The sequence below is a fragment of the Salarias fasciatus genome, assembly GCF_902148845.1.
Source record: "Salarias fasciatus chromosome 23 unlocalized genomic scaffold, fSalaFa1.1 super_scaffold_20, whole genome shotgun sequence".
Lineage (NCBI taxonomy): Eukaryota > Metazoa > Chordata > Actinopteri > Blenniiformes > Blenniidae > Salarias > Salarias fasciatus.
This window is the reverse complement of record NW_021941230.1, coordinates 13,714,610-13,776,196: the sequence shown is the minus strand read 5'-3', so window position 1 is coordinate 13,776,196 and position 61,587 is coordinate 13,714,610. Positions and strand designations below refer to the sequence as shown.

Sequence of the window (61,587 nt, the reverse complement as noted above, 5' to 3'; positions counted from 1 at the left end):
TCGGAGGCCGGCGGAGGGGGGGGGAAGTAGGCGCAGTCGGGGGGCGGGGAGGGGAAGTCCCCGCCGGACTGCTTGGCCTGGCTCACTTTGGCCTGGAGCGCCGGCGGCAGGTGGGACAGGTTCAGCTTTCCTGGTTTAGGGGGGGCGCGGGGGCCGCCGGAGGGGTCCTTGGAAGGAGATCCGGACGAGGAGGAGGCGGGACACGGCGAGGACGAGGGGCCGTGGCTCTGGGGGGCGAACTTACTGAGCAGGTTCCTCCGGGACTCCTCGTAGAAGGCGGACGAGTCGCCCTTCACGCTGGAGTTCCTCTGCGGCGCCGGAGGCGCTCGCTTCAGCCCGGCGGCGCCGCCGGCGAAGGGCGGCGACCTCCTCATGGGGGAGCCCAGGTTTCCAGGAGGCAGGGGGGGAGGGGGGGGCGTGGGGCCTGTGACGGGTGCCGGGGGAGGCGGCGGAGGAGGGGGGGGGTGCTGGGAAGCCGCTGCTGCTGCTGTCCGGCGGAGGAGGAGGGAACTCCGGGGACTGCAGCTGCTGGCCCCCGCCGGGCTGCCATTTTGGTTTGGTTTTAACCGCCGGAGGCGAGAGGGGGGCTTTGGGGCTCTCCCGCGGTGATTGGGTATTTGGCACGGCGCCGCCCCCGGAAACTGGCTGGCGAGCTGCTTCACCAGAGACATGGTGGGCGGTGGCTCCGGCGGGTTTGGACAGGCTGTGCTGCTTGGGCAGCGTGGGAGGGGGGTGACCGGATGGCGTGGCCCGCCTGGAGGCTGAACTGCTTCTTCAGCGGCGCGGGCGGAGGGGGAGGCGGCGGGGGAGGCGGCGTGGGCCCACACATGGCGGCAGGCGGCGGGGCGGGGGGAACGGCGGAGACCGGCGACATGGGCTTGGCGCGGCGTGAGGGAGGAAGCCCGGGGTGAAGGTCTTCGGCGGGGCCGGCGGGGGCGCGGGAGGCGGCGGGAACTGGGAGGGGATGGGGAACTGCTGGGGGGGGGGGAGGCGGCGGCGGCGGGGGCGGAGGGAGGAGGCGGAGGGGCGTCGGAGCCGGGGCGGGCGGCGGGGGAATCCTCGAGCCCCCCGTTGGGAGACAGGAGGTCCCGCGGCGGGCTGGGGAAGCGCTCCTTCAACGCCCGCTTCAGCCCGTTCTGGAAGACCGGCTGAGTGACGGCGGCCGGGGCGCAGGGGGGTGGAGGGGGCGGCGGCGGAGGAGGAGGAGGGGGATACGTAACTCCGTTGGTCAGCGGGGCGGGCGGAGGAGCCGGCGGCGGGGGGATGAAGGCGGGCGGGGCGGCGGGGCTCGGCGGGCCCAGCCGGAGCACCGCCATGGCGGACCCGGGGGCGGGCATGCAGGGCGGCGGGGGCGGCGGGAGGCGGGGGCGGGACGTTAGTCCTTGCCGCAATGTGATTGACGTTGGGCTTGGCGACCTGCGCGGGGGGCGGGGCCGGGGTCACGGGGAGCACCGGCTGGCCGAAGGCCTTGACGTGGCCGGGCAGCTTGTGGTGGTTGGCGCCCTGCAGCCGCGTGATGGTGCTGTACTTGTACATGGTGGGGGCCGGGGAGTGGTACGACACCGTCTGGACCGAGGGCGGGGGCGGCGGCGGCGGAGGAGGAGGCGGGGGCGGCGGCGGCGGAGGGGGGGACGGCGGCGCCGGCGGCTGCTGCTGGGGCTGCGGCGGGGCGTGGTTGTAACTGCTGATGGGCGGCGGCGGCGGCTGCTTCTGTGGGGACGGCGGGGGCGGCGGCGGTCCCGGGGGCGCCTGGGGGGGCGACGGAGGCTGCTGGGGAGACTGGGGCGGTGGGGGTTGCTGCTGGTGCTGCGGCTGCGCCGGCGGCGCCAGCGGGGGCGGGGTCAGGGCCGGGTGGTCCAGTGAGTGCTGGCTGTGGTGGCGGTGGCTGTGGGAGGGGTGTGGCAGCGTGGCGCCTCGAGAAGCCTCCATCCTCATCTGCCGGGCAAACAGACCGGGTTCAGCTCGAGAGGATGATCAAGTGAGATAACAGATTGACCTTTGACCCGTACCTTGGTGTTCTCCTCGATCTGCGTGCCTCTCTTCCAGGCCTCGGAGAAAATGGAGCTGACCACGCTCTGGGAGCGGCCGTGAGAGGAGCCGCTGTCTACGCCGCTGTCCGACTGGCCCGAGTGGTTCGACTGAGACTCTGAGGGGAAACAGAAGGAAACTCCGGCCTCAAACACAACGAGTCACGCTCCCTCGAGAAGCTCTCGGCGCCGGTGAGGCGACTCACCGGGGATGCTGGCGGAGCTGGAGCCGGAGCGGATGCTGGAGGTGGAGAGCGACGACCAGTCGTAGGCCGCCTCCGTCCTCTTCATGGCCTCCTGGTAGTTCATGTACAGCTGCTTCCCGTACTGCGCACGAAAAGCACAACTTTCAACACAACTTCATCACAACAACAACAACTGGAACCTGTCTGGGCTGAAGCCCACCTTGGCGATCCGGATGCCGTTCACCCACTGGTGCAGCGTCCTCACGTCGTCGCAGCACAGGTACTTAATGTACTGAGACTTCTTCTGGATTTGTGGGTGCTGCAAGGAATTGTGCAGAGACAGGCGTCCCGTTCAGAAAAAACACCGTGGACCCGTGCGAGTTGACTCCCGGCGACGGGACTTCACCTTGAGCGCCAGCAGTAGTCGGTGGGAGCCTTGTACTTGCTGCGGTAGTCCTGGCCGTAGTACACGTTGACGTGGTCCAGCTGCAGGAAGCACACCAGATCTCTGGACGCCTGCGGAGACGCAGAGGAAAACGCTGACCTTGACCACCGACTCCAACAAGGCTGCAAAATTTGAATCAGGTGACAAAAAGTGTTGCGGAGACTGCAAACAATCAGATTCTCTCCTGACGGAACTAAAAATAGAGCATGAGCACAGGAAATCGAGCTTGAGAAATAAATAAGTAGATAAATATGACAGCATGTGTTTCTGTTGTTCAAAGCCGTCGGGCCTCATAACAGGAAATACCACGGCTCAGACCGTTTGGATGCGTTTCTCATGATCTCGGCCTCTTTTTTCTCCCTCCTCGCTGTGGATCTGCTCGACTCCCACCTCGAGCCGGACTGACCTTGGCTTTGCCTTTGGGGACGTAGTAGATCCCCGAGGCCCTGAGGAGAAAGTAGCGCTTCTTCCAGGACTTCTTCCCGTCCTCTTTGAGCCACAGGACGCCCTCGATCTCAGGAACGGACACCGAGCCGCCGCAGAAGCACTCCTGCGAAAACACAGAAATCCATTCATAAATAACTTCTGCCAACGAGTAAAAACGACAGGAAAGACCGACTCCTACCTCCAATAAAGCCTCTTTATTCCTGTCGGCCATCTCAGACGTCTCCTTCCGCCCCAACAAATAGTTCTGGAAGTGATCGAGGAGAGCAGAAAAAAAAGGGGGGGGGGGGGGGGGGTAAACTCCACAGCTCACCTCGTCTTATGTTAAATAAATTATTCACTTTTTACTCGCTGTGGAGGTCTGACCTACTTCTAGGTCTCCTACACAAACACACTCCGGCTCTCAGCGCGCATAAACAATGACGTCTGTGCATCCAGCGTTCACACACCGAGCGCCGGAGTGTGCGTTTCAGCGGGACGGGCGGTCACCTGAGGGTTTTTGAAGAGAGCGTATTTCTCGATGCGCTCGATGAACATGAGCTTGTTGTGGCTGTCCCGCGTCCAGTTCAGAAGGTTCTCCACCAGGTTCTCGTGATCCTCAAAGATTCGCTCTGAGAAGAGAGAAGATGAAGATGCAAGAGAGGCACTTTTCCTTTTTTTCTTTTTTTTTTTGGCTGTGTTTCAGTGTTTGCTTCACATCTGCCCTCTGGGGATTTCCGTTATTTGGGTGGAGCAGGATCTTTTTAACCGTGCACCTACAGATAGCGCGGACTCTCACCCATCTGCAGCTCGGTGATGGTTTCCACCAGGGACCAGTCGGGGCTGTAGCCGCAGTGCGATTTGTCCAGCAGGCTGTCCAGCACCTGCCTGACCGTCTGCCGCTCGTCCACCATCATCGTCTTGGAGCTCTCGTCCGACATGTGGACCCTGATGACCAGCTGGGGAAGAGTTGTCCCTTCATTACAACTGCTTTTTTTACTGTGTTTTATTTACTGAGATTCACCGCGTTCATTCATGAAACACGTGTTCATCATAAACGAACCCGCCGCGGGAAGACCTGCCCTCATTTTCTTGACCCCTGTTTGTTTCCTCCTCACATCCAACCGGTGTGAAAGCTGCAGATGACTGAACCCAAATGTAAACCAATGACAACCCGGGGGGAGCAGTGGGGTGGGGGGGGGGGGGGGGGGATCTGACCTACATTCTAACAGGAAAGACCCCCCGAAAATATACGGATATGAAGAAATCCCAGCTTTGTGACATGTGAGTGGCTGGTTGTGAAATGCAGACGAGCCTCATCCCAGCAGTCTCCTGTGCCGACCCCCCCCTGGCGTTCCCCGAGCCCCCGCCGTACCAAGCGCCCATTATCCCGTCATTTTTCCGTCTCCCCGGCAGAGTCGACTCCTGCCGCCGTTTGCCGAGACACTGCCGGGCTTCCACTATTCATTACAAGTTAAAAAAAAAGGACACCATTCTGCACCCATCCGGACACACTTCATTCACTGGTGGAGTTAAAAAACGGCCTCACACACACACACGCACACACACACACACACTCTCCCCGAAGGGTGAACACGCGTCACGGCTTAAAAATCAGCATTTCTTCAGCGGCTCGGGGTTAAATAACACGTCTGCATTGTCTCTGGGCTCGCGCGGCCCGCCTGATTCCCCGCTCCCTCCCCGGCAGATACACATAATCAAACACCGCAATGACCTATTTTCCGTGCGCTTCGCCGCCTCGCTGTGAATGAAGTTCACAAAGAAATGCAGCACGCAGCGAATGTGACAAGACAGCAATTACCATTCAGGTCAGAAGGATTTTTTCTTTTTTTTTTTTAAACAGAGAAACTGAGTCAGTGAGTAAAACGTTTCTGCTAAAAGAAGGAGACAAAAGGTGACGCTACCTTTTTCACCTGCGCCTCTTTGATTTTCTCCAGGGCGACTCGGATCTTCTCGGCCTTCAGCTTGGCCGCCTGCTCCTCCTGGACGGACACAGAAAGCACAGTTCACACTCTCGCCTTCCCATTGCACAGCCTTGCCTCGTCGCCTTCCCCTCTCCGCCCCGGCAGGAAGGAGACATCTCACACACACACACACACACACACACACACAACTTCATTAAATCACGAGCCGCCGTCCAAACCGGTCACGGCACCGAGGCGTCCGGGCGGCTCACCTGGCCCCTCCAACAGGACGCCATCACCTCCATGCTACAGGTTGCAGGAAGCGATCGGATCGATCGCCCGTGTGCAAATACGGAATCAATCGAAAGCCGGAACGAATCGCAGATGATCGGACTGCGGTGCCTGGAACATGGCGCCGGGTTTACGGCTTCACGCCGGAGCTGCAGCAGGTCTCTTTGATGTTGCTACAGAGCGGCGGGGAGACAATAGTAGAAGATCCCCAAAGGGCGAGGAGCTGCGGCTCCAAACGCTTCCACCTCCAGACGGAAGGATCCGATTCAGAGCGGAAACCGTCCCGATGACGCGAAACCACGTCAGGAACCGTCACGGTCCGGAGCAGCTCCTCCTCGGTCCCTCAGCCTGGACTCCTGCCGCCGCTGGGCCCCGCCGGTCCGGCTCGCAGGGACGCTGCACACATGTGCACCCGAGACGAGCGCCGCTCGACTACAACTCCGAGCGAGACGGAGGGGGAGGACGACGCCCCTCCCCCCTCTCCTCCTCCATCACCTCCTCTCTTCAGAAACACATGCAGAGGTTTGGGAGCGTGCCCAATCGATGGAGCATAATCCCCCTCAAACATAGTAGAATGGGGGGGTGTCGGCCAACCAGCGAGGCCCCCCCCCCCCCCCGACTTTTTGGCCAATCAGGACCAGGAGGGAGACCATGACTGACTCGAGCGCTGGAAGCTAAACTGCACTGACAAGGACAGAGAGAGGAATCTGGGTGAGAGAGGCTGAAGTGGTGAATATCTGAGGAAGGAAAAAAGGGTGAATGGGGTATTTACAAACGCACCCCGAGCCTCTTATCTCAAGAGCTTCACGCCCCCCCCCCCCCGACCCGCCCCCCCTCCTTGACCCAGACTACTTCTTCCACATGACCGACTCAAGTGGGCATTCGCATTAACGCAGCAAACCCCACGTCTCCGCCGGCCAGCAGGCTTTTAGTCAGCCCAGAGCGAGGACCGGGGGGGGGGCTTTAAGGCTTTTGGGGAACTTTAAATTGCTTGTAGGTGTTGAGTGTGTGACTGATTCCATCCTGATAGAAGCATTTCATGAACAACTCCTTCTTTTCTTAATGGAGACAGGAAACAGCAGAGAAAATGAAAAAGAGGAAAAAACAGACTCATAAAAAAAGAAAAAAAAAGCTCGTGGAGTCAATATGTGTGCAAGTTAATCGATAATGAAAAATCCATGCCGCTTTTTTTTTTTTTTTTTTTTTTTTTTAATTCAGCTAAAGTGTGCACGAGTGGCAGTCAGGCCTTGCATGTTCAACATGGATTTTTCAAAAACAAAACAAAAAACAAACAAACATGCAGAGCAGAAGAGAAGAAAGGAAGAACAGAAAAGCAAGTGTTTGGAGAAATCACCTTGGTCAGGAGGTGAGAAGGCTTTCCAGCTATGCTTTTCAGAATGAGCGAGGTGTTCTCGGTCCAGATAGGAGTGCTTTGGGGTGAGGAGGAGAGGAGAAACAACAGGGGAGCACAGAAAGACAAAAACCGAGAGAGGTCAGTGACTCTGGGAGGGTTTTTACTGATTTCGATCGCTTTGCTGGCGTGGAAGCGAGAGAGGCTGTTAGCTCCAGCTGTGGGCGAAGCAGTGAGAAGTATGAACAGAGGAAACATGACTCTCGTCTCACACACCTCGCTCACGCTCACACACACACACGAACAGCACCACTTTCTGCAGCTTCAAACAGTGTTTTCAGTGACTCTGGGTCGGACTCTGTGCAAGTCGGACATGCAGGCTCGCGCTCGTGCACTTACGGTGGCTCGGTCCACTTCGCCGTCCGGCGAGGCGAAGTCAAGCTGCCGCCGGGCCGCCTTACCGTGGGGCCGCCGCAGCGTGACATGCTGGGAAACACGTGGAAGCGGGCAGGCCGTGTTTGTGTGCGGATAGCAGGCACAGATAAATCAGGAGGGGGGTGGGGGGGGGGTGGGGGGGGACAAAACGCAAAACACAACATGAAAACATGCAGTGAAGACATGCAAGACGTTTTCCAGCAAAATATCCCGGCGGATATTTGACTCCGAGGCGCTTACGTTGTAATCCAAGTCACACTCCAGATTACAGCGTACTCAAGGACACCACTCAACACACTGATCAAGCTGCGGCGTGCGTGTGCGCGTGCACGTGCTCTGCATCCAGGAGAATAACATGCTGTGTGCATTAAGCGTGCAGAGGCTGGATTGGGGTCAGCTTCAGACTTTCTGGATTCTTCACATTCAGCAGGTGACCTTGACCTCAAGGCTGATTTACACACACACACTCACTCAGGACTGCTGGAGGTTAGCGGCGGGTGTGTGTCAGAGTTCCTCGTACCTCTGTGCTGGTCTGGTTCTGGCCCTGCGAGCCGGGACTGCTCCGCCCCTCCACGTCTCCTGCCGTCACTTTGTCGGTGTCCAGGGAGTCCATGCTGGAGGCGGAGGCGCACGCCGAGTTCACGCTGGAGCGCTGCGACGCCGCCTCCTGCTCGCCGACGGCGCCCACGGAGCCCGTCCTGCGGTGCTGCCCGCCGCCGCCGCCCGACGACCCGGACGAGGGCCGGCGGAGCGTGGCGGAGGAGACAGAGGATGAAGAGGAGGAGGAGGAGGAGGAGGAGGTCTGGCGCGCCGCCTCGTCCATGCTGAGGACGCCTCTCCAGCTGCGACGTGATGTCTCCAGGAGATGTTGGACGCCGCGGGGCGGGCGTTGAGGCTGCCGCCCCGGACCGTGTTGGCCGGCGAGGCCGGGTGCTGCTGCTGTGCTCCCTGTGGGGGGGGGGGGGGGCAAACGGGTCACATTAAAACACCAAACTAAAGCACGAAACGGACGCTGCTGCTGTGGAGGAGGGCTACCTCCGCTGCTCCCGCCGCCGCCCGAGTGCTTGGCGCTGGCGCTGCGCCCCCCCGGGGCCCCCCCCTCTGCGGCCCTTGCTCTGGCCGCGGGCGGCGGAGTTGGGTCTGGAGATGGTGCTGAGCTCCTGCTCGATGGAGCACAGGTCGGCCATCAGGGCGTCCAGGTCCACCGTGTCGCCCTGGTTCAGCGCCTCTGCGGGGGGAGCAACCAACACGGGGTGTGATGAGACCAGAGGGGGAGGGGCGAGGAGGTGGGGGGGGGGGGGGAGATGAGCCAGCTCTCACCGTTGATGTTATTACATGGAGAAGCGGTAGGAGAAGTTGGCCATGTTGGTCTCCTGCCTGAGAGGCGGCTTCTGCAGCACCTTCTGCGGCCCGGCCGTCGTCCAGACTCTGAAACACACACAGAGCCGGAGCGTCTCCCACCGGCCGGACGCACACGCCAGCACGCGCATAACCCAACGCCCTGACCTGAGTGAGCTTATCCAGCTCTCCCAGCCAGGCTACGAACATCTTGTCCAGGGTCCTGGTCCTCCTTGTCGCTGTCCTCCTCGGCGCCGTGGTCCAGCTCGTCGTCGGACACCTGCTCCATCTGCCTGGAGAGGAACCCCCCCCCCGCACACAGCGATGTACGTAAATACACACAGTATATCAGGTCACACCCACAAAGCAGTAAAAAGAAAAAAAAAAAAAAAAAAAAACCTCGAGCTCAGCTCACGCCAACCTCACTGCCTGTTACCATGACAACCGCTCCCCGGACCCTAGCGGGCGCCCTGCGCCGTGCGATCGATGAAATGCCTGTAGTGTCTGGAGTGTGCCGCTGTTTGGCACGACACGCCCAGCAGCTTCACTCCCAGCCCGAGACCCCCGAAAAGGGGGGGGGCGCTGACGGAGGAGGAGGAGGAGGAGGAGGAGGAGGAGGAAGGAGCGGAGCGTCTTCCTCAAGTACACAAACATATCAGCGCGAAACCCTCCGTCCTCTGGCGTCAGGACGTGGGGGAGGTCATTAAACAGCGGCGTGGGGACCTCATGGTCCATATTCCCACCATGCCTGATGCTCAGCTGGTATCGGTAGGTAAAACAGCTCCTCTAGTGAGACACAGAGAGATTACTTCAGCCTGGGTGCCTGACGTGTTCAGATACGGCTTCTTCACCCTCGATGCTGCTAAAATCTAAAACTTTGGCATGATCAAGTTGCAGAAAATATCTTAATGTAGAATCGTGATTTTTTTTTTTTAAATATTCGTATTCCTCCTGAGCAGGAAGCAGAGACTTTCCTACACAAGGACACTTTCCAGTCGCTACAATGCAGAAAAACCAGAGACAAAAAACAGCAGATAAACCTTCAAGCAGGATACACAAAAAAAAGCCTCTTTGGATGTTTTTGCAGCCTTGACGCGTGCTGACGTCCGTCCCTTATCATTCCTGACACACTGGTGCAGTTCAGACCATCTGATCTTCACAAACTGAGAGGAGGAGGAGGAGGAGGAGGGTGGATCCTCACACATGTCAGTGTGCGGCCGGCAACAATGTTATCTAATCTGCTGATGCATTGTCAAGTGGTAAGGACGAGAGAGCGGCTGCAGGAGGCTACGGCCTGTGAGGGACTGGATTTTACCACGTACCCAACAACATTCAGAGAACAACATCAACCTCACTGCCTGTGTTCTTACTCAGTTACACTCATTTTGGACGTTGGTACAGTCCCAGCGCCCACCCCCCCCCCCCCCCCCCCCCCCCCCCCCCCCCCCCCCCCCCCACAACAGGGTCCAGCCACATGGAATGCTCCTGAGTAATCCCATTGATGTTGTCAGAGGTGTCACTCCTTCTGTTATCCCACGCTCTGTGGTTGTCAGTCGCCGGCTCGCTTGCGGGGACTTTCTTGGTACCGGGCACCGGGCTTAACCCCTCCAGTGACCCCCCCCCCCACCCCCGTTCTTTTCATCTGCACAAAAACATGTCCATGTGGGAGCTCGACGCGCCACGAGCTGAGCGGAGGACCGGAGGGGCGACGGCGAACGCCACCGAGCGTTCACACGTCCGGCTGGAGGAATGTGACAGAAGCGGGCACGAAACAGAAACGGCGAAATCAAGACGGGGGGACACGTCGCTGCTCTGAAAACCTCGTCGTAGCAGACCGACTCGATGGAGTCAAAGCACAAAAACAAATCCACAAATAACTACAAATACGCGTGAGTGTTGAAGCTGCAATCGGAGAACACGTGTGGGAGTCGGAAACAGGAAATAGCCGGGATGCGCAGGATTCCTGATTTCCCCATGGGCCTGTTTTCTTGGCAGGAAACTCCAGCTGTCTTAAAAGAGGGGTGGGGAGGGGGTCGCAGGAGGAGTCCGAACGGATCCCCACGCTTTTACCGTCTTCGGGTCGCCGGTGCGGTCAAAATGAAAAATGACAGGAGGACGACAGATTGCTTCAGGAGAAATTACCAAGGTTTGCTCCCACTGCTGGAAAAAAAGCTTTTATCTGCCCTCCGATGTGGCTCGCTTGGGGTCACACACACACACACACCACACACACACACAAACACACACGCACACACACGCATCTTGGGGTCAAACGTACAGAAATAGCCGACTTAGCCAGAAAAACATCAGTTCACAGCAGAGAGAAGAAGAAAAACTACTGTTTGCCGTCCCTCGCTGAGCTGTTTCCATATGTAAATACGCAAACGGAAGGAAATGAGTCAGCCTGGGTGCTTCGACACACACACACACACACACACACACACACACACTAACACTAACACACACTCGCAGGTAGATTCACGAAGCAGAAAACAGAGAAATGGAGCAAAATGCCCCCAAAACACCACGAGCAGGATGAGAGTCGTCGTCCTAATGGAATCAGCGTGAGCGCCGCTGCAGGTTTAAGTGAATTACCACCTGAGGCCCGGCTTTTAAGCTCATGGAGCATGACCCGGGGTGTGTGTGTGTGTGTGTGTGTGTGTGTGTGTGTGTGTGTGTGTGTGTGTGGAGCCGTGCCGCCTTTCCCTCTTCCCCATGCGGCGCGGCCAGCGCTCTTGTCTGAGCATGACCGGCATTCATCTGTCTCCAGTGACGGCTCGGAGGGCCCGGGGTGAAAGATGAAAGGTCAAAGGCGGCTCGGTGGTGTCTCGAGTCGTCGTTTTATGATGCCGCAGTCATGCAAAAAAAGCAACGCGGTGTGGGAGAGTGTTCTGGGAAAGCAGATCTGTGATTCTTCGAGGAAGCATATTCCGGTACTGAGGAGGATGACGCGGTAGGAGGAGGAAGATGAGGAGGAGGAGGAGGAGGAGGGAGGGTGTGACTATCTTTAGACAAATTCATCCAGATCAGAGAGCGTCAAGAGGATGGGAAAACAGGAGCAGGATTGAAGATAAGCTGCCGGGTCGTGGTCGTCTACACATCAGGGCGAACGGCGGTCCTCGGTCGGACACGCGGGCGGAGGAGGAGGAGAGGCGCGCGATGGCCGAACGCCATCCCCGCCGCAAAGCCACAGAAAGTAGGTTAACGAGCAGGGACCCCGACACTGCGGGCCAGGAACGTGAACTTGCCGACTTCTCGTCGCATTTTTTAGCTCTGGTGACTTTGAGTGCACGGATGCGGCCGGGGGGCTATTTTCACACCAGACCGTGACACGAAAACACGGCGCTCCGAGGAGTCGCGTTTTCGACGCTCCGATTCCTCGCTCTGCACGTGTGGAGTGTGTCTGATAGGGCCGAATCAACAAATTTAACTACGCAAAATAAAGAAACAAGGAACAAAAAACAATTTCCGAGAGTATGTGGGAGTGACGGGATATGGCATCAGGGGTGTAGATCCGGTCTTCGTGGGTCAGATTACGAGATCGGCTGCGGCTCATTTGGTTTGAATTAAACCCATCAGGGAGAAGGAAAAACAGCTTTTTACAAGCCCTGAGCAAGATAACGTGGAAGGTGACTCGCTGAAGCGCTCCACGGCTCCACCTCCCAACGTCGCCATCCGACATTCGGATGACGAAAGTCTCGTGGACGCTTGAGACGCAAGTAAAGCCTTTCACGTCCTGCCAGCCAGGAAGCAGGAGGGACCGGGACGTGGGCCGCGACCCGCGCTGCCAAAAACCACACTCCTGAGCGGATGTTTCCATCCACTTCGCCGCGCACCACACACACACACTATTTTTAAACCGTTTATAAATGTAACCACTGAGCGCGCGTCGGGCTGGTGAGCACTCGAAAAAAATACCGCAAAGGTTAGGAAAACCATCCTCCTTCCAGAAAACAGGGGGGAAAGAGAAACTCGGTGAACTCTGAGAGGCACGAACACACCGCCCATTGTGCTGTAACGACAGCGAGGGGGAATTCTTGGAAGTTTAGCGGGACTCGCCAAAAACTGACGGAGTCTCCGGGGGAAGACGCAGACAAAGCCCCAACAGAGAGACGGCGTTTAGCTTCACACGAGGATGACGTGACCGATGATGATGCGCTTCATCAGAATCTGTCGCTGCAGAAACATCTTTGAAACGTGCAGCGCCGCCGGACGGGAGCGATGCAAATATAGAAACACGCAAAAGCCGCCACGGCAGGCCACCTCGTGACCCACTTCCTCGTTCACAGCGGCGATAACTCACGACAAATCAACCTCGAACAGCACCTGCATAAATACGAGTTGTAATAAATGATTTTTTTTTTTCCTGCATATCTTATTTCGCCCTTCAAGTCGGGAGAAGTTTTCATCCTTGAATGCATTAATCTGTCCTCCTCTCTGCTGCACACTGTGCTCCTTCAAGACTGTGATTCACCTCTTACACACACACACACACCACACACACACACACACGTGTCTGACTGTCACACTCCAGCCATAAACACACTCCAATAAGCCCAGCCTGTCATTCACGACATCCTGCATTGTACTCCGGTTCTTGTAATCTTGCGAACAAAGCTTCTCAAATCTTAATTTCACTGCCTCTACATCAAAACACACACAATCTTTGTTTAAAACGTGCACACGTAATAATTTCTAGGCGCTAGACGGTGGCTGTTGCTCATTTCCGCCGCCGTCTCGCGTTACTGCTCTTTATTTTATTACTTCCGGCCCTTCACAGCGATCACACACCGACTAGATCACACACTTGATGCATTGTTGTTCACATTTTCTGTGAAGCTCCAGGAAAAAAAACGAAGAAACAAACACAAAACAAAAAAAAACAAATCGCGGTCAGATTAAGATTTTGTCACACTGTAATTTAAGTTGCTTTTCAAACGGGAAAGAGAAGCCGGCGTGTCATGAGGACGCAATCAGCACGTGAAGCCACACCCCAGAAATAAACGTTTTTATGAGACAATTTTAACTCATTTAGTCGAAACGGTTAACAAATAGGTACATCAACACGTCATTTATCTCTAGGATGTGTGAGTGGTGTGAGGAAAGGTGGGAGTGTGGGCGGGAACCGTACAGTGAGGAGGGAGAGAGGAAGTGGGTGAGGAATGGGTGGAATAATGAAGGATGGAGCAGCTATTAGGCTGAAATAAGAAAGAAAGGGGGGGAGGAGTGGGGGGGGGGGGGTGTGATGGCCAAAAACAACAGCTCCAGTATCATAGTCAGGCACAAAGCAACAGCCTGCGAGCAGAGGACACACACACACACACACACACTCGGGATCAGTCGAGCGCAGCGTGACACAGTGAGACGCTCCAGCTGATACAGCCAATTAGGAGGGAGGGGCAGAGAGAGGGGGGGGGGGGGTGGAGGGCGGCGGACAGATGGAGAGGGAGTCAGCAGGACGAGAGAGCGAGTGTGAAAACGCTCGGTCACGGCGGTGGGCGGCGAGGCTGCGAGGACTCGGCCGCTCGCCGGCGTCAGAGAGGGAGCCGAAACTTCAGCCGCCCCGCAATTCTCGCAGAACGGCTGTTACCATGGCAACCCGCGTGCTCACGGAATCTCTCCGCCTCGACGCGTTTTCCGGCGTGGTCCGCCAGCCACAGCGAGGCTTCGGCGAGAACTCCGAAACGCGAGACGGCAGGCAGCGGCGGCCCTCCTGCGACTGCTGCCCCCCTGTGAAATCGATCGCCTTGTCCAAAACCTCAAAGCTCACGTTACACACACCTGCATGAGGGGATCAGGTTCGTCTGCCGCAGGGGGCTCGCTCACACACCACACACACACACACTTCCAGCATGATGCAGCGCTTGCAGCGGCTGAAAGCCAGCGCCGGGAAGAAGGAAGCCACACATTAAAAGCCGCTATAAAAAAAAGATGAGAGGCCCCACTGATCTGCCAAAATCTAAAGAACAGAAAGAGCTGCAACGCCGCCGAGCGAGGCCGCCGCCGATCCACCCCTCCAGTGTTTGCTTTGGGAGGAAATGAAGTTTGCTGCATAGCAATGCGGCCTGGATTTCTTGGGGTTTTTTTTTTTTTTTTTTTTTTTTTTTTGCCTCAGCAGATAGGAATGTGAAAACGGTGTGATGCATTCAGACAAATGGGTGGCAAATTCATCAACATCCCACAAACGGTGGGCTCCCGCAGGGCTCACGTCCGAGAAACGAGGACGTAAAACAGTCGCTGCGTTTCCCCTGCTGGAATAACAGTAACTCCCGGGGATGAGATTCATTAAATCGATGTGGCAGGGCTTGCATAAGTGGCACTAAAAGGATTGATGGATTAAACAATGCAGGGATAATCATTTAGTTTATCTCCCTTCTGATCAGACGGACACATGCCATGAGTTAGAGAGCAGCAGCAGGTCTGCACATGCCGAGGAATCGCTCCTTCGCAAAAATCCACCGTGCAAACGTCTTTACAGCCCCTCCAGAGTGCACACTCGTGGCTTTTTCATGTGTTCGAGGGGAGGTAACTTTTTTAAGAGCTGCAAATCAATCTCTGCTTGTGCACCTCTCAGCAAATCAAAAGACCCACTTTGCAGATGAAGTCATGCTTGGAGCAGAGCGGGAGGTTTACGTCCGCCACCTGTGGACGGAGGGCGGCGGGCCGGCGCGGCAAATAAGCGCGGCGACACACACACACACACACAACGTACACAGCGCACGCCACCCGGCAGCTGAGGAGCCGAACTCTGTTTGCTCATGCGCTCCCCATCTCTCCTCCTCCTCCTCCTCCTCCTCCGCCGTCACCCCGCAGCTGCGGCGTGTTTGTGTGCTTCATCAGACAGGCCCCGAAAAAATGTGCCAGCCTGTTTCCTGCCACGCCACCTCCAGCATTCCTGCTGTGTGCCAACAGCACACACACACACACACACACACACACACACACACACACACACACACTCCCAAGAGATCATCCCGACCTCCAGAGGACATCATCTGAAGGACAGACTGTTATAAGATGGCCCAATGCATGGATGACGCTGTTGCCATGACAACCGAACGGTCGGTTAACAGCGGCCGTGTGTGTGCGTGTGTTTGTGTGTGTGCTGGACATGTTGAATGATGCCGACAGCTGAGAGTGAGCACTACTGGGTGGCGTCACTCCTCCACACACACACACACACACACACATACACTACAACCCCCATAAACACAGCTGACACACACAAGTATCAAAACACGTTTTTTTGTTTTTAATCAACCACAAGCCATTTCGTCAGAGAGGAAATAACTCCAGTGAGTCCGGACTTGATTTATTCCACATTTCTCTCTCAGTTTTTCATTTTTAAAAGCTCCTATTAGGTTTGTGTTTCTGAACCGGCAAGAGAGCCGCTTCATAACTTCCTGGGAACGGACTGCAGGCGATCTATCGTCTGATCCGCACAAGACTCGGTCTTGTTGTCGACTGCGTCGAATAAGTTCTGCACTCGTCGTTATGTCGGCGGGTTTCGTCCGTCTGGGGGGTAAAAAGACGCCGTTCTTCTTATAAATAAGGAGCGGAGACTTCTGAGGCCGCTGTGACGGCGAGAGAAGAAAGGCTCAGTGTGAGGAGCATCTCCGGCGACAGACCACGGTTCGCCCTCACATGGCTCCACTTAAGTCGGGAATTATCTCCTTCGGCGAGGAAGACTCTGCTCCGGCGGGCTCCGCAGAGGCCTGCCTGGCTTCGATTCACAGCCTCCCTCGCTGCACTCCTTCCACTGGATTTTTAACCTCTTTTTCTTCTATTGTTCCAGACAACAAAACCACCAAACGGTGCGGATTCCACTCGTGAGGCGGCGAGATGACGGACGTGATGGTTTCGAACACATGCTGCCTCAGACACGCATGTCAGCGGCCGTAAAACTATAGCGCTCCAGACCACCTGAAATAGATCTTGTCCTGCGAGGCTCCGGCAGCGCGTCGAGGCACTTTTTTTTTCCCCCCATTTTCGGTCTGCTTGGCGGTTTATTACCCACGGAAAGCAGCAACGGTACCGTTACTCACTCTCACCTCTGAAGTGGTTTCCCTTCTTCCCACTGAGGTTTAAAGGTCGGACGAAAGCGGCACTTGACTCCCGTCACCGGGCCTTGATCCCCTGAACAAGAGAGAGGAGGGAAAAAAAAAAAACCATCAGCGTTTAATTATAAGCCGTAATTCGGTCACCTGATGAAGCATTAATGGCTGAGCTGTCAGTGTGAAGCCGGCGGTCGGTGGAGCGCAGGCGGAGGATTAACTGGAGGGCGCTGGAGCGGTGAAGACTTCACCAAGCACAGACAGTCAGGAAGACACTTATCGCAAAGCTCCGAAAGCAATCAGGCGCGGCTCCCGCCGCCATTCAGCGGCTCGGAGCTGCGCTCGCTCGCGTGCTTAATGAGCGGGTCGGCCGCCGCAGGCCGGTCGTTTCACGTGAGTCACGGCAGAAGCCTAAACCCGGGGAAAAGCCGCCGTGACTCACCGCTCCTCGCCAGGTCTCAGTAACGCTGACCTGCTGCAAACATCTCGGCGAGTCACCAGCTCGTTTGCTTACAACTCCGCTGACTCATGATTTTTTTTTTTTTTTTTGTTTGTTACGAGCTGAATCACAGTCTGAGGAGGAAAGCGTGATTCAGGCGCGACTGGACGGACTTTCTGCGAGATGTGAGCAGCTGATGCCGCCGGTCTCAGCTGTTCCTGCTTCGACACGCCGACTGCTGCTCAGCATGTGGCCGCGCTCTTTAAAAAAAAAAAAAGGGGGGGGGGGTGTTTTCACAGCAAACAGGCTTCATGTAACAAGGAGAGAGTGTAAAAGTGTGTGTGTGTGTGTGTGTGTGTGTGTGTGTGTGTTTATGCACGTCATGCTTGCGTGTGTGTGTGTGTGTGTTGCACACGGTTACCGAGAGGGATCAGTCCGTCAGCACAAGGCCAGTGAACAGGTGTGGCTGCAGCACAGTTGCCTCAGCGGGGCAGCTGCTGCCCGACAAAAAAAACAAAAAAAAAAACACAGAGCCGGGCCTGCGACACATGCACACACTCACACACTCCCAGGAGCCAGGATGGGGGGGGGGGGGTGTTAGAGGTATTTCTCACTTTATTCCAATAGATACTCACACTCTGAACTGCCTTCCTTGCAGCATCAGCTTGTTGCACAACAACACACTCGGGAAACAATACCTCCTCTCCAAGCTCTGCCTTCTCCCTGCACACTATAAAACAACACACACACACACCACACACACACACATCACCCCCGTGTGTGTGTGTGTGTGTGTGACAGCTTATTTTAATCAGTGCCCCACTTCCAGACACACGGTCCAGTGTGGGTGGACACAGGTGTGTCCTTGTCCACCCACACTTCCCCCCATTAACAGCCCCCCCCCCCCCCTCCCCTCCACCCCTCCCTCATCCCCCCCGATGGGGAGGCCGGTTTCCCGTCGGGGCAGGAAGCGGGAAGGAGGGCAGGGCACCGAGCGAGGATGATGTCAGGAAAGGAATAAAGGCAGGACTGTTGGAAGGGGAAGCACACACTGCCACTGTGTGTGTGCGTATATATATATATATATGTGTGTGTGTGTGTGTGTGTGTACAGTAAGAGTTTCACAATGAGCAATTTCAGCTCAATAAAGCACCAATCAGACGCACCGGGAAGTCCCCACAGTTAAAACAAGAAGGCGGGACCCGTCGCACATGTTCTCCCTGTGCACGTTTGCTCTCTGCAGGTCATGTGAGTCGTGCTGGAGTTCAAATGTTCCGCTGCAAAATGAATTATCTTGTTGAAATGCGATGGGATGATTGAACGCCGACAGTGACGACGACGACGACGACGACGACAACAACAGGAAGAACCCAGAGAAGCACACAATCCAGAGAGACCCATCGATCAGCATCGCCCGGCGCCACTTTAATCTGCTCGCAGAACAAGATAAGACCCGGCGGTGACCCCCAGCATTCTTGTAAGGGCACGGAGGTAAAACCATTAGTCGCCTGATTGATGGCTCGCAGCAAAAGGGAAGTGGCGCCGCTATCGATCGGAGTATCGCTTTGGTATCAAATCCAGCGCAACTCCGGGATGTGGCGGCATTTACCGCGGCACGGCGGGCCGCCTGACCTCTGCAGCAGGTCAATAAAAACACTCAGAGGCACCGGCAGCGCCATTTTCACATCCACGATCCACTCCGTCTCGGTTTGAACAAGAAATGCAAGTCATCCGTTCAGAGACGAGCAAATATCAGAAAAACTGCTGAGTCAGCGATAATGATTGATTGACATATCTAAAAATGTGTGTGTTTTACACCGATCTGGAGGAAAACGTTGTTCTCATCGTCCAGCCTCGACTGTCACAAACTCCTCCAGCTCCTCCCCTTCGCACGGCGAGGCCTGGCTGCAATTACCAGGAGCTGAGCCCCCCCCCCCCCCCACACGCTGCGAAAGCCACACATGGTGGGAATTACGGAATAACGCTGCGTCAGGAATGTTCCCACGATGGCCGGCGGGGTCCGATGGAGGTCCTGCTGCTGGGGTTTATTGGTAATGCAACACACACACACACACGCAGAGCGACATGATGAGGTTGTTGGTCTCTGTGTAAAAAATAATCATTCGCCAGCGACCGTCAGAGCCCGTCATTAGCAAGGCTTGATCGCAGATTAAAGACAGAAATCTCGCTTCTCATTTACACGGATCCGTCCTGATAATCTCTCCGAGGGATCGCCAGCAGCCAGCGCGGGGTCACAGAGGTCAGGCTGACAAACCAAACATGACGGGAACCCAAACGGCCGCCGCAGCGCCAGAACGAGGGGCAGATCGCCATTCGCTCCCCGAGCGGAGAGCGGCCAGCGTGGCACGTGGGTGAAAAATAATCAGGAACCACTAGAGAGTGAAGATCAGCGGAGCAGAGGCAGATTAGCAAGCTACTCAGCCACTAACTTCACCCCGGGACTGGCTGAACCGAGGCCTGCGCGCCGCCGCCAGGGTATTAGTCAATGAGATTTGGAAAGAGGCAGTGATACACAAGCGCCCGCGCGCACACACACACACACACACGCAGTGCGCTATTCTGCGAGATTAAGCTTGCAGGTTTGAGTAACTGTCAAGGGATTCGCCGGCAAAAAAAAAAGAGAAAAAAAAAATGTGTCAATCCAGTTTGAGCTGGGCTGTTTTCCCTGGATCCTCTTCCAGTTGTAGGTCACTGCAGCGCCGCCGTCCTACATGGACCCCGGCGTACAAAAAGGGGAAAAGTGGAGCAGCCTGCCAGCGCGGCTCTGTACTGTACAGTAAACGCAGCGGCCGCAGCCAAGTGTTGTGAAAAAGAGGAGCTTCCAGACTCTGGCGGCGGGGGGGGGGGGGGGCACCGAGAATGACCTCAGTGTTTCCAGATGACGCGATACGAAAACCTCTCCGCTCCCCCATGAGCCTCCACCTAATCAGTCCATGCTCCCCGCACGCCGCGGCATCGGCTGCTTTCTCACAGTAACTTCCATGATGAGAGATTGATTGGGGGGGGGGGGGGGGGGGTGGAAGTAGGCTGCAGTGCATATTTAATGGGAAAACTGGGTGTAGTGTAGTGTGGCTTCAGCTCCATGCAGAACCGCTTGAAATAGTGGAAACACTTCAATATGCACCGGCACACCTGTTTCACCTCCAGAGTGCGTGTGTGTGTGTGTGTGTGTGTGTGTGTGTGTGTCAGAGAAACTCTAAATACAACTGACATCCAATAGAACAACAGTTTCACTCATTTCTTCAGTTTTATGTGACGCGGTTTAACTTAGAAACTATAAAACGAACTGGTTTTGCTGCATTTTTCAACACACAGATCATTTTATAGATATGCACACTCAAAGAACGTGAAAAAATAAGTTGATCAGACTATTCTGAGAGCGCCACGTGAACGCCTGAAGTTCCTCCGGTTGCCTAAAGTCAACATTTTAAGGCCGGTTCATTTTCACCGTGTTTCCAACAATACACCCCGAACACAATCTGATCCCGGCCCCCCCCCTCCCGGAGGAGACGCTGTATTTGCTCAGATTGTGTCGTAACGCTGCTCTCCAAGCGGCGAATAAGGCCGGACCCTCGGTGGATTTCAGTGGAATGTGTAGCCCGGAGGTCAAAGGTGAGAGGCCAACTGTACAAGCTGCTCCAAACGGAGGCCTGTCACAGCAGGGCGAGGGGGGGAACGCTCTCATTTCTCCATAAAGAAAACTCGTCGCGGCGCGTTATCGTAGGCCCGCGGAAGGCAAACAAACACATGTGGAGCGCACGCACACGCCTGCTATGGTTTCATGGGAACAGAGTGAACTCCGGTCAGACCGGAGCGGGTAAAGCTGCAAAGCAAACATCAGCCGACCGGCCGGCCATTTCATTTAAAGTCAAACAGTGCGCGTGAAAGCGACCCGGGGAAAAGGAATAAATCCACTTTCCCCCCGTCCACGCGTAATTCTTACCACAGACGGATCGTACATCACCTCCAGTCAATAATATATTTTCTATCCAGCAGCCAGAGTGCATGAGTGTGTGTGTGTGTGTGTGTGTGTGTTTCTCCTGAGTGGGCACTTTGTGCTCTTCTTGCTCCTCTCTCTGAAACACTCCTTTCTGCCGGGAGCATTCTGAGTCGTCCCGAGTCAAAGAGCGACACAGACGAGCCGTCCCCATCCATCGGCCGTCCCGTGACTTCCCCCCTGGACTCCAACAAAAAGCAACGGGACGCCATAAATCACCTCTCCGATAACTGACGCACCCGCTGGAATCTCAGCGAATGATTCCCACTGGGATGAGGTTCCCTTTTCGCCCGGATCGCGTACGAGGCGACCATCCAACTTTGTGAAAACGCAGATACAAAGCCGGGCCCGCGGGCCGGGGCCGTCTCAGGTGTCGACGCGTGATTAACTATGTGGAGAGTGACGATCAAAAGAGCCCCCCTCTATTTCCTGTCACGTGCCGAATGAAAACGGGCCATCTGCAGCAGCGCACAGGAGGAGGAAGGGGGCGTCCGGGCCGACAGGGACAATCAGCCACCTGCCATTGTCGGAGCCTCGGTGATTAACAGCCGCGTTAAGCTGCTTAAACAAACCGTACAGTCGGGGAGGTGACGACAGAAAAGGACAATTAACGGCTGAAACGTACGAGAGGCTGAACGTGTATCATGGCAGATTAGATGGAATGTTAGAAAACAGGCCAGGGAAGAGGCGAACAGAGATGAAGACAGAGAATAACGATGGATGCTGGAAGCTTGCTGCTGCTGCTTTCAGCTTTCTGGCGACAGGTCAATGCACGGCAGAGCGGAGGGGCAGCCGTGGAGACGGCGGCGTCGGTACGTAGCAGAGCGGCGAGGCTGCAGGGGAGTTGCACCGTCAGCACATAGCAGGGAAGCTACCGAGGAAAACAGCCTGGACTCGCCGCGGCGCAGCGAGAGCGGACAATCAAACTCAGGAATCAATCTTGAACAAAAAAAGGGTAGAAGAGCCGACTTCCAGCTATTGAGAGCAGTGACATAAGGCTCTATAAGTATATATGAAAAGGCCAAACGGAAGAGCGGTGAAGAGCGAGGGTTTTCCAGGCTACAGGCTGCTGGTTAGCCATTTGTCTTTGTTTGCAAATGGCAGAAGCAGCTGCCATCAAAGGTCAGCAAAATGTTACCAGAACAAGGCCCCATAGAGGCCGGGATCACGTGTCCCCCCGACGAGGAGGGGGACACGCCCGCGCAACAACTCCCACGTTTTCACCGGCTCGCCGGGTCACGGGACGTCTTGCTCGGCATCGAGGAGCCGGTGAACTTTCCTCTGATCGCGACGGAAAGATCAGGGTAGCCTCTCCCCTCCGGGTCTCCATCAGGGTGCGTTTGAAGCGCCATCCTCAAACCCACCCACCCCCCCGGCTGTAACACAACCTGGGTAAACCTACACCCGCCCGCCCGACCACGGGCTCGTCTTCGCTGCTTTTGTGGAAGGGAAGCCTCGGGTGGGAGTCGGAGACGAGGCCCTCACAACTCGCACGAGAGCGCCAATAAAGAGCTGACGGACGGACGGACCGGTACGCAAACTAAGAATAGCTCCGGAATCCATCATCTTTAAAACACACCGTCTCCGGGGATCACTCCTCAAGCCTCAAATTTCTTTGACAACTGCTTTTTTTTCCCATCTAATCAGCTGCATCTCAGGGAAATCAGGCAGAGAAAAGGATGAAAGGCAGCAGAGGGACGGACGGTGGGAGGCAAAACATGTTTTTTTACTTTTCTTCCTCAGCATGGACCGATGAGAAAACCATGTTTCTGGTTCCATACGGAGAGGAGCTGATGTTTCGTCCAAAAACGTATCGCCTTCCCTCTCGCCCTGGGCTCGCTTTTCAATGGCCCCAAAGAAAAGAAAACTGACGGTGAAAAAAAAAAAATCTCTTACATATGCTCTTAAAACAGGAGCGGAGAGATGACACGCTACTCTCAAACACATGTTTTACCTCCTCGGCTAGAAATCCAAGCCATGACTGAGCGTTTTATGGCTGAATGCTGCCTGTAACTTTGGGACTGTTAAATCTGCCGAGGAAATGTCTTGTATAATACGATAACACGGAGCTCCCTCTCGTCTCCCGATGTGTTTTTCATCAAAATTCCTCTTCTCAGTGGCTGTAAATCTGATGCAAATACCATTCAAACATGGACTTCTTGCACAATGTCGCTGCAATGACAGCAATCCCACTGATGTCCTGAAACTAATCATTAATTTCTTCATAGACACTTTTGTTTTCCCTCTTCCAGATGTTTTCCAATCCTTCAGAAAGCGAGTGAAATATGAATCCAGCTGCAAGTTTTCTGGGACATCTGTGTGACGGGGAGCGAGCAGAAGGCTGGTGTTTACTCTCCACTGTAAACCAACGGCTGGTATTGTAGCTGCACGGAGCCATGTGCTTTGTTGGACTAGTGCTTTGTTGATGCAAATCAAGCGTGCCTTAAGGACACAGACGGTCTATTATAAAGCCACTGAGAGGGAATAAAGGCAGGGCCAAGTGGCTGTTTTGTGGCGTTTTTTTTTTTTTTTTTTTTCCCTTTGGGAGGCGGAGAAAATGTTTGTTTTTTTGCGTCTGCCCCTGAATTCAACAGATCCGGCAAGAAATGTCCTCACCTGGCCTCAGGAGGGCAAACACCGCTGAAAATGCTCAATGGGTGAGAACTTGAGCCCATATGGCGGCCGAGCAGACGGAGGCATGGCGAGCAGCTCGCCTGGGAATGACCTTTGAACCCCACGGTCAAAGCAGAGCCATTATCTTTCCAGTGTTAACTTCTAAAGGCAGGCAAAAAGAAAACACCCCAACCTTTTGAAGCTTCCTCATTTTCAGGTCATAAGATCTGAAGCACCACTTGCTCAACACAAGACGATCTCCACAGAAAAGACCTATTAAATGTTCAGAATGCTACCAAAAATTCATAAAAGTCGACTTAGTCCCATGGAATCTAAGTTCAAATCATGAGATATGAACAATAAAACCATATTAACCAAAAAAGTAATTTCCAAAAGCCGTTCCAAACCGTTCAGACTTGGAGATCATTTGGAACTGACTTGAAGAGGATGCTAAATGAGCAACAAAAGAGTTAACGTCTCTTCAAAACATCACTGCATGCCTGAAATTAACCCAAAACAAACTCCAAAACACAACCTGAAAACTGCTCTGGAGCCGGATGAAGCTAAGGCTGAGTGAGGGAGGAACAAACAGTTCATACGTAAACAGTGTTTGCCAGAAACAAACATCGGTGACATGGTGAAGCACGGCGGAGGAGGCATCATGTTTTAGGGTGGCTTTGCTGGAGGGAAAAATTAACTCTCTAGAAAGGACAGTGTCAGGTTGGATGTCCACCAGCTCAAGTTCGAATACGTCTGGCTTTCAAAGCGGGGGAGGATGAAACCTCCTGTGCGGGGTTCCTCAAGGCTCGGCCCTCGGGCCTCTTCAATTTAACATCTCCATTCTCCCTCCGTGGTGCACCTGCACAATGGCAGCATTCCAGAAAAGCTGCGTTTTAGGACATCTCCAACAATTTGTTTTCAGAAACGAAACAAAGGTTTTCCCTTTTCCACTTGGAAACGCTGTGTGAACGGGGCCTGTATCCTGTTGCTCACTGGAGTGACTCAACACACCGTCCTGTGGTGTCAACTTCATCTGCAAGAACAAACTTGAACACTTCTGGAGATAAAACACGAATTCTGCTTATCACGTGAGTCACACTGAAGTAAGGTGTCACATCCTGCACCGTCAGTCTTTGCATTGAGGGGACAGCCGGTGGTCAGGGAGGATGGACGAGGTCCAATCCGCAGCCGACAAAGAGGGAATGAAAACGCCGATCAGGAGGTGCAGAGAGGACGCGTGTGATCCGACACCCCCTCACAGCTCGTTAATCACATAAAACACGGGATTTAAAGAGCAGGGTATAAACAGAAGTGCGACAATACCATCATCGGCCATTACCGGGAGCGGATCGCCTCCCCCTGCTGAACAGGGTGGAGACTGGCTCCACATCTCTGTTCCGCTGGATGCAGAAAATTACAAACACGACAGATCCACAGGGCGAGGAAAATAAAGGAATGAATTAAAAAAATAAATGAAAATCCACAAACAATAGACTTACAGTCAATTAGTCCGCACGGTGGAGAGCTGCGGCTCTTTTCCCAGCCGGCCCCGTAACGCGCACACCCTTTCTCCCCCCCAAGAAAAGGGACTGCTCAATGGCCGCACAGGGGGGCGAGAGGGGGGCAACACACTCCACACACACACCCCACGGGAAACAAACGTAACGCTGAACAGCCCGCACAAGCCCACGGTCACACATAATCCCGTTTTTGTTTTTTTGTTTTTTGGATGAGCCTTTCCCGAGGACGCAGCGCAAAGGGCGCACGAGAGGACTGACAACACAAACAAGAGAGGCGGTTTCAGGCTCGCATCTCCCTCTAGGAACAGGATTTTTTTTTCTTTTTTATGAATAGGAGAGAAAAAGGAGATGACAAAAGATTTAAACACAGAAGATCGGCGTATGAAAATCCACTTACAGGAAAATGGGATGACAAAGAGGCTCCTCTCCTCTGCTCTCCAATAAATACCCCTGCGCCCGGAGGGGGGATGAAGAAAGAAGGAAAACTCGTGATAATAGTGATGATTGTGTTTTATAAAGAGGAATCTAGCGGTTCCGTGTCCTCATGTCCCCACGCGCTGCTCGCCGTGCTCATAGCGTCCACAGTCCGGATCGCTGTCCCATTCTTCTGGCCGGAGCTGCGGGGAGACACGCTGCGAGGCTCCGCCGCTTCCTGTCCAGCCCAGGATCCAGCGCCGCCTTCACGGACCCCCGGAAACGGCGCCGTGCGCCGGGGAGCGAGCCCCCAAGTCAGGACGGAAAGAGACGAGCTGCGCACTTTGACCGGCTCTGCGCGGCCTGGACGGGATGTAAAGTCACTGTCAAACACGTAGAGACACACAGCGGCTCGTCTGAAAGCGACAGACAAACACGTCGAGAAAGTGTCCGACGGGCCGTGAAAGCAGCATCAACATCCACCGTCAAGTGCGCAAATGAAAGATCCGTTAATCGCGCTGCGCATTTCGCCAAATTAGCACGCAGTGCTGTCAGTCACGCAGGTTTATGCTTCAACAGTATATCAAGAGCCATTTTAAGTTTAATTCGATGTTATTTTCGTGTAAATAAACAGTAACCTGAACCCAATATATCCGCTAATCAAGGATCTATTATTTCCACTGCAACGAGAAGCACGTGAACCAAAAGCATCAAACACTTTCCAGTTAATACTGCCCTTTTAATCATATCTCCCCCACTCTAAACTCTTTTTCTTTGTGAAAATATTTATTCCTGACTAATATTTTATCCAGACAACAATTTTGGATTGTTATTATTTTGTTTCACAATTGCTTTGCCAAATTGTCCTGAATATCACACTCATATTGCATCGCTTTGTCACTACCACTACTTCTATCTTTATTACTACTACTCTTACCAATAACAATAACAACTCATGTATTTTAATCCTTGCCTAATCCTTCTTAATTTCTTTTACGCACTGGAGGTTAAATATGATCACATTTTTTGAGGAAGTTTTTCAACTTGAGCTACAGTTAAACTTTTATATGCATAAAATAAAATGATGATGATAATGATAATAGTAATTATAACAATTTTAAAAAAAAATAGAGGTGTTATGTTTGACTCTTGTCGCTGCTCACCTAAAACGGCCTGCAGACAAATGGGGCACGTTCCAGATTAGGAGATTATTGTCATCCATATGGACACAAGGCATCACTCACCCATCAGCCCCTCCTCCATTCATTTCCCTGTTAGATTTACAGACAGCCTTTTTCAACAAAAAGCATAATCCCTGCTTCCAAATCCCATGAATTTATCACCATGTGTTGTCGCACAAACGCAACATCTTCACCTCTTTTATGGCCTTTCAGGCTCAACATTGTGGAGACAGGCTGGTCAAAGGTTTAATGCTTTGCTGCCATCTAGTGGATGAAAAGCTGCCATGAATGAAAGCTGCTGCCTCAGTGAGTCTGTCCTCAGGACACAAGGTGAACGACCGGCTGGCCTCTGCACCAGAAATCAGAATCAGAAATCACTCAAATCATTTTAAAAAAAGCAGATAAAAAACTAGAAATATGGGTAATAATGCACCTTTAAAGAAACACTGTCTGAATGCGCGGTGTTTAATGATTGACAGAGTGCAACAGAACAGAAAATGCATGATGCACAGATTTTCAACAGTTTTTCCAAACCAGGTTTCGCTTTTTCTGTTAACCCTTTACAGGACAGCCACTGAACTACCTGAGAATTATAACGCAGAGACTGGTTTTAATTTGTAACATAGACGGTCTCCTCCAGAACTGCTGGAACAAGGCCAATTTCTTAGTTTTTGTTCATCACTAAACACATTTTGGTTCAAGATGGAGACGAATGTCAGATTTCATTTCCTGGTATTTGCATCTTGTCTGCAACAACTGCCTCAAGCCTGCAACCTGTGGTCATCACCGAAGTGTTGCATTCGTCATTTGCGAGTTAGTTAAACTTGTACTGTCACCGTGGCAACACTGCACTGCACAGCGACGCTACAAGGTGCAGTTTCTGTCACAAAAAATTGAAAAATACAATTTAAAATATGAGTAAGAATATGAATATGAGTTGCTTAACACATCTAGATGTAAATACCAGAAAATAAAAGCTGAAATCTTTAACGCTTGCCTCACACTCATCTTTTCATCTTAAGCCTTGTCTTTCCCAACCTTTCCTCTTGCAGGGGAATGTATTAACATATATCTTCATTAAATTTGGGGAAAAAAATTGACCAAACTCCTCTGTATTTCACAATTTGTCGTCAAAATGTGTGATTCATTTCTGTAACAGATCGTCCCACTGTCCTACAATTTAAAGCTGCACCTGCAACAAAGGAGACCGTGGGAAGAATGCGATGCATGCTTGATGACAGTTGCTGTGCAGAGGAAGAAATGCTGGACGGCGCAGTGATTCTACACTCCAGCTGTCACAGCTGCTCCAATTCCTCACGCAAGCAGATAAAAACAACTTCTTCAGAGAACATGGTGTGAAAGTCACCGAGGAGAGGAAACTCCCTGGCCGGCGTGACTCACCTCAGCACACACTCACATTTATGCACACTGGAAAATGTTGAAGAGAAATGATGTAACAAATTTAAACAACGTGACGCAGAGACAGAGACAGAGACAGAGACAGAGACAGAGGCAGAGACAGAGGCAGAGACGTGCCAAACAGCAGCGGTGGGTGGAAACCCGAGCAGGGGAGGCGTCTCCCTGCCACAGGATGTTTTCTTTCTTAATAAGCGTGAGGCTCGGCGAGTGGAGGTGACATGCAGAGCGAGCTTTGGCTTGGGTTCACACTCGGGGTCATGAGGCTCTGCTGGCTGCTGCTGGTCGTCCTGGGCTGCAGGCCGTCTCGCGCCGCTCCGTCTCCCAGCATCGGGGCCCTCCAAGGTAAGCTGCAGACCTCATCTTCACCACACTGCCAGCAGCTCTCCAGAGGAGAGCGCCTCTTTCAGTCGTCAGACTTAAGTCCACATCCTGGAGTTCTCTTCAGATCGGTGCCATCATGAACTGTGCTGCACAGCAGGACCTCCTGGGTTTGGCGGGCTGTTGCCAGATAACTTCTGTGTGTGTTGATCTGAGGGGAGTATAGAAAACGATGAAGTGCAACCGCTCCACAGCAGAAACACAAAGATTCAGAAGCTCCTGAGCAGCGTGGCCTGAAGGCCGGCGGCGGACTCACGTGTGCCGCTCACATGGCACATTTCTGTTTTTCCTGTGAAATGAAAGGGCGGTTGAAAAGCGCTCAGACGGCCTTGATATCAGATAGATTCCTTGTGTGGGTGGAGCTGCTGTGGAGTGATAACTCAATGCAAATGAACTGAGCTGCTGCTCACCAAACGCTTTTCTTCATCTTAGTGCTTGCAAGACACATTTAAAGTATAAAAAGTGTACATTTTCAAGGAGGATGATGGTTTCCTGCAGATGTGCAGACGGCCTCGCAGGCGGGCTGCAGCGGCACGGCGCTCATCCTGTGTCCCAGCGTGACCGGGAAGACCCTGAGGTTCAACCTGCTCCGGGGCGACGAGAGGATCTGTAACTGCACCTGCCAGGTTCAGCCCGGCGAGCAGGACTGCTCGGCCCAGTGCAGCCCCGACGTCAAGCCGCACAAGAGCAGGGAGGGCCGGTTCGCCGGCTTCAACGTCACCGTGTCCAAAACCCCGGTGAGGTACAGCTGCGAGGCCGCCGTCATTTCACCCCCTCCCCTCAAGAAGAGCCTGAGCGACGCCGTGGTGCCGCTGCTGGTGGAAGGTAAACCATCACATCTGGTTACAGCACATCTAAGATGTGTGTGTGTGTGTTCACCTTCCTGTCGCGGCCTCTTTCAGGACATCAATGCGGAAGCAACCAGGACGGATCTACAGGAGACGGACAAGAGAGGAGAAGCGGGACGTGGCTGTGGATCTGGATCCTGGTGGTGGTGTCCCTGAGCGTCTACGGCCTGGCCGTCACCGTGCTGGCGTCCGTCTGCTGGGTAAGAAGCTCCTGAAAGCCTGAGCTCGAGCTCCCTCGCTCCTCAAATCCGTCCGCTAACGTCCATCCCTTTCTCCCAGACCAAGCTGAGGAGGACGGAGTTACAGAACGACTACATGAACGCCAAACCGCGAGTCCAGCGAGCCCCCAAGAAGAAGAGAGGAATCCAGAACCCCATCCCCAGATACTTCTGAGCGCAGCAGCCACAGTAGCAGTTTTCCCTCCACAGGCCTGTTTTTGTGTAAACCAAATGGATGTAAAAAAAATAAAAATCTACAGTCACTTGGTGGTTTTGCTTGTTTCCGCTCTCAATGACATCTCACACGTTTCTGCCTGCTACACACACACACACACACAAACACACACACACACGGGAACCCCTGATCTTGTGGTTGAAACAGTCGGGGGTGTCTCCGCGAGGGGACTCAACCGCACCTCGCGGCGTCGCGCTGCTGGTGAATCAGTGGGATATTCTGTCGTTTACAGTGGCCACACTCTGAGCACTGTCCCAGCGGCTGATGCCGCCACTCACTGCGCAGAAGAGTGCGATGTCTCGGCGCCTGCGCTGACATTAACCACCAACCACTTCAAACCAGAACAGTGCGCGCCGTTTCCTGTCTGCCTCCCGGTTTTCTCATCCCTTCTGCAGACGAAGCGGCTTCAAACAGCCTCCACCTTTTCCTTGCACACCTTGCAGTTTCTGCAAAAGCTGCAGCTCTCGGCGCCGCTCGCTCAGCGGCTCGCTCTTCTACACAAGATGATTTGCAGAGATGAACATAGAAGGAAAACAGAACTAAAACAGTGCTACTCAGTCGGAAATCGCTTTAATGTTTCGGATGTTGAATAAAGTCTCTGAATCCATTTCATCTGAGATTTGAAGTCGCTGCGTTGCATTTTGGTGTTGGTTCACGGCCTTCAAGACGCCGCCAGCCCGGCCTCAGCTCGGCTTTCTGACACGAGTTCCGGGAAAATCCGCGTCCTGAGGAACTCGGTCCTCTGCTCCTCCGAAACCGACTGCAGCTCCAGCTCCGACACCTGGACAGACAGAACGTGGCTTTTATTTCACTTTTCTCTCCGTTCCAATCGGCGCGAGAAGCTAAAAATGTTTCAACGATTAAAAGGCCGACGGAGTCTGACTCCCACCAGCACGGGCTCGTATCCCAGGATCCTCAGGTGCCGGGCCTTCAGGGCCAGGGGGCCGCGCGGGTTCAGCGTGCCGAAGCAAAACTTGGACGGGGCAGCGTGAACCACGGCGATTCTAAGACACAAAAACACAAAAATAATTCTGAGAAAACGAAGAAGACGTGAAGTGAGACGCAGTCCGAGGGTGGATGTTCCGCTCGGTGAGCAAGCTGCAAGTCGGCAATCATCTACAACCTGAAAAATGAGAAGATGTGGGTTTATTTTCACAAGAAACGAAGAAATGTTTCCAACTTCCTCTGACTCACAGGTAGCTGCAGATCTTCTCGCAGCTCACATCAAAACATCACAGACGCTGGGTTGGATTTGCAACGGCATGAAAAAAAGTCTGATTTTTTATTTGATAATCATTTCAAACATCCATCAAATAACATTTAAACGACCCAAGCAAACCAACATTACACAAATCACCTTGAATTTAGGATTTGTGTGATTTTGATGTTATTTTGTCCGTTTTTTTTCTATTAAATGCGTCATCAAAATAAACATCACTGCAAAAATAGACATAAAATTAAAAAAAAACAGTGCTCAAACTGACTTAAAACTTTATTTATTGTGGACGTCATCATTTATTTTGGCAAAATTTTCATAATTTTGGCTGTGAGCGCACATAAAAGAATTTAAAAAAAGGATCTCCTATCCTCTCAGTCTGTGTTTTATGTTTATTTGTAAAAGAAGAATGAATCAAATTGGCAATCGAAAGGGTTAAATCTTGACCATAATTAAATATTTCATGGCTTTGACAGGAATTAATGCGAAAAGAAATAACAATAATCTCAGATCTTCTTTTCATTTATTTATTTTGTCCTGTTTTATAGCAGTGTTTTTTTTAAGGATATTTTTTCTCCTTAATCTCTTAAAAGAAATTTTAAAACTGATGCTGCAAAAAAAACCAATAAAGTCTTTCCCAACGAATATTTGTAATCAATTAAATGCTGGAAAACAGCTGTTTAAAGGGCCCTTCTCTGAATAATTAGTGAATATTTGGGGTTTTTTTTTAGGTTTTTGCAGAAAAAAAAAAGGAAAAACATGAAATTGTGGAGTTTTTATAGCAGTTTCATTGAAGCTGGACACATTTTTTTTTCCACTGAAATCATCAATATCATTTTTGCAAACTCGCAGAAAATGTCACAGAGCGAAATCAAAACAAAAACGTGACTCGCCGCGTTGCGGTTCGACGTCATTACCCGGCATAAACTCTCGAGATGCCGACGGTGCAGAGCGGATCAGCGGCGTCACTGCCCGGCAGCGCCGGAGGAGGCGAGCAGCAGAGCATCCTCCCAGAAGACAGCTGGTGAGGTTAACCACGGCGCCACGCTCAGCTCTTACCTTCGACTGCGCTCTGCTGGCGGGCCGCGCTCTCCCGCGTCGCTCTCGGGCCGCCGGCTCGACTCGCGCTTGGTGATGACGGCGTCTTAAGAGTCCAAATTCACAAAACAGGAATTTATGAATAATCCAGACCGCGCGGCGATTCACACACCCCAGCTTCGTCTTTACCGATGAGGTAAAAGTCCTCCTCCGTCACCATTTCCTGCAGCGTCACGTGCTCCTGGTCCTCCAGCAGGCTCCGCAGGCCCTCCAGGAGCCACGGGTTCATGGACGACTGGGAAGGCGCGGGGCCCTCCGTGACCGACGTGGGGAAAGTGACAGAGGGAGGGAGAGGAGGGCGGTCGAGGCGGAGACACAGCTCCACCGTGTGAAACATTCTCTCCCTGTTCTTCAGCGACTTGGAGTCTGGGGAGAGGTCAGAGGAGGTCAGACCGGGGTGAGAACGGAGGAGCGAGGCGGGGGCGGGGTCGGGGGCGTCACCTGCCAGCTGCTGCGGCGGCGTGCCGCTCTGCTGGAGCCTCTCCAGCGCCGCGGGGGGGAAGTGGCCCAGCAGGCAGAGGCAGTACACCGCCTTCAGCAGCGCAAACGCCGTCATCTTGGGCAGGTAGGAGTCCAGAGCGCGGCCCAGGCTGTCCAGAAACCTGCAGCAGGAACATCACACCCAAACAGCCATGGAGCTCTGCTACAATGGAATCCTTTCTGACGGGCCGAGCGTGGAGAAAAGATGTTTGGCGCTACGCGCCCGGTCTGGGAAATCCATTTTCTGCATTCTTTAAATTTCCACGTTCTGTTAAAACTGCACCGACTGTGTGTCTGCGTGTGCGTAAAGACTGAGCCTCTTTGAAGTAATACGACCAGATGTAAAACAGAAATAAGTCGCGTCAGACACTCACGGCCGTCGCTGGTGCTGCAGGTCGTAGTTCAGAGAGGAGTACACCTTCAGGACGCACAGGAGGTCCTTCAGCGTCAGCATGTCGGGGTCGGCGATCACTTTCTCTGCGTAAGCCTCCATGACGGCGGCGGGACAGAAGGCCAGGCTCTCAAACACAGACAGGAGGAGCAGCAGCTGCACGGAAAGGAGGAAAAAGGTCAAACAGGAAATCATCGTTCAGGGTATCGAGGGCGGAGCGCGCAGTCATGCGTCTCAGTACCTGTTTGTTGGTCCAGATGTCCACCGTGGAGGCGATGTAGTCCGAGATGGCCGTGAGCAGATAGAAGTCTCTGTAGAGCAGCTCCTTGCAGGAGTGCAGCAGCTTCAACAACCGGTTGAAGGGGATGCCGTGCAGGTTTTCTATCAGAGCACAGACGATATGAAAGGTACTTTCTTCTTGTCATGAAGAGAAAAGGACGCTGAACACGGAGCAGGTTCACACTTCAGCTTCTTCAAACGTATTTCACCTGTGATCTTCCTGCTGCACACTTCCAACAAAGGCTTGGAATAGAAGCCCATAGTGACCATAGTGGAGATCATCCACTGAGCATTGGGAACGCTGAACTGGTCTGCCATCGACAAGGCCTTTTTCTGGAAACGGAGCGCATGGAGACAGTATAGAATGAAAATTTAAAAAGCTTTTTTTAACCATTGCTCAGACTAATTTCAAGTGATCACACACTGGAGAGAGCACTGGCATAAACAAGAGTGGCTCTGAATCAGTGGAAGCAAGATATAGTCAAAACCAAGAGTTGTGATCAAACCTCGAGTTTCCATTTCAGCTCCTTTGGGGCGTCTTTTCCCAGCAGGCGCATCATGGTCTGCAGAGTGACCACGTTCTTGATCCCCGACAGACGCTCCTCCACCACGAGACTGGAACGCAGCGACAGCAAACGCCACGGTCATCCCCATAATTCCAAAAATGTAACCCTACCATCTGATGAGCCTCACCTCAGGCCAGCTTTCAGTGCGACAACGTTGGGACAGTCGTCCATATGCTCCAGGCAGCTGGCCAAGATGGACAGACACTTCTCATCGAGATCGTTCAATTTCTCCTGTGAGAGAACAAGAAAACGAGTCAGCGTCAACAAAACAAAAAGAACAAGAATGTGTGGGAATGTGTGAGCTGACCTGCAGGGTTCGCAGAGACGTCTGGACCACCCGGCTCCTCTGAGGCACGCCCAGGTTCACCATACTGAGGAGGGTGTACACCATGTCCTCGTGGCGCATCAGACTGATGGTCCTCATGGCCTTCTGCAGAAGCTCGTCCAGGGCAGGGTGCTCAAACATGAGCTGGAGCTCGTACCGCCGCTGGTCCTCGGACATCTTTTTGGTGACGGCCCACATGCGGACCAGGCTGCTGCTGACCTGTCTGATCGTCGGCGCGTACAGACGGGTGAGGTCCAGGACGTCCGACGGGGAGCCGCAGCGCTCCAGGTGCTTCAGGAAGGGAGAGCTCCACTGTCTCTGCTCTGCGGCAGCATTCTCCACCTGCATCTCATGAGGCAGGGACAGGTCCTTCTCTTCCGCCTCATCACTGATGTCCCTCTCCTGCGAGTAGAACCTCACTGAACCGACAGGACACCAGGGTGGCTGCCTCTGGCTCTGGCTCTGCCTCTGGATGCGTGTGAGCTTCTGACCTGGTGAGGATGAAGCTGATGAGGCCACCAGAAAGCCGTGCTGCTGGTATACAGGCCTGCAGAGGCGCAGACTCCTTCTGATCAGCTCCTCCGCTGTCCACACAGACATGCTCCTTTGACAGGCGGTGTAAAGAAGACAATCCCAACAGAAAGCAAACAGCAAGACAAGAAAACGTCTACGTTACTTATGTAATATTCCACCTGCAGGTAATAGCCACATATCCCAACTCGTTTTAACGCTTGGACCTATTCTTAGATAAAACGTAAATACGTCTGGTCAGTTAAATTTAACAAGGTCAACTAACCTTCAAGCTAAAAACACAGGAGAGTTGTCGTTAGCTCGGGGTTACTAAACATTTTAAACATTCATTGCGGTCGCATAACGCTAACTGACACATTGTCCGGGTAAAAGCAGAGTCTACGATTCATTAACAGCAAAGATAAGTCTCAAAAAAGGACAAATAAAATAAAAAATGTTCGCTTCCCCACACGCCGTGCGTTCCGTGTGCGCTGCTGTAATGTGTCCGACTGTCAACACGGAAACCAGGAACTGTCACAAATCTAGAGATTATGTTTAATCCTGAAAATATTACATTTGAACTGTAAGTGTTATAACAGTAATAAAATGTAATAAGTTATATTTAGGGTCGTATATTCAGCCAAGATACCACATTCTATTGCGCTTCCAGGTATCTGCAGTACACGGACTCATTTAGACGTTGCTCCTCCGGTCTCCTGGCAACCGACGCTTTCTCTCTAAAATGGCAAAGTTTGTGCTCGCTGGTAAAATTCATCGTTATTTATTCATTTCTAAAATTTATTTTTCAGAATGATTCTGATTCGTGTCGCCTCTGCAGGTAAATCGGACTGTCCCTACTTTGCCAAAGCGGAACTTTTAGCCGACGCTCTGCAGAGATGTCTACCAGACTTCAGAGTCCACAAGATCTCAGTCCTGCCAGAGGACTGGAAGGTAACGCTTTATTTAATAATTTATTTATTCATTCATGCAGTCGTTTATTTAGTTATTTATTAACAATTACTACTTTGTTACCTTCGTCTGACCGCCTCCATGCTTCTGTTAGGAATGGCTGGAGGTCACGTGTCAAAGAAATGGCTGGAAACACGAGCACTCCCCTCTGGTTTGGAGGGAACTGGTGGTCCAAGGTGGCAAAGGGATGCTCCTGGGGGGCTTCAGTGACTTCCTGGAGCACTGCCAGGTAAACAAACTCATATTCATGAGATCAAAGACCCATCCAGATTGAAAGTGTCATCGCCTGATGCGCAGGAATACTACGGGATCACGTCAGACATGCCCACAGACCTGATGCTGAGCGTTGCTGCAGAAAACCTGCAGGCCAAACTGAAGCAGACCGCAGAAGAGCAGCGGCGCGTCAGTCTCATTCAACCCTTTCACATATGGATCAGCGGGTGCGTCCATCTCTCAGACCTTTAATCGCCTCAAATTAAACAACCTGCTCAGTAATCTGTCATCTTCCCAGTGCTCTCAGCCCAGTCTGCCACGTTCTGATCCCCAAGCTGCTCTCTGCCGAGGTGTTCCCCGGAGTTTCTCTGATCAGCCTCCATCTGCTGGACCTCGACGGGACTGAGGAGGGTTTGCAAGACCTGAGGATGGAGACCCAGGACCTGGCCCTCAGTATTCTCCATCAGGTATCCTGAACTTTATGTTGTTGAAGCTGAAGAAAAAAGGAAGTGAACAAAAGTTTCTCCACAGGTGACCGTTCACACAAACGTGGAGCAAGCATTCAGGCACGCAGACGTCGTCCTCCTGCTGGACGACGGGCCGGCGGATGGGGAGAGCGACCCTGAGGAGGACAGAAGGACCAGCGTGAAGAAGATCTCCGAGCGGTACAGAGAGTACGGACGACTGATCGACTCCAGAGCGAGGAGGGAGGTGAAGGTGATGGTGTCTGGCGATTCCTTCGTGAACCTGAGATGCTCGCTGCTGGTGGACTCTGCCTGTTCAATTGAGAGCCGGCAATTTATCGCCATGGCGACGCAGCTGGAGAACGAAGCGAAGGCCATCATTGCGAAGCAGCTGAACGTGAGGGCGTCAGGTATCTGCCGGGAATCCTCAGACCTGTACTGAAACTGCAGCTCAGCACCACTGGAGCCGTCACTGCTTCTGTCCTCTTCATCTCCAGATGTTACAGATGTGATCGTGTGGGGAAACATCAGCGGCATCTTCTACATCGACGTGCAGATGGCGAAGGTTTTCAACTACGACGGGGCAGTGAAAGGGCCGCCGTTCTTCTGGCAGCCAGTCCTGAAGGTCCTCCATGACAGGCGAGCTTCACTCACACCTCTTGCTCAGACTTGCAGCTGGTTGTTTGGTAGGAACGGTAAACAAACACGATAAGATCCGACGCCAGCCGACCGTCAGATTACAACACTCGACTGTGCAAATGTTCATTTCACAATGCGTCTGACGGGAATGAGCCCCTTTCTGCTTTCCAGGAAGTGGTTGGAAACTGATCTCCAGTCCTTGGCAGGACGCCGGCGAGGAACCGTGACTTCGAAGACGGGCCGGGCGGCCGGCATGGCGGCGGCCAACGGCCTCCTCGCCGTCCTGAGGGCCTGGAGCGGCGCCGGGGACACGCAGGAAGTCCTGTCCGTGGGCGTGCCGTGCACAGGTCGGGACGTGACCGCAGACTCCTGCGGCGTGGGAGCGCTCCCACGCCGCAGTGAGGAAACACGTCTGCCTGCAGGTCACTACGGCGTCCCGGAGGGCGTCGTCCTCTCGGTGCCCGCCGCCTTCAGGGAGGGGAAATGCTCCCTGCTGTCCGAGCTGAGCGTCGGAGACAAGCTGAAGGAGAGAATCCAGCTGTCCCTCGACGAACTGCTGCAGGTGACGCAGACGCCACGACGCGAAAAGAACCCCGAAATAATTCTGTCTTTACAGCAAACGAGGACGTGAGCGTTTTTTGTTCTCTTTCCAGGAAAAGAAGCTCGCAGAGGGAAACAACTGACATCTGCAAATAAATAAAGGACTTTACAGTTAACATGTTGGGGAATAATCCTGACCAATCTGCACGACCAAAGTTCGTTTCAGTTTGTTCTTTTATTCTCTTGCGCTCACATGTGGAGTCGTTGCACGTCTATCGGACCAGTTTCACGACACTCGTCTGCTTCGGGAAACTTGGTTACTTTTTTTATTTATTTTTTTTTTTTTAAAGACGTAAAAGATCAAACTGAGCACTTTATGGAAAAAGGAGAAATTAGAAAATATATTCCTTTTTTTTTTTTTTTTAAATTGTACAGTTCAGTAAGGGCCTTTTTTCGTATTTATATATATATTTATAGTTTAAGAAGCAGAAACACACAACTAACCATAGACAAACTAGTCTGTTAATTTCCTTCTTCAGATCCGATGTCAGAACTCGTCGCCCATTTCCGTAAAAATAAGGACGCATCAAAAGTTTGACTCTCCTCACAGGTAATGCAATATAAATATCAATGGGCTCATTTAACCTGAAACATTCAAAGGATTTCTTTCCCCCCTCACACATTGTGCAGAACGTTGTCGGCTGACAAGGAGAACTTGAACAGAGTGCTTTTTATACATGCAGAATATACACTTTTTTCTTTTTTTGAAGCTTTTCTACACTATACACAAGGAGGCGCTGACTGAAAGAAAATAAAGAGGTTAGTACAAATACAGTGCACTACGACAGGGTCAGAGAACGGGCGAGTTCTGCCACGGCAGGTTCACTTTGTGCCACCCAAACCTGAGATCTGGATGCCGAGCGGTCCAGCTGACCAACGGTTTGTCTGTTTGCTTTTTTTTGAAACTTGAAAACCAAATCCTCCATCAGGACGGATGATTCAGAAGGACAGAGCTGCTCCAGTCGCTGTTACACTCTAAAACTGGCCTGTCACACACACACACACACACACACACGCCGATCATGGGGAATACATGCGTGACGCACGGCATGCATGGACTCGTCATGGGGAAACACACACACGCCCCGAGGCGGCGGTGTACAAACCGAACGAGTGTGTGTGTGTGTGTGTGTGTCGCAGACGGTGCAGGAGCTTCTCTTCCGTACGGATGGTGTGAAGTACGATTCCCAGTCACGCCGGTGATTCTGCCTTCGGGCAACGAGCGGCTGAATATCGAACCTCAGAGGGGAATCGACGGGTTCACCGACGAACGGATGAGGAAAAAAAAAACAAAAAAAAAACACTTGGACGTGTGTACGGTGTGTACGAACGATCTGCTGCACAGCCCGTGACCAGCAGCAGTGACCTCTGACCTCTGGTAGATGTGCGGTGCGTTGCAGGATGTATGGGTATTTGTTACGCCACTCTGACTCACAAATCAAAACGCTTGCATGTCGGGGGCGGGGGTGGGCGGGGTTAAAGGGGGGAGTGGGGGGGGGGGCAGCTATGACTGAGGTTGATGCAGATGAGGCGGCGGCGGCGTGCCGGAGGCTCCGCCCACCGCCTGTCCGTCAGAGCCGAGGTCCAGCCCCTCGTCCGCCTGCTCCAGTTCACTTTGGTCCAAAAGCTCGAAGTCCTCATCCTCGGTGTGGACTAGCGTGTCGTCGGGGCAGTCCTCGCCGGCGCCGTCGTCGTCGGGACCGAGCGGGTCTATCCTGGTGGCTGTGGTGTCGGCGGCGGCGGAGGAAGTGGCGTCCAGGGCGCCGGGCGGGATGTCGGTGGGGAGGAACTCGGCCAGGGACGGCTCCTCGCTGGCCTCGCTGGAGCGCAGCAGGGCCGACAGAGTGTTCTGCACCACGGTGGAGATGGCGGTGCTCACGATCTCCTCGCTCAGAGCCTCCAGAGACCGCTGTGCACCCTGGGTAACCGCCGCTTCCGTCTCCCGCCCCTCCGGCTCCGCCGCGAGGCCCGGGGCGGGCGGCGGCGCGCCCTGCTCGCCCCCGGGCGGCCGTCCGTGTCCGTTAAAGTGCGTGTTGACGAAGTGGAGCGGGGAGGCCAGGTGCTGGATGAGGAGGGTGACGGGGCTCGGAGGCTCCGCCGCCGCCGCCGCCGCCGCCGCCGCCTGACCGCCGTCCGCCTGGCTCGGGGCCGCGCAGAGGGAAGTGAAGCAGACTCTGCTCGATGGACGGAAACTCCTCCACGGAGGGGAACTCCGGGAGGTCCCGCAGGAAGGCGTCCTCCGGCTCGCTGTGCAGACTCTGCTGGTCCAAGTCTGGAGCACAAACCACACCTGGATTCAATACAGTCCACAAAACACCCTCAATGCCACACTTCTGCTCCACAGAATCTACAATGACAATCAAAGAGCGAACGTGAGTAGAGCGGCTGACCTTCGGAGACGTCGGTGAGCTGGGGCGTGGTCGCTCTGGACACCGAGAACCCGCCGCTCTCCAGGATGGACGCCTCCTCGTCCGACAGCTCCGAGTCCGTGATGGCCATCGCCAGCGCCGTCGTCTTCACGTCCACCTGGCCAGAAGGGGGAGCGCTTCGAGTCAACACCTCAGACCCCCGCATGTTGTGTGTGTGTGTGTGTGTGTGTGTGAGTGTGTGTGTGTCCGTACCGTGGGAGCAAAGCAGGACAGCTCCTCCTCGCTCTCGCTCTCCGTTTCAGCCCGCGGCTCGTCCCCTTCCTCCACCTCCTTCTTCACCTCTGTCAAAACACACACTCTGAATGTCTAGCCTCATAGTCGTCTGACAATGAGCTCTTCAGCGTGCTGGGGAGACTCACTCCTCTTGTCGTGCTTGCGGTGCTCGGTCTCGCCCTTCATGCTGTAGTCCAGCTTCATCAGGATGGGCTCCAGGCCGGTGTACATCCTCTGGATCAGCTCGTGGTACACCACCAGCGGCCACAGCAGCACGCTCAGCACTGAACGGGTTTGGGCAGAGCACAGGCTGTCAGCAGGGCCACAATGCAGGGACGCGAGTGACAACGGAGGGCGGGAGACTCGCCTATAATGTAGGAGATCATAATCCCCGGTACGTAATGTCCGACCACAGCCAGCACCAAGCAGCCGCTGCACATCATCGCACAGAACTGGGGGGAAAAAAAAACAGAGGAGCGTGAGCGCACGGCGGCTGTTGAGAGAGCGGCGCCGCCCTGCGGGTGTTGCGGCGACGCACCTTCCCGTGGTTCTGCCGCTTGTACTGCAGCATCTCCTGCAGGTACAGGCAGCAGGTCAGGTAGCTCTCGGCCAGGTGGTGGCTGAGCTCGGGGACGCTCAGCAGCCGCTGCTGCTCGGCGCTCATCGCTTCGCTGCGGGTGAAAAAGACACGAGCTGATTTTAGCAGCGCTTCTTATTTTAAATGAGATCCCGGCAGAGTAGGTTTTCGGACGCCTCACACACCTCTGAGCAGGACGAGCTTCCGCGTGTTGAACTGCGGGAACGAAAAATGACAGAATTAAGCACAGATCAGGAAACACTGAAGATGTCAGGATTTCTTTTAAATTTTCTGAACTGACAAAAAAAAAAAAAGATCACAAACATCTCAGAAAAGGGATTTTAGGACGCAGGCAGATCTTAACGTTAGACTGTGTTGATCCTGAGCAGAGTGAAACTCACTGGGGGAAACTAACCAGCTGGTTTTTCTTGAACAACCCCTCATGCATTATGATGTTTTTGTTGAAACAGCAAGGTGACATGACAGCTGAATGCTACTGAGGTTTCAGTAAGTAAAAGCAAATAGCCTGCAGGCCACAGGAAAAACAAAGCGTGAATGGCATGTTTGAGCTGCTATTGCGAGTGCTATTGCCTCTCATGTACGTTTTGAGTCCACGTGGGCCTCAGGGCACCCGTCAGGGTGTATGATGCTCGAGCCGATCCCAGCTGACTCTCGGCGAAGGCAGGGTACACGGGACAGAAATGCCATATGCGCACAGGGAGAACATGCAAATCCTGACACAGAAAGGTCCTCCGAAAGCAAAAGCAGCATTTATTCCTGGAGCACACTGGAAGTGTAAAAACTGCATGAGTGTTTACAGGCCTGAGCTCACCAGTAATAATGGGCAGGGTGGGCTTCCACCTCTCCAGCAGCATGAGCCCCAGCAGGGACACGCTCAGCAGGAACAGAGGCCTGAGGGAGGTGGAGGACAGGAGCCTGAGGACGGAAACACAACATCAGACTGGCTCATTTTACTACAGACGAGGCGCGCGCGCGAGAGAGAGAGAGAGAGAGAGAGCAGCACTCCGTCACTGACAGCTGCCAGACAAGGCCTGAGCCAGCAGCATGGTGTTACTGTTTGTCAGTTCACCTCCCCAAACAGGTGCAACAACGCTAAATCACTTCACTCACGCAACAATACATTTCCCAACAGATCCGATGGAGCCACGACCGCCGCGCAGGAAATCACTGACAGTGATCTGCAAGCTACGTTAGCACGAGGCTACCCGACGTGGATTAGCTAACTTATCCCGACATCCACTGGTGGAAGTCCCGGCTGACATTGGCTCGCGAGCTAACGCTCCCGGGGCAGCAGGATCAGAGCAAGCCGCTCACCAGAACAGAGTGTTGAGCGTGAGGGCCACGGAGATGCTGTGCAGCGGCCTCTCCCACACCAGCAGCCTCTGCAGCCACAGCAGCGGGCTCTCATACTGCGACAGCCAAGCCTGGAGCCGCTCCCGCAGGCGGACCAGCTCCGGGTTCCCGTCCCCGCAGCTCTGCTCCGAAGCCCCCGCGGGGAACAGGTCCTCCACGCCGACCGAGGACGAGCTCACCGAGGGGCGGTCTTCTGGCCTCCTCTCCGCTCGCCATGTTTCCTCCACTTTGTTATGTTGTTTCGGAGATCACGGGGCTTATGGAGAGACCACCGTCAGGTTCCGCTCACATGAAGGAAAGCTACTTCCGCTTAGTGCCTTCAAAATAAAACCCACCACCTCTTCAAGATATCGACACGGCGCTTATTTATCTATTTCGAGGATGAAATTGCACAAGATTACATTTTGATTTGAAAACTATTTAAACATACCCATAAGTCCAAATTCGCGTAGTTAATAAAATATATTATTTTGATAAATTGCATCAGATCCTGCCTTTATTCTGGACAACTTCCGGTAAATGGACGCGCAGATGGCGGAGGAATCGGATGACGTCACAGGAGAAAAATGTAGTCACGTGTTTCCTTGTTTACCGGGGACTGGACCATAGACGTATATCAATAGAATCATAGACGCACAGAGACGTACACGCTACTGTATGAGCGGATCTGACGGACCAGCCCGGTCGCCATCTTGAATGGGTCTCCGCTTCGGTTCTCGTGCGTTCAAACAGTTGTTTACACATTTGAAATGATCACAGCACACTCAATTTTCAAACAATTTTCACACCGTTTATATTTATTACAAACTTCAGATATGTGTTTCTGATACAGGGTGCATACAAATGTTGATTTTCATCCTGTAATGACTGCATAAACCACAATAGTTCTTTGGAGAGGAATTTTTGACTTTCTTGAAATTGGAGTGGATAAAAAAAGAAAAGAAGAGTATAATATTTACAATGCAGTGCCTTACATAGTAACAGGAAAAGTCCTGGCTGAGACCCATCCAATATGGTGGCGAGACACTAAGTGCATTTATTGCTAACACTGGCGTGTATAAATCTTACTAAGAACACAAATATGTAACTTTATTCATTTCATACATCATACAAAATACAGTGTGTCTTGTCTGATTATATCAATAAACATCACCATGTCAAGACTACTTTTTCATGTCACTAAATATTTACAAAAAAAAGACACATTGCTGTGAAAAAGACACGGTTTCCTATGTCTGTATTCAACACTTTCGTGACTTAAGTTGTATCGTTTACATGTTTGCATTCCATGTGTTTCCTGCCATAATCCAAACAATTGTGTTTGTGCACAAGTAACCACACACATTCACACAAAAATTAAAGAATGCAAGTGGGATGCTGCCAAACCCAAAGTGATTAAACATAAAAAAAAAGCTGAAAAAAGTACAACAACTCCAATAAATAAACCAATACAACAAAACCCATGTGGTAATACAGAAATATAATGAGTAAACACACGTTGATCAATTTGATCAGATAGAAAACACTGCAGAATCAAGTCAGATAAAGTCACTGGTTAGATCACAGAAGGTATTTTAATGTAAACAGCAGCACTGTCAGGAAAGCACTCTTCCTCATTTCGGTCCAGAGTCAATTTCTGAAAGACACAAATAAAAACCTCTGTGGGATGGATTTGAGTGAATGGAAGCTCTCGTTCAGTGCTGAGAAACACAAAGCATGTGGGAGGCAGAGGAACCAGACGAGAGGGAGGGTGGAGGGTGATCAGGAGGAAGTGAGAGGCTCCAGGGCCTACCTGCCTGGGTCCACTGCCGGGACTCAGACCTACAGGCCTGGGAAAGGAGAGGTGGGGGAGCCTCTGTCCCCTGGCACTAGGACAAAAGGGCGTCAATACCTGCTGGGGTTAACACCATGGCCTGCAGCAGGTCAGACAGAGAGATGATTCCCTTCACCACGTCTGCTCGGTCCACCAGGACCAGCCGGTGGACCTGCAACCAGGAGGAACACGGGATGAGCCCGGACAGTATTGCTCTGTGGTTCCATGACGTGAAGGGAAACGGTGGCGTACCTCAGCTTGCACTATGCGGTCGATAATAGTCTCCAGAGTTTCATCGGGATAACACTTGATCACTCCCTCCACGTAGCAGGAGCGCCTGCGGAGCGCCTCCTGCATCGTCATGTCCAGATTGTTGTAAGTCTTCTGGGCCGCCAGATTCTGAAGACGAAAACAAACAGCCCTGGGTCTGTATTTCAATGTCTTACCTTCGCTGGCAACGGAATAGGACGCCAGATCGGTTCTTTTCTACTTACAATGACGTCAAATCTTGAATAAAGAGCCACCACTTTGCCTGGAAAACAAACCACTGGATGCAGCGATGGAAGCAAACCAATACTAGAGTTTTATATATTTTTCTTAAAGAAGTCTACCTTGTTGGTCCACCACCGGCAGCGCAGACACCCGCCGCTCCACAAATATGGAGAGAGCGTCATAGACTGACGCCGTCTGCTGCACGGTGGCGATGTCCCTGAAGGTGCCGATCCCCAGCTCCTGGATCTGCCTCCGGACGAACGCAGGCTGGCGGATCTTCTTCCCCTGAGAAGACGCAAGCAGCCGATCACGAACCTCACTGGACGAAGACATGGGCGACACCGGAGGGCAGCGCGCTCACAAATATGTGGAGGAACTTGAGGATTCTTTTGTGTGTCAGGATGTGCAGGACGTTCCCCGACTCCGGATCGATGACGGGCAGCCGGTGGATTTTGTGTCTGAGTAAGGAATAGATGGCATCGAAGAGGCTGGCGGGAGAAGGGAGCTGATCAGAACACACAACGGGGCTGAAAGCAGGGAGGAACAGGACATGTGCTCACCTGGCCTCCGGAGAGATGCTGATGAGGAAGTGACTGGAATACTGCAAGTAGATATCTGGACAGAAGGAGAGACGGGAGCTCGAATGGAAATTCGCCCGGACGTGCGCACAGAGATGGTGCCGCTGGTTATTTACTTTGAACTGATTCACCTCTCCATGTCTCGATCTTGTGACTCTCCAGCTCGTACATCTGCACCTTCCAAAGCAACGTCAGGCAATCAACACAAAACCACCCACCAAACTGCTTTCGGTGCGCGCTCACACTCACCATGGGAGACTTGTAGTAGCAGTGGAGGATGTTAATGAAATCTGTAATCGTCAGCATCCCTGTGACAGAACAGGAGGGATTATTTCAGCTCAACAACGTTCAAAACCTTTACAGATGGTGCAACCGATTCCTCAACTTACCCACAAATCTCTGCAGCTTGCTGTCCCACAGAGGCGCGGCCCTCAAGCCGTTTGCCACCAGTGCAAAGAAGGCCTTTTTCACCTGTGGGGCGTCAGATAAATCCACTGTAACTGAAGCTTTAACACAGAGAAACAAAGGGCGTGCCCCGCGGGATCACCTGCAGCGTGGTGTCGAAGATGACCAGCTTACAGCTGGTTGGAATGGCGTCGTAGCAGCGGTGGCTTTTCATGAAATTCATGTAGACGGTGGCATCAGCCTCTGCGGGAGGAATGGCAGCAGCTGGTTACAGCAGGGGGTTAGATTTAGACACGGACATTATATGCATGCGTGCACAGCACAGCGACAAGCAAGGCAGGTTGGATCTCAAACCCACACACACACACACACACACACACACACAAACACATATCCACATCTGAATAACTGCACCTTGTTCCTGCAGTTCTGACTTCTTTCTTCGGAATGACACCTGAAACACAACATTCTCCACGTGACAGTTGAAGTCCTCCAGCCCTTCCCCCGCCTCGCTCCATGCCGTCTCTCACCTGTGAAGGAGGCTCCATGATCCTGGTGTGTGTTCCATGAAAAGTTGTTTTCAAAGCAGCAAACTGCTGCTGGTGACGGCGGCCGGGGTTGTTACCCTTTTCCACAAAGCGGTCGGGTCTATATTAGGAGCTCTGGAGCGGTATGTGTCAGGCCAAGGAGGGGAGGGGTCAAAGGAGCTGGCGGAGGTCCAACGGGAGGGACGCCGCTCGCAGCTCTGCCAGAAGCAGACGTCTTTGTTCTTCTGTCAGACGCTTATCGTCTAAACCTGTTCGCGTGAAACGCATCTTAAAGGCAGTTTCAGCAGTTTGTGACGTTACCATCCGGCTTCATCGTCACCAAACGCAGACAGAGGAAGTGTGTGAAGGCTGCAGACAGCAAGCAGGACCTTGAAGGGCCTCACGGCGAGCTGGAACAATGTGTCCGTACACGGTGGAACAAACGAGAGGTGCCGCCAAGCCACTGTAAAGCACGGCGGCGGTATCATCAGGCTGCAAGGCTGCTTGGCATTAAGAATTACTGGAACTCTCAGGATGAATGAAAACACTCAGACCTCTCAAAGAAAGGTGTTTATTAATCCCAGGTTTTCCCCCCATATAGTTTTTTTTTTTTTTTTTTTACAATATTTGCATTGTACATCATGTCCCAAATGAACGGACGCGGGGCTGAAAAGTGTATCAAATCCAAACGCTCGTAGCAATCCGTCAATTAGAAAGTAACTATCCACGTGTAACGGTGTACAGAAAAATAACTTGAGTTTTTCCCTCAAGTTCGCTGTTAACGCTAAATACAAAACCGATCAGAAATGCATGAAACCCCAGAACTGTCCTTCACAACATTAAAAACTAACCTTTTTTTGGCGAACACCCTGTTGAAGTAAAGTGGCTTTCAGATGATCTGATGAGGAGTTCGGATATGACGACACTGCTTCCTATCAAGCTACCTGCTTTGCTGTCCTTGTTGATGCAGACTTCGTTCAGATTCAGTGCTTGTAACGTGCTTGTGAACAACGTCTGATGTAAACCTTTTAAGCGAGACAGACGAAAGCTGAAAAAAGCAAATATGCGTGAGATTCAATCCCTTCGGAGCACAAAAAAAAAAAAAAAAACACTGTGTGAAGCTTCCATAAAGCTTGAAGTGACCTTAAAAACACCTTCATTAACCTGCCAACAAGACGACGGCGTCGACAAACCACTGTTCACCTCCACTCTCCACACCCGGCAGCCCCGAACGGAGGCTGCTGCAAAGCAAACAATACACTAGATGATCTGCGAACCGCTGGCGATTATCGCTGCGGGGGAATAATAGCACACTACGGCGTCTCTCCCGGGGCGCCCTCCTCCCGAATCTTTAGGTCTGGGAAACAAACGTAGAAGAAATGATGCTGGTTCCATTTCCGGGGTGCCCGGCCGCCGCTAGCCGGGCACGAGCAGAGCCTGGAGTTTGTCCACGGGCAGCAGGGACTCCAGCTGGCAGGGCAGCGCCCGCTTCAGACCGGGCTCCGCCGCCGGGAGGAGCTGAGCGGACCACCCGGACGGCGGGGGGGTGATCCGGCGGGCCGTGGACGGGGAGCGCCGAGGCGTTTCGAAGCTGGCACTGCAGCGACGGCAGCGCGGCGAGGCAGCCGGGGCAGATGAAGGAGGCGGCGGACCAGGGTTGCGTTTCGAGGTGGATGTGGCCCACGGAGGCCAGCAGGGACCCCCACAGACACAGCACCGACGAGTGGGCTGGGGCCGGCGGGGGGCTCGGCCCGCGCCGCCGGCCGATTCAGTCTGACGGTTCACGCTCTTGTTGGCCAGGACGCAACAGGGGAGGCGGTGGGGCCGCGGCGTCCTCGTGCACGGCGGGGGTGTGCAGGGGGGCCAGGGGGGGGGTCGCGGGTGAGCAGGGAGTGTCCGCTCCTGGAGAGGCTGAGCTGGTGCACCACGGCGCTGGAGGCGATCAGGCCAGCGACACTGGTGAGATAGACCAGGCCGAGCATGCAGGATACCTGGAGGAGGGGGAGGAGTCAGGATCGCACCTCATCACACGGCGGCACGATGAAAAAGAAAGAAAACAGACTGAAACGACACCTTGGTAAAGTGCTGATAGATGGCCGTGAGGGCTTGAGTCCATGCAGACTGCTCCAGGAGCACGCACAGGTCCGTGTAGGTGAACCAGCCGCGCTTCATTCCCTGTCGCTCCGCGATGCTGCGGAACACAAGAGCGTTCAGTCACGGCGGGCAAAACACGGCTCGGCGTGAGCGCAACGCAACGGAGGCCGTCCCGACTCACACACCTGGATTCCAGCTGCTTCAGTATGTCGAAGAAGTCGCTTGGCTCCGTGAAGAGGCTCCACTCCTGCAACGTAAAGCCAACTTCAAGCAAACGCACAGCGTGGATCACACACACACACACACACACACACACACACACACACACACACACACACACACACACACACACACACACACACACACACACACACACACCACCGCTACTCACAATGGCATTCAGGAAGTTCATCTCCAGGGTGTTGACAGTATGGACATCCAGCTTGCCAGCTGTTCCCCACTCGTCGTTGAACACCTCTTCCTCTTCTCCTTCGTCGTACAAGTACTTGCTGGCAACCATCTGAAGAGAAAAGCAGCAAGTTTGGAATTAAAGGACTCCTGCTGCTGATCCCACAGACTCATTTGAGTCATTTAAGACCGAACACAAACCATGGAGATCAGGAAGAGGTCGGAGGAGGAGATCTTCTGGAGGTATTCAGGGTTTCTGTGTCGGAGCCGTTCGATGTAAACGAGAGCCAGCATCATGGCGCACGGAGAGATGCAGGACTCCCTGAGGCAGAAGACATTCACATGTCACGACTCCGCAGTACAAAGTTCAGCATGTGCGTCTCCGTCTCGGCACAGACCTGGCAACATGAGCGGCATATTTCTTCTGGAGCTTTCTTATGGGGCTGGGCGCAGACTTCTGGAAGATCTCGACCGCTATATCTGGAATTCAATAGAAGCCATTGTAATTGTCATTTTATGTGATTACTTTGAAAATGTTCTGTAGACACAGTGATAAATTTGTCCTAAAAGAAGGACCCATATCTGAGGCAGATCGTCCTTCTCTCGACTTTCAAAACAGTGAACAATCCTGCTCTAAAGACCAAAAACACTGGACCACACTGAGCTTCTTTATTTCTCACTCTTCACATGAAAAGCTGCGTTTCCAGAATGATGAATAACTTTCCAATCCTTGCTGTTTGTCACGCTGCTCTCACCTGTTACAGGGCAGGAGAGGGCATCCAGAGACACGTCTTTATCCAGGCCATAATACAGTCTCTTTCTCACTCGTTCTGTCAGTTTCTGGTGTCCAGGAAGAAACTGTGGAAACAAGCCGGGTTAAATTAGTACACATATGATAAAATGTGTGGGTTTTGTTTCATTTTTAAAGCTTTACGGCTGTTACGTTACGAGTTAAACCTCATAGCTGCGATGCTAAGTAAGCTAGCTCGAGGCCTTCAGTGTTAAAACAAAAGTATCTCATAAAATCAATCATATAACATACCATTTTTTCACAATTTTACATTCAAAACAACCCTTTATACAAAACATCTAGTTTCGAGGTTACGCAGTTGACCTTAGCGACGTGAAGCTAAGCTAACTAGCCTAGCCTCTAGTTTGTTGTTATCTCGGAAACATACCGTGAACTCCTGGAAGTCGGAAAACTGAAGCGTCTTCTCGTCAAATAAAGCCTTGAAATCCATTCCGACTATAGATCGAACATCAGGTCTGGTGGTTAATGGTGGAATAAGACGACTGTTTGGCCCAGACTGCCCGCCTGTGTGTGCGCGCGTTGACGCCCTGTCTGCCGCTGCCTGTGTGCGGGGACACTGAGTTCCCTCCGAGTCGAGCTGCAGCCGGCCAGCAGGGGGCGCAGTGAGGACAGTAATACAGCCGGCCAGCAGGGGGCGCAGGTGTGGACAGTAATACAGCCGGCCAGCAGGGGGCGCAGTGAGGACAGTAATACAGCCAGCCAGCAGGGGGCGCAGTGAGGACAGTAATACATCCGGCCAGCAGGGGGCGCAGTGAGGACAGTAATACAGCCGGCCAGCAGGGGGCGCAGTGAGGACAGTAATACATCCGGCCAGCAGGGGGCGCAGTGAGGACAGTAATACAGCCGGCCAGCAGGGGGCGCAGTGAGGACAGTGCACACAACACCAGTACAAGAAAGAAATAAGGTAAAAAAAAATTATCAAATAAACAAAGAGAAATCTCATGTTTTACGGCTTTTATTTGACCTAAATACACTCAGCAAAGAACAGATTTATTCTGTTTCAATTCAGAAAATGTTTGAATTTGTTGTGAAAAGGAATTTAACATGGCTTTTTTCCCCCCACTGAATATTCTTTCGTCGGACATCAGTAATAAAGGATTCAGAATTACTTTTTCTATATATTTATTATTTCAAACAACACATCCTCCTGACAAAAGGTCAAAAAAAAAAAATTCAATATCAATAAAACATATATAGAGCTTCATTTCACATCGTCTTTCTTAAAGAAGTTTCAGCAAAATATATTTTACAGATACGTCAAAAAGCTATTTTTGACTCCCTGTTGCGGCGTTTACCACAAAGACTGCTAAGGTTTTCCACTACACCGATGAAAGTCCACTGAAATAAATACTAGAATAATGTAACAGTGTATGACCCAAAATCTAGAGATCTTTCTAAAATATGTCAGTTTGTCACAGATTTGACTGTATTCATGTAAAGCCTTTAAGTGTAGAAATATCCCTCAACGGCTTGATAGTAGCTGAACAGTCTCAAATGTTTGTATGACACATAAAGAAGCTCAATAAAACACACAGAAGACCAGAAAGAACTTTGGGGATTTTCTCAATCTATTGATAAAAACATTAAAATAAAACTGAGGAAAATAATGATTTCACTCATAAACCTTTATTGTGACTAAACGGAGTATTTACAGGCTGATATGTAGGTCGGTCAGTAGATAGGTAGAAAACACCAAATAATGACATATTTCCAAGTCAGTGGGGCTGAAGCACGTCTGATGGCGTACTTCCACTGAAATACATTCAGACTGGACGGTTTGGCTTCGTTTCCAGGTTTTGTTTAATGATGCAGGATTATTTAGACCGGTTTCATTAAACGGTGTGAATCGTCCCTTTAACGCCAGAGCGCACATCGCTTTATTAAAAACTCACATTGTACTAAAAACATGATGCAAAATTCAGCTAAAAAAAAAAAAAAAAAAAAAAAAAAAAAAAAAACCACAAACTCCATTGGCTCGTTTCTCAAGGTTGAAAAAAAAAAAAAAAAAAGACACAAACCATAAATATGAGAAAAATGGACATAAATAACATCAAATTTGAGGCAAGAGTGCTTTAAATGAATCCGTTTCCATCATCAAATCGGATGTTTTTGCCTCCAGGATGTTCATAGATCTGTGATTATAGTGTCGACACCTCCTCGGCTTCAGTAAGGCTCCTCCGTCTGTTATTGCACATTAAATCTACAAACTTTTTACAAGCTCAAAGTTCAGTGCCCCGCTGAGGTGGCCGGCGGCTGCAGCTTCTCCGATTTGCGATCTTTGGTTTCGGTGTCCGAGGACGAGTCCGAGTCCTGCACCTGCTGCTGCTTCAGCCACATGTCAGCGTAGAGGCCTCCTTTGAGCAGCAGCTCCTCGTGCCTTCCGGGGGGGGGGGGGGGGGATAAAACGCCTCGTTACTTCAGGACTCGGGAAATCGGACGAACACGTCAGTCGCTGGTATTTACCGTCCTCGCTCGGCGATGCGCCCGTCGCTCACCACCAGAATCTGGTCGGCTCCGATGATGGTGGACAACCTTCCAGAGAGGAGAGACGCCACTTCTTCATACAGACGAGGGGCGAAAAAACAGAGAAAAAGAAAGAGGGAAACCTTACCTGTGGGCGACAACCACGGTGGTGCGATTGGTGCAGACTTTGGCCAGCGACGCCTGGATGTTCCTCTCCGTCTGGGTGTCCAGCGCCGAGGTGGCCTGAACACGAACCGCGTTAGGAAAAAAAAAAAAAAAAAACCAAGGCCGCCTCCCTGCAGCGCGGCGCGGCGCTCGCCTCACCTCGTCCAGCAGGATGATCTGTGGCGCTTTGAGGATGGTCCTGGCGATGGCCACCCGCTGCTTCTCTCCGCCGCTCAGCTTCAGGCCCCGTTCCCCCACCTGCGTGTCGTAGCCTGCCACACACACACGCACACACACACACCAATTCAAAACAACTGTTCAAACTGAAAGCCAGCTGACAGGAAACGGCCCGCTTCACCTTCGGGGAAGGTGGTGATCTTGTCGTGGATGTCGGCGGCGACGGCCGCCTCCTCCACCTCCCGGTCGCTGGCGGAGATGCGCCCGTAGCGGATGTTGTCCCGGATGGTGTCGTTGAAGAGCACGGTGTCCTGCGGCACCACGCCGATGTGCGCCCGCAGCGACACCTGCTTCAACTGGGGACACACACACACACACACTCAGTCCAGACGAACTGCCGCCGTCTCACACAGCGTCATCCGAGGCGAAGCGCGGACCTTGGATATGTCCTGGCCGTCGATGCGGATGCATCCGCCCTGGACGTCGTAGAAGCGGAAGAGCAGGCGGATGATGGTGCTTTTACCGGACCCCGACTGGCCGACCTGCGGAGAACGAGCAAACGGCGGACGATGAACGACGATAGAAGTTTCTGTTTCTATCTTCATGTGCTGCACCTTCCTGCTGTTTTAGCTCAAAATGAAGAATAAAAGTTAAAAAAACAAAAAAAACAAAAAGAAAACACAGCTATAAAGTGGAAGTGAGTCTCACCAGGGCGACAGTCTGTCCGGGGAGGACGGTGAAGGACACGTCCTTCAGGATCTCTTTGCTGCGAGACAGGAAGGAAGTTATTTCAGGCCGCGGCGTGAATCTTTAGCTCGGCTCGTGTTTCCGGGGGAGAAAGCGAACGGTGAACCGACCCGTCGACGTAGCTGAAGTAGACGTTCTCGAACTCGATCTTTCCCAGCTGATAGAGGAGGTTCCCGGCGTTCACTGCGTCTTTCACCTGCGTCCAGAGAACACACACGAATTAATTAAAAAAAAAAAAAATAACAGCACGGTGGAGCTATTGAGGCTCCAAACACACATCAGCCTGAGATTCACCTCCTCCTCCTCTTCAAAGAGCTGGAACATGCTCTCCATGTCAATGAAGGAGTTCTGGATCATTCTGCCGGAGAAACAAATCAACGCGAGCGTCAGCCTCGAGTTCAGGCCTCCGCCCAACACCGCTGCGCTTCCCTCCATCCTCACCTGTAGTAGGTTCCAAACCAGTTGAGCGGAGTGTACAGCTGAATGATGTAGGTCCCGAAAAGGACAAAATCTCCAACCTGGGAGCCAAATGTTGACATCTCTGTTAAGACTGAGGCGGATTCGAATGATACGTCTCAAAAACCAAACAGAGGTGAAGTGTGTGTGTGATCACCTGAAACTTTCCCTCAGTGACGAAGTAGGCGCAGAGCAGGGAGCCGGCCAGCAGCCCCGAGCCGATGATGAGGTTCTGCGTTTGGTTGAGGAACGCCAGCGACGCCTGGGTCTTCCACTCCGAGGCCTGGGAAAGCAGACAAGCGAAGCGTGAGCCGGTTTCAGAAGCGGCCGTGTTTACAGCGAGCCGCCGACTGCCTCACCTGGTACTTCAGGATGGCGCCCTCGAATCGGCCCACCTCGTAGCTCTCCGCGTTGTAGTATTTCACCTGTCGGAAGACGTCACGTTTAGAGGAGAACCTCAGCGTTTCGGATTAGCTCTGACACTCAGTGAAGCAGAGGAGTCTTTCTGGCACCGTCTCGAAGTTCAGCAGAGAGTCCACGGCCTTGGACTTGGCGTTGTTGTCCTGCAGGTTCATGTCTCGCCGGTACTTCGTCCTCCACTCGGTGATGATGATCGTCAGAGCTGAGGAGGAAAAAGGAGACGTTGGACGCTCCGATGAGGCTGAAGCTACATCCCGGCGGCGGCGTCCGAGGCTCGTCTTACTGAGGTAGAGCGTCATGCAGACGAAGACGATCAGGCCGAACCAGGCGTTGAAGTAGGTGATGAAGTAGATGATGGAAATGACGATGTCGGCGATGGTGGGAAAGATGCTGAACACGATGTAGCTGTGGAACACGGAGACGGAGAGGCATGAGTCCCGGTCGGCCCACAACGTCCCGGAGCCGCGGCGCCGGCCGGCCGGCCGGTCTGACCTGAGCAGGCTGTTGATGGACGAGGTGCCGCGGTCGATGCTCCTCAGCACGTCGCCCGTCTTGCGGCCCAGGTGCCAGCGCAGGGACAGCGAGTGCAGGTGGGCGAACAGGCGCACCTGCACCACCCGGTTGGTGAACTGCTGCACGCGGATCCACAGGAAGGAGCGCAAGTTGCTGACGAAGCCCGAGGCGCCTGCGGAGGGGAGCGGAGCCGAGCGGTGAGCCGACGCCCCGGATCGGCCCGGACCGCCGCCGCGCTCTCTTGGAGTGAAGCGACCTACCTGCTCCGCCGCCCTGCAAGAACTTCAGCAGGACGTAGACACACACCGTGGTGGCCACGGTGCGCCAGCTCTTACGGTCCGTCAGATCATTGACTGAGAAGCAGAAGGGTACAAACTTTACTAATCAGTAATATGAAACTAGAACACCAAGGTCATTTGAATCTCTGACAGGTGTGTAACGTGTTTTCTATCCGAAAAGATCAATTCAACGGCAGCAGAGAGACTCACCAATGTTCTTGTAGTAGATGGGGACGAAGACATTGATGGCCCGCTCCACTCCCAGCAGGCCCAGGCAGAAGAGGACCAGCATCTGCAGGAAGACGCTGCCCCGGGGCCACATGTAGGGCACCAGCAGGCGCACCTTCTTGGTGAAGCCCTGCCAGGTGGACTGGCTCTCCTCGGCTCCTCCCAGAAGACTCTGACAAACACACACACACACACACACGTGTCAAACACACACACACAAACACTGTGCGACAGCAGGAGCTAAAGTGAAGCCGAGGCTCGTGCACCTGTCCGCTGTTCTCCACGTCGCGCTCGTCTTCGTTTATCAGCAGCATGTAAGGTCGCCGTGGCAACCCGGGAGCTCTGAGGCCGATGAAGAAGAGCAGGCCGGAGGCGGCGTAGCGCAGGAGCCACAGGGCGAACTGCACCTGAGAGCAGGCCGGTGTGGAGAAGAGATCGTTTCAAGCTGCGTACGGTTCACTGTGTTCACTTCACAGCACTGTTTGCTGGTATGTTACACTCCTGCATGAGTGATCTGACAGTAAGACAGACAGCCTCATTGAAAAAAAAGTGATAAAAGCTAATATTAGACACTCAAAAAAGTTTTTTTAGTGAAGATTTCATGCTTCAAGTTATAAAACACCAGGGCAAAACCCGCCACGCTGACTGAGAGTGGGAGGGGCAGAGGACGTTGTCTCTGACTGGTTCTCAGAAGCAGCGCTGAGGAACTGAAAGTCAGACCTTGCAGTGACTCAGCAAAAAAGCCGAGGTTGGGCCTCCCAGTTGTTTTTCAGGACTCATGAGTTTGCACAGGTTTGAGGAGCGGCCCAGGAGAATAAAGGAGCGCATTTTTTACTAAGAATGAACATGAACTTGATCCCAGATAAGAAGAAAGGGAGATAAGATGAACATTTCTACCAAACCCTGCGTGGAAACAGACAAAGCATGCAGCTTTTAGTCCTCTTTATCAGAAATCAAGAGAAAACCAGACTTCACCTGATGCTGCTCGTCCTCCAGACCCCACCACCAGTGAGGACTGTACCAGGACACGAAGGCCAGGTTCTCTGCCGAGAAGGCCAGGGCCCAGAACAGCAGCAGGGCCGCGCTGTGGCCCCTGGTGCGGTCCATCACCAGGGCCCTCCTCCTCTCCACCCTGAGCAGGGCCACGGCCCAGGCCCAGGCCAGCACCGAGAAGCCGCCGTACAGCACCGCGTACCCCGGCAGCTCCGCGGCGGTGGCAGCTCGCCACACCAGCCCAAACACAAACTGGACCAGGAGGAGCGCCGAGAGGGCCAGCTGGAGGCCGTAGAGGCGCGAGCGGGGGATGAACTTGGGCTCCATGGCGGTGCCGTACTTCTGGTAGAAGATGCAGTGGACGGTGCCGAGGAAGAAGGCGATGGTGAGGAGGATGGTGGGGACCAGGGTGAAGTAGAAGCAGGGGGAGATGCCTCCATCCAGCCAGGTGCGGGAGATGGAGGAGTTGGATTCACAGTAGCTCTGTAGAAAACGCCATGGCTGCACCTGCAGGAGGAATCATGACAAGGTGCAAATGAAAAAAATGCACAGACACTTTTTTAAAAAAGATCCTACAACAAACCCAGACTTGTTTTGCTGCATTTACAGCGCCATAAACACACCTGTAACAGCTCACCAGCCTCTAATGAGAACGCAGATAAAACAGCACTAACCTGATTCGCCGGGAAGGTTTGCAGAAACCTTTAAATGAATATCTTCCTCTCAATAACAGAGCTCCCTGCAGGAACACCAGCTGTTAGCAGTTAGCCGTTAGCTCCCTCCTGCCGTCCTCCGCTCACTGCTTCAGACCGAGACTCCGCACCAACACACTGACCCAAATCCGAGAGGACGAGCGATTCGGAGCCTGTTTCCTGTCATAACTATACTCCGGAGAGTGTGGAGTCACGCCAAGGCAGCAGTCGTCCTTGTGGCGTGTGCGCATGTTAAACAGCCGCTGCCATCCATGACTCTGCAATCTACACTTTACGCAACAGTCTGAACGAACGTCACTCAGTGCTGCAGCCTGGGAGACAGCGCCTCTAAAGGAGGAGGGCGGTACTGCAGGTGTGACAAACTGCAGTGAATAAAAAACAAATGTAGGGATATTTTTTTTTTTTTTTCCATGAGAATAAATGCATATTTCAAAATAAAATCACTTATGATCAATCAGATGATTACTGTGCGTGGCGTACTTCAAATTTATCGGTGTGACTGTCAATATATTTGTGTTTATGTATAATATGTAAGTATATAGGTGTAGATTTATGTCTGTATATGGTATATTGTGTACAGATTTATAATTTATTTAAAAGGGGTTTGGACACAGACAGACAGACACGCGGCCACGCACGCACACACACAGCTTAACTGTTCAGAGTTTACTGTGGAAAGTTTCAGGAGACAAAACCTCTCTTGTCACTATGAACTATTTTGTAAAGTGTTTTATGAATAATAATTTAATGGATTTATGCAGCACATGTCCTGTTTTGTTTTTGTTTTTTGGAAACCCTGAAATATCTGACTTAAAAGACTACTTCCACCAATTACATGAGTACTTCATTTTTGTCTTTTTTATTCTTCCTGTTCTTCTTTGTCACGATACCATTCACCTGCCATTAAAACACATGAGAAAAATACCCCCAAAAATTGAATTGATTCTTTTTAATTGATCTTCGTTCATTTATGTATTTTATTTTTTATTACGTGTTTTTACTGTATAACATGAGAAAATAGTTTTCATTAAACAACAGGCACTTTACTAGAGATCTCAATAGAAATTTACACACAAATGGGGGGAAAGAGCATTTATTGAATTATGTGAAAATATTCAAAATAATCTTTATATACTTTTCAACTTTCTGCAGTGCGTCAGTTCTTTTTCTTCCTCTGATTGACATGTAAAATAATCGTATTTCTATTAATATATAAATGCTGCCCCTCCTTCATGCAGAATTCCCAGATATGAAGCAGAACGCTATTAAATACTGTTCAAAAGAAATGTTGAACGAACATGACGAACAACCATCAAAAAAACATGTAAAGCAGGACAGTTGTCAAAAATAATAGATAAATTGAATTAAAAAAGCAACAACATAGAAAAAACAACAAAAAGACATTCAAAAAGCAAACGGAAGCAAAGACTTATATATTTATTTCAAGAACAAGTTACAGGAAACTGTTTTCAACGGATTCAGATGAAATTGGATGGACGATTGAAATGTTACAAAATCACCACAAGATGGCAGTATATGCAAAGGTATAATCAACATTCCCATCAGGCCCCTGACGAGCAGGTGAGAGAAGCACCTTCACCATCCTCACGTGCAGCGAGGGAACAGGGAGGAGCGTTTTCACTGCTCCATCACCATAAGTTACCAACAGAAAGATCCCCTCTCACTTTAAAGTTTCATTTCCTGAAGAAAGCAGTAGCGTCATGCAGGGAGGAGGGAGCGAGCGGTTTAACTTAAGCTTCTCCCTTCAAACTGTAAACTCAGGGTTTAGTCAAAAGAGGGGAAGTGACTCAAAAAGCCAGCTGTCGCATCTGTCCTACCTGTGAGGACGAATAAAAGACTCTTCAGGGACGTGCGTGTACGTGTGTGTGTGTGTGTGTGTGTGTGTGTGTGTGTGTGTTTGTGTGTGTGAGTACCTGCTTGTGGAAGTAGAGAGAAAATAAGAAAATATAAAAAATGTGGAGCATATCCTGATGTGCAAAAGGGAGCGAGAGAAAAAAAAAATCCCTTAAAGAGCTTGTGATGTCTTGAGTTCACACACATAGATGCACACACACACACACACACACACACACACAGACACACACGCGCGCGTGTGCGGGGAGAAGGGGGTAAATCTTATCATTTAGAGGCTTCACAATGGGCATAAAGAGGTGCTAATCTGCTTCATCTGGCCGGCTCCTTTGTGTTGGGGGGAAATGGACCTTCTGTCTGTCGGCCGCCCGCCGCCCGGCTCCTTTGTCCCCCCCGGGATGTGACGGCCTGCCCATCACCGGCCTCATCTCGCCCCTCTTTTGTGCGGCCCTCCGCGGACGGCCTCAGCCGGAGCCCTGTTAGCCCTCTCCTCGTCGATCCCGCCTTCCCTCTCATTCTTCCTCTCTGCCTCTTTTGTGTGGCGCGGGCCGCCCGGCGCGAGGACGGAATCGGGCGGGGACGAGACGGATGTGGACGCCAATCCAACCCTGCTGATTTAATGGGGAGAGAATATCGGCGGTGTTGGGCGCGCTTCGTCCAATCTCATTAGGACTACAGGTGATCGATAACGCTCGGTGAGTATTCAGTGAAGGACGAGAGCTTTAAACATTTGGTAACCAGGACTGCTCCGGCCTCCTTCAGCCGAGGCCAGGGCGGACTTCCTGGACGTGCGCTGCAGGTCCCTGTGCTGCTGGAGTGGATCTCCCACTTCTAGTTCGCACGAGTTGCTTAACGGACACATGAAAAGCGACGTGTGTGTGTGTGTGTGTGTGTGTGTGTGTGTGTGTGTGTGTGTGTGTGTGTATTCTTCCGGCGACAGCGTTTAAAAGGCTGAGCGCAGGCTTCACAGAGAGCGAGGTCAGCGACCTGCAGACGGGGAGCGGTTTGAAAAGGCTCTCCGCTCGGTCAGGATCTCCACGAGACCCGCGGAGCTTCACACTGCTCCTCTGAGGCCGAGGCTCGACCCCCGGACCCCCCGGCAGCGAGTCTCCAGAGCCCTCAGACCTGTGGGCAGACGTGAGACACGACTTCCTGAGGAGGGCAGAAGGAAGAGTGACGAGTCTCAGCTCTCAGACGGTCGAATGAGCACATGGTCCTGACAAGAGAGGGAAGAGGAGAATCGCCACACGGGGAAAAGTCTGCAGGGCAAATCCAGACCTGTCAACGCATAAATATGAATAAATCATCTAAAACCAGAACGACTAATTCAAGAGCTCGCACCAGCCGTGGGTGTGAATTTTTGGACTTCTAGTAAACGGCCGGGCTTTCCAGCGCTCACGTTGGATTACTCCTCAAAACGACGCGGCTGAGTTAAAGTCTTGTCACCGAGCTTCTCCTTCCTTCCCGATGACGGGACGCGGCAGAGTTTATCACTGCTCGCACATCAGCTTCATTAGTTACTGCACTTCGATCTGCGCAGTGACGGACGCAGCCGAGGATTCTCCGCTGTCCCGCGTTTTCAGGTGAGGATTCGTGGCTGAAAGCCCAGGAACAGCCTCCACCGCCACCGCCACCCCCACCGCCGACGGAGCCCTTGATGAGCGAGCGCAGGCCCTCGCTCCCTCCGACGGCCTGCTGCAAATGTCGTGAGGTGGAGGCGTCTGACCTTCAGCCGCTCTCCAAAGCCACGGCCACGGGGCGAGCCTGCACCTGGGCCCGACGATAAACAAGAAGCAAACCTGCACCATCACTCTCTCAGTCTGGGCGGATCACACCTCAGACCAGGGGAACTCGCAGGTTTACCTTAAAATGCAACACGACAGAGGAAATCCTGCAGTATGATACATTATGTTTATGCTAAACGAGGCCAGTTCTATCATTACTGCAGAGCTGGAAGTCCCTCTGCTCTCTGCAGACTCTGAGCCTCTCAGTCCTCATTCTACTGACACTGGGAAACACACAAAAACAGCGCTTCAGAGACATCCCTGCCCAGAGTTCATGTGTTCATCCTGTTGCCTAACAGACTCATGTGAACAGGAATGTATGTGAACACAGAAAATTATGCACATGTGGTTCAAACTATTACAGCAAGTCACTTTTCACAGCAAAACTATATCGCCACCCTCTGAAAATAATTGCGCGAGTAATTTTTTTTTAACAGATTTTCATCCTCATCCTCAGTTAAACAGATCCTACCATTCTGCCTCTTTACTTCCTGAAAAATCTGAATACAAAATATTTGGTGCTTTACTTGAAGCACCCGGTAGAACACATTATAAGTAGTTATAAACACTCATAAAAGATCATAATGCTTTATAACCCGCTCTACAGCACAGGGTTAGGGTTCGGTCCTGATGTTAGAAAGCATTGTGGTCATTTCTGAGTGTCTGTAACTATAGTTATACAGTGCTATAATGTACTTAAAAATGTGTTTTACAGGGGTGCTTCAAGTAAAGTGCTTCCAAATATTTTAATATTATATAGTCAAAACGATAGTGTACAATAAAGATTTGAGTTTTTTTGGGTTTTTTTTACTGAAAAAATATATATGACAATGTAATAAATCCCAAGTACCTAACTTGACAGTACATTTAAAAATATCAGCCGTGAAGTTTTGCAGTCAAAAGTACAGTATAGAGTAGGGGTGTCCATCATAAAGCCCGCGGACCAAAACTGGCCCGCAAGAGGCTTCAACACGGCCTGACAAAATCACGGAAGGTCAAAATCTGAAAGAGGACACAGATTTCTGGGCTCTGGATTGTGTTTTCTGGACATTCACTGTATTTGGCACCAAGAGATTCCATTAGCATGGATTCATGTTGAATCCGGGATCATTTTCTGGTGTAATTATTTGGTTTTTTTTTTGCAAACATCTAGACGTTTCCATCATATACACTCTGCAACACAGAAAAGAACAGCGATAAAGTTTCAAACTGAAGGTTATTCCGGCACACTCAGGATGAAACTGGGCAGAATGTGAGGAGTCATGTATGTAACACCATTAGAAATATTAAGTTTCACACTACAATCAAAGTTACAAAACTGTAGAAATAATGAAATTAATTACACACATTTTTAACCCTGGAAGAAAAGCAAATCGGACACCACTATTGTCTATGAAAACCCAGTTTTACACCGAATCACTGATGAAAACATCTAAAATTCACTTGAAATCATGAATTGTGTGTGATGTTACAGGGACTAAATTGAATTTCTCTGTCTTCGGTTCCCTGCAGCTCCTGAGTTCGTCTGCCTCCGCTTCACCTGACACGCG

The 61,587-nt window shown here is 52.3% G+C and overlaps 6 protein-coding genes and 1 pseudogene across 9 annotated transcripts; 2 read left to right on the top strand and 5 right to left on the bottom strand.

The window, feature by feature from the left end:
- Nucleotides 1–8,709, bottom strand: part of LOC115383649 (uncharacterized) — a 105,691-nt pseudogene extending 96,982 nt beyond the window's left edge.
- A 19,478-nt stretch (nucleotides 8,710–28,187) lies between these two features.
- Nucleotides 28,188–29,779, top strand: LOC115383773 (uncharacterized). Its single transcript, XM_030085951.1, has 4 exons — nucleotides 28,188–28,420; nucleotides 28,955–29,281; nucleotides 29,359–29,504; nucleotides 29,584–29,779. Exons 1-4 carry the CDS (start codon nucleotides 28,297–28,299, stop codon nucleotides 29,695–29,697), a joined length of 711 nt encoding a protein of 236 aa, XP_029941811.1. The 5' UTR covers nucleotides 28,188–28,296; the 3' UTR covers nucleotides 29,698–29,779.
- Nucleotides 29,780–30,320: 541 nt separating this feature from the next.
- On the bottom strand, nucleotides 30,321–35,114 carry LOC115383766 (FAST kinase domain-containing protein 2, mitochondrial-like). Of its 3 annotated transcripts, none has more exons than XM_030085941.1 (12): nucleotides 34,909–35,114; nucleotides 34,095–34,716; nucleotides 33,915–34,018; nucleotides 33,728–33,836; nucleotides 33,431–33,554; nucleotides 33,184–33,323; nucleotides 32,926–33,098; nucleotides 32,513–32,673; nucleotides 32,201–32,437; nucleotides 32,033–32,117; nucleotides 30,647–30,761; nucleotides 30,321–30,538 (listed from the first exon to the last, which is right to left on the bottom strand). In XM_030085941.1, exons 2-12 carry the CDS (start codon nucleotides 34,710–34,712, stop codon nucleotides 30,419–30,421), a joined length of 1,986 nt encoding a protein of 661 aa, XP_029941801.1. In that variant the 5' UTR covers nucleotides 34,713–34,716; nucleotides 34,909–35,114; the 3' UTR covers nucleotides 30,321–30,418. The 3 variants fall into 3 exon arrangements, with proteins under 3 accessions (XP_029941801.1, XP_029941803.1, XP_029941802.1); XM_030085943.1 differs by lacking the exon at nucleotides 34,909–35,114 and having other exon boundaries at nucleotides 34,095–34,514; nucleotides 34,604–34,716; XM_030085942.1 differs by having other exon boundaries at nucleotides 34,095–35,114.
- A 189-nt stretch (nucleotides 35,115–35,303) lies between these two features.
- On the top strand, nucleotides 35,304–37,608 carry LOC115383775 (putative malate dehydrogenase 1B). The gene is made up of 10 exons (XM_030085954.1): nucleotides 35,304–35,386; nucleotides 35,461–35,573; nucleotides 35,686–35,820; nucleotides 35,889–36,031; nucleotides 36,103–36,271; nucleotides 36,336–36,678; nucleotides 36,766–36,907; nucleotides 37,079–37,254; nucleotides 37,330–37,469; nucleotides 37,561–37,608. The coding sequence occupies exons 1-10, from the start codon at nucleotides 35,365–35,367 to the stop codon at nucleotides 37,588–37,590; spliced, it is 1,413 nt and encodes a 470-aa protein (XP_029941814.1). The 5' UTR covers nucleotides 35,304–35,364; the 3' UTR covers nucleotides 37,591–37,608.
- Nucleotides 37,609–37,768: 160 nt separating this feature from the next.
- Nucleotides 37,769–42,316, bottom strand: LOC115383769 (reticulophagy regulator 2-like). Its single transcript, XM_030085947.1, is given in 11 exon segments — nucleotides 37,769–39,656; nucleotides 39,658–39,779; nucleotides 39,898–40,033; nucleotides 40,129–40,217; nucleotides 40,296–40,433; nucleotides 40,517–40,601; nucleotides 40,688–40,820; nucleotides 40,912–40,942; nucleotides 41,559–41,662; nucleotides 42,062–42,288; nucleotides 42,290–42,316. Coding segments are annotated over 11 exon segments (1,737 nt in total). The 3' UTR covers nucleotides 37,769–39,011.
- A 4,177-nt stretch (nucleotides 42,317–46,493) lies between these two features.
- On the bottom strand, nucleotides 46,494–49,780 carry LOC115383770 (protein CNPPD1-like). The gene is given in 11 exon segments (XM_030085948.1): nucleotides 46,494–47,455; nucleotides 47,457–47,673; nucleotides 47,676–47,735; nucleotides 47,738–47,906; nucleotides 47,989–48,106; nucleotides 48,195–48,256; nucleotides 48,401–48,529; nucleotides 48,619–48,739; nucleotides 48,816–48,897; nucleotides 49,173–49,275; nucleotides 49,596–49,780. Coding segments are annotated over 11 exon segments (1,248 nt in total). The 5' UTR covers nucleotides 49,659–49,780; the 3' UTR covers nucleotides 46,494–47,331.
- Nucleotides 49,781–51,173: 1,393 nt separating this feature from the next.
- On the bottom strand, nucleotides 51,174–56,656 carry LOC115383765 (ATP-binding cassette sub-family B member 6, mitochondrial-like). 2 transcript variants are annotated; one of them, XM_030085940.1, is made up of 21 exons: nucleotides 56,504–56,643; nucleotides 56,343–56,407; nucleotides 55,651–56,175; nucleotides 54,942–55,082; nucleotides 54,658–54,847; nucleotides 54,430–54,522; nucleotides 54,149–54,341; nucleotides 53,940–54,061; nucleotides 53,749–53,858; nucleotides 53,596–53,661; nucleotides 53,394–53,519; nucleotides 53,222–53,298; nucleotides 53,075–53,138; nucleotides 52,891–52,976; nucleotides 52,742–52,799; nucleotides 52,471–52,575; nucleotides 52,215–52,389; nucleotides 52,016–52,128; nucleotides 51,840–51,934; nucleotides 51,692–51,760; nucleotides 51,174–51,605 (listed from the first exon to the last, which is right to left on the bottom strand). In XM_030085940.1, exons 3-21 carry the CDS (start codon nucleotides 55,993–55,995, stop codon nucleotides 51,455–51,457), a joined length of 2,379 nt encoding a protein of 792 aa, XP_029941800.1. In that variant the 5' UTR covers nucleotides 55,996–56,175; nucleotides 56,343–56,407; nucleotides 56,504–56,643; the 3' UTR covers nucleotides 51,174–51,454. The 2 variants fall into 2 exon arrangements, with proteins under 2 accessions (XP_029941800.1, XP_029941799.1); XM_030085939.1 differs by having other exon boundaries at nucleotides 56,343–56,656.
- Nucleotides 56,657–61,587: the final 4,931 nt, after the last annotated feature.

Bases quoted from the DNA above. Each gene is read 5' to 3' on its own strand.
- LOC115383773 (XM_030085951.1), top strand. From the start codon at position 28,297: ATGCAGAGCGAGCTTTGGCTTGGGTTCACACTCGGGGTCATGAGGCTC. The intron at 28,421-28,954 runs GTAAGCTGCAGA...GGTTTCCTGCAG, and splicing joins CAGCATCGGGGCCCTCCAAG to ATGTGCAGACGGCCTCGCAG. The intron at 29,282-29,358 runs GTAAACCATCAC...GGCCTCTTTCAG, and splicing joins GGTGCCGCTGCTGGTGGAAG to GACATCAATGCGGAAGCAAC.
- LOC115383766 (XM_030085942.1), bottom strand. From the start codon at position 34,712: ATGTCTGTGTGGACAGCGGAGGAGCTGATCAGAAGGAGTCTGCGCCTC. The intron at 33,555-33,727 runs GTTTGATCACAA...CTCCGTTTCCAG, and splicing joins AGCTGAAATGGAAACTCGAG to AAAAAGGCCTTGTCGATGGC. The intron at 32,118-32,200 runs GTAAAGACGAAG...TGGACTCTTAAG, and splicing joins GGAGGACTTTTACCTCATCG to ACGCCGTCATCACCAAGCGC.
- LOC115383775 (XM_030085954.1), top strand. From the start codon at position 35,365: ATGGCAAAGTTTGTGCTCGCTG. The intron at 36,272-36,335 runs GTATCCTGAACT...GTTTCTCCACAG, and splicing joins CCCTCAGTATTCTCCATCAG to GTGACCGTTCACACAAACGT. The intron at 37,255-37,329 runs GTCGGGACGTGA...GTCTGCCTGCAG, and splicing joins CGTGGGCGTGCCGTGCACAG to GTCACTACGGCGTCCCGGAG.
- LOC115383765 (XM_030085939.1), bottom strand. From the start codon at position 55,995: ATGGAGCCCAAGTTCATCCCCCGCTCGCGCCTCTACGGCCTCCAGCTG. The intron at 52,576-52,741 runs GTGAGACTCACT...CGTTCTCCGCAG, and splicing joins CCGGACAGACTGTCGCCCTG to GTCGGCCAGTCGGGGTCCGG. The intron at 52,390-52,470 runs GTCCGCGCTTCG...GTGTGTCCCCAG, and splicing joins ACGGCCAGGACATATCCAAG to TTGAAGCAGGTGTCGCTGCG.